Here is a 72,089-nt window from a genome sequence, read left to right as displayed (position 1 = left end):
ATAAATTTTAAATTTTATTGATAGGAACTGGATGTGAGGTTGTTCAGCCACTTTCATTAAAAAATGCTGCTCACCTTTTGCATGAAATTCCATTCTCCCCAGCCACAGAGAGAACACCTTTAAAGCCCTTTCTCAACCCAGGGGATTTCCACTGAGACATGCCACTGAGAATACAACAGCAAATAACCAGAGAGAGAGAGAGAGAACAAGTCATGGTGAAATCAGCTTCCAGATGAGTTTTTAATGCAATGTGTAATACATTAGAAATATAGAACACAGAGCCCTCAGAATCTTGCTTCTCCACTCTCAGCTATGGACTTTAACTATTTAGCTAGACAGACCTAGCTTTTCTGAGCCGAAAGTAATATCTAACCATCTGGAGAGAAGCTAAAATTGATTAAAATGGAGAATTAATACATTTCAGGTTATTAGATCACATATGGATATCTATTATCCAGGCAAAATGAAAGACAACAAATAAGATCTAATGTATATTACTTTAAATCTCCTCAGGATCAAAGAGGGACATTTAGAACAGTGGACAGAAGGAGATGGAGAGAGGACAGATTTAGAACAGAGGACAACTGGAGTATTGTGTCCAGTTCTGGGCTCTCCATTTCAAGCGGGACAGAGATCTACTTGAGAGAGTCCAGTGAAGGGCTGTGAGGATGATTTGGGGACTGGAATGCCTGCCCTATGAGGAGAGGCTGAGAGACCTGGGGCTTTTTAGTCTGGAGAAGAGAAGACTTAGGGGGGATCTAATTAATGTGTATAAATATATGAGGGCTGGGTGTCAGGAAAGAAGGGGCAACATTTTCTCACTTATGCCCTGTGATAAGACACAGGGCAATGGACACAAGCTGGAGCACAGGAAGTTCCACCTCAACATGAGGAAGAACTTCTTTCCTGTAAGGGTTCCAGAGCACTGGAACAGGCTCCCCAGGGAGGTCGTGGAGACTCCTACCTTGGAGACTTTTAAGACCCATCTGGATGTGTTCCTGTGTGACCTGTCCTAGACTAGATGGTCCTGCTCTGACAGGGGGGTGGGACTCAATGATCTCTGGAGGTCCCTTCCCACCCCTAACATTCTGTGATTCTGTGACATTTGGTACAATGTAGAAATATAATCTTTTCCAGAAACTTACACACAAATAGGTATTTCGTAAAATCTAGCAATGTGCTATCTTTTAGGAAGAAACCTAGTTCACCTATTACATGAATTTCTACACACCATAAAAGACTCCTAGGAATAGACTATGAATTAAATACATATTGTAGCTTTGTTTTTGTTTTCCCAAAAGAAAATGAGAGTTTATAAGCAATAGCAAGCGGTGAAGAATGTCAGGTTTTGTCAGGTTCATTTCTTTTCCAATTTTTCCATTAAAAAGGTAGCTTTGAGGCAAATTTGCAGTGAGACTAGAAGGCCCAAAATATATCACTTAAGCTCTTTAAAACTACATTGACAGGAGTGGAAGAAAAGCAGAAAAAAGGTATTAAAACTGCTTCTCTTATTTTATCATCAAGATACACAAGATTCACAAGGCCCAGTAGCAGACCAGCTGGTTTTAAAATGAAGCATTTTTCCATCAGCCATGCCTCTACTCTTTAAGGCTAATTGGCAGTGTGCACAGAAGAATCGTTGAATCTCAGATTAGCCATTTCTGATCGCACATCACATCTGTTTGTCTGTCATTCTGGCGATACACAGGGATTGTTGAATAATTTGTTTACAAATATGAGAACAATCTGTGCTAAAAGTTTTGCAGATGAATAGGAACATCTGGAGAAGAGCAACACTGCATTGATTGTCTCAGAATAGCCCAGACATACTGAAATCCTTTGCAGATCATTAGTCAACAAGATGGCATGTCTTCACAGTTCTATTAGCTCGAGCTATAATTGAAATGTTGTCTCCAGCTTCCCAATATTGGCACACTTCAGAATTTTTCCTCCAAAGGTCACCCAATGGGTCATGTGCAGGCAATGACACAAAAATCAGTCTGATAGTAGAAACTGAGATTGGTAAAAAATGTACTGACACTACAGGATTCACTAGTTGTAAATGAAAAAAAGTGCCAATATTGGGAAGCTGGAGACAATATTGGGAAGAGGAGAGCAAGATAATGGCCAGTAAGAGATAAGAGCTTTAATAAGTCTCTAACACAGGTGGAGACAAGTGAGCATCACCCAGGCAGAGATCCATCACTGCTGAGAGAAAAAAAACATATACATTAACAATACATGCTAGCTATCTTGCAAGAACCAGGTGAAATTTGACTAGTGAGTATTAGCTGGTATGAAAGTAGTTTAACAAGTATCAGATCACACAGTGGTGAAGGACAGTATAGAAGAATGAGCAGAATTACTAGAAGTCAAACCCCTGAAAATCTTACATTATTCCCAAATCCCATGGTTTTACAATACACCATTATTACACATTACCATCTCTGAATCCCATTCCACCTAGGTCACTGCAAGATATGTGTCTGCTGTGTTTACTTCTGTCTGTCTAGACACTGAGATTTTATTAATACATACCAGAAAATTTTGAGCTCTAATTCCACTGCTGCTCACAGGAATGTGAGCATGACAGAATAATGTTAAAGATTCACAAGATAGAAACAAAAAGTATAATTAAAAAATCCAAACAGAGACACAACTGCTCTGGGGATGTAACAACACAAACCAGAAGCACAGAGCTGGTTACGGAACAGGATCACATGCACTAGCAAGGATAAGAAAACACTTCAATTAATCACCTGAAGTTTCACAGACTGAGTTCACACAGTGAAACATAGCACAAAAGGCAGCACATAAAACAAAACAAAACAAACAAAACAAACAAAAACAAACAAACAAACAAACAAAAATTAAAAAAAAAATAAAAAAAAAATAAAATTCCAAAAAAAAAGAAAAAAAAAAGAAAAAAACACCAGAAAACCTCTGAATCTCTCGGGTAAATTTTACAAATTTGAGATACCGCCAAACTAGTTGAGTTCTTCTTCAACAGATCAATAATCCCTCTTCCCTCATTTACAGGTACATATATGAAAGCCAGTCCAGTAGGTGGCAACGCTTAGCACTCTGCTGCCTGATCAAGCATCCTCATTCCAGAGGCATCATCAGGAACTGAGATTTATGTGCTAAGCTCATTTTGAGCATTCAGAAAATCATTATGCCTACAGTGATGGATGCACACAATAAAGCAAGGGCAAAAGGACAAGTAGGCAGATGTGAGAAAAGGGAAAATAATATGTAATTCATATAGGTCAACCTGAAAGCAGCACAATTAAGGCAGTTATGAAAAAGTAATTTTACATAAACAACTGAGATGTCTTGCAAATGAAATACAAAAAATTCTCCAGTGGAAGGACATTGATGGAAATGGAGGTGAAATCTACACAAAGCACTGTAAAGACCAAATAAGAATAAAGTGAAATGGGTAAGTTACACATAGGTAGAACATGCTTTAGTAGTTACTATGGAGAGTAACGAATACAGATAAAGGAGAGGGAAGATACAAAGGTAACAAGCAGTGGGATATGGAAAGCTGCTTGTATTGTCCTCAGTGAAGCTGAGGACGTTCTAGTTTGCTCAAGATACACTGAAGTTCATAAAACATGCTCAAGAGACCCAAGAGACAGGCTGGAATGTAGGACTGAACAGAGACAGATGAGGTAGTGCTGGAGAGAGGTCATCAAGTCACCAGTGAGGAAGACAGTTAACCAAAGTCACTTGGGAATACAATGTGAGAGATGAAGTGTTGCAGAAGTGTCAACAGCAGAGGACAGAGGTGGAGAACGACTGCAATGGAACTAGGCACAGACAAAGGGTATCCCCTCAGGTCAGTCAAGCAGCCAATCTAGTTTCTGCACGTTCCTTCTGGTGTCTGACATGAATGCAAACCATGGTATGAGCATTCACACATGCCTTTCTCTCCCTGCACAGCTGTAGCACAAGCCCTTCTGCCCCACTGGCAGCGTTTGACTACGACAGCAGCTGTGCCAGCACAGAGACCACCTGCAATGGGTGGCTGCACCCTTGCAATGGGCCTTGCAGAAACCAGTCACCACAGCAACCAGTGCAAGCCTGGGAGGTGAAACTGGTCCTGTCTGTCAGGTTTAAAGAAGGTAAGTTGCAGTGTGGGGCTTTTTCCTGAGTGCAATATCTTTAACAACAAGATATTGTTTGTTTGAGACTTAGAAGTAAGGAAGGTAATGGTTTATCATGCATAAAGATACAGCAAAACTACCATAACTTATCCAATAAAAAATGATTGACATCAAAAAGCACAGAATAAGTTATACAACTACTAGCACCATTTCTTTCAAATGAAACAAAAGAGTAAATAACAGACTAACGTCAAGTATCACATCAAGAGCACAATTACATGCTAAGCAAATCCTGCAGATAAGCTTATGTTTCTTGGACAACTGTTTTATTTGCAAGAAAGGACTGGTAATAGAAGATTGTTATACACAGGTATGATAATTTTAGAGACATTACGATCACATTGCTGCGAAACACATGAGACTTGCCTGTATTACAATGTTTCTAAGGTTGAACAGGCATTCTCCACACCAAAAAATTATATATCAGTTGAATTTCACACACATATATATTGAATCATTAAATTAGAACTGTTAAATGGAAAAAAAAAAAGTGTCTCTTTTTCATTTTTGAAATACTTCAAGATGGAAAACCCCCTGCTATGGTAATACATTTACTTGGTGATAATTACTGGGAACAAAAAGAGCTACCCACCTTAGCAATTACAACTTCCTCTAGTGAGAAAGGCACAAAAAGTCTGTTTCTTATCTGCAGAAAGTCTCTTTTCAATGCCCTGCCTTTGAAAAGATAATTTGTAGCTGTTTCAATGCCCTGCCATGTGTGTTGGAGTAGACTTAAATAAAGCATTTCCTTGGTTCCAAATAATTTTTCAAATTTCTTGTATGCTAAAAATTAAAGTTCTAAGTAAGAAAACTGGGACTACTCTTTTGAAAAACAATCTATTTTCAGGGGAATTTATTTGTCTGTTGGGTTGGGTTTTGTTTTCTTTTCTTTTCTTTCTGGAATAAAAATAATACTTTTGTTGACATTTTCCACAGAAAAAAACACTACTATGACCAACTCTAGGTTTATTTCATTCCACAAGATCTCATCTTACTATTTTTCTTTTTCTCTTGCTTTGTGTAAGCACACATTGAGTTTCTTTTTGCTTGTTTGAATGCTATTGCAAAACCATCAAAAGCTCTGAATGAAATAGTCATCATAAAGGAAAAAGCAAAATAGCTAATTTGACCATGGAGAAATCCATGCTTTAGCAATTTTGCTTTATAGCAAAATCATCAAACAGATCAAATCCCTTTTAGAGTGTATGCAACTGAGATTGCATTTAACTGTTCTACCATAACCCCTTCACAGTTTAACAATGTAAAAATGAAAGTTTCTAAGCCAATGTCCCTCCCAGACTCTGTATCCCTATAGTCCCTGTGTTAAGGTATTGAAAGCAAAAGGACATTGTGATGTGATTCTGAATTGCGTGATGTTATGTGATTTAAAATTACAGTCAGATAATTCAAGTGGGTATTCACTGGTTCTTGTTTGATAGGTGGGAAAGAGAATAAAACTTCCTTATTCCAGAATGATTCATTATTTGAGAAATACTGGAACATCACTTCTCATTTACCCTTCTTCCAGCTGAAGCATGCCAATTTTGTTGCTGTGCCTCACTATTCCTGTAGGCCCTCTCTGTCCCTTCCTAACTGTCCTATGTGCTTTGTAAGAAAGAATGTTTAGAAGCACTTCTAGTTTGGTAGATGGCATTTGCAGTTGTGTGTTCTTCCTCCTTCACTCCTTGTCAGTTCTCTCCCCAGGTGCTTCTGAGTTGTGTTCTCAAATACCACAGTGAATTTAATTTAGACTTGTGTTAAATACACTTACAAGAAAAGAATTAAAACTCAAAAGACTATAGCAACATCAGATTCAGAAATGCCAAATATAAAGCATGCATTTACCCTGCACCAAAACAAAATCAATAATTTTTTTGGGTGAGCTTGCAGAGCAGTAATAATGTGAGCTGATAGTGACAGAACAGGCACAGGCTTCCTAAAACTGGAAGGCAGGCTGATTCTAGTTTGAGGTATGGGAGGCCATGTGTCTGTAAGCCAGGGACAAAACCCAAGTGTTCCAGAGGTGTTCCGAGCACACACTAGCACTTCCAAAAACTGCATAATATCTTCTGCTTACATTTAGCACAGCAATTGCATCAAGCCCCTGGTCATCACAGCTTGGGCTTAGGCTTCATTGTGCTGAAAAAAAAAAAAAAAAAAAGACCCCACCCATGACTACCCATTTTGACATCAATCTAGAGGACCATCCCCTTTCATCAGACAGACCAAATCCCCCAGAACCAATCTCCAGTTCAGCAAAAGAGCTTAGGCAAGTGTCTTAGTATAGATACTCAGATTATTGGGGTCAGAGACAGAGACAGCTTATAGGTTTGGTTTACAAGCTTGGTCATACAGTGGGCAGCTTTTGGCAGATAGAATTAGGCACCCATGTAACAGACCAAGGATGATGCAAACCAACCATATCCTGGACTGCATCAAAAGAAGCCTGACCAGCGGGTTGAGGGAGGTGATTCTCCCCTTTTACTCCACTCTCATGAGACCCCACCTTGAGTACTGTGTTCAGCTCTGAGACCCCAACATAAGAAGTACATGGTCCTGCTGGAGTGAGTCCAGAGGAGGACCACAAAGATGATCAGAGGGGTGGAACATCTCTCCTATGAAGACAGGCTGAGAGAGCTGGGATTGTTCAGTCTGGAGAACAGAAGTCTTTGGGGAGACCTTATTCAGGACTTCCAGTATCTGAAGGGGGTATACAAGAAAGTGGGCGAGTGACATTTTACAAGAGTATGTAGTGATAGAACAAGAGCTAATGGCTTCAAACTGAAAGGGTAGATTTAGATTAGAAATTAGGGAGAAATTCTTCACTGTGAGGGTGATGAGTCATGGGAATAGGTTGCTAAGAAAGGCTGTGGGTGTCCTCTCCCTGAAAATCTTCAAGATCAGGTTGAAGGAAGCTTTGAGCAACCTGATCTAGTGCAAGGTGTTCCTGCCCATAGCAGAGGGATTGGAACTCGATGATCTTTACAGTCCCTTCCAACCCAAACCATTCTATGATCCTATGATACTTTCCAGAAACAAACACACCACAGAGCTGGAAATAAAATGTAGGCTTTGTAATAAAAGACAAACTGATTTTACTCATGTCTTTTCTGCAGATTTATTGCATAATGTTTAATAAATCACTCTGCCAACCTGTACTCTATTTTCTCAGGTGCTGAAGGCTGAAGACAATTACAGTTAATTAAATTTAGGAGGAATCTTGGAAGGTTAATTTAAAAGAATTTTATGAGTGTCAAGCAAGAAGTTTGAGTTAAAAGTAATCTTGATCTCACAGAAGTAATAAAAATTTGTACAGCCTTCCACAGTCTGTACCTCTCTCATTTGGTTGTTGCAAGCCAATGCATATCTGTGAGTAGCTACTGCAAAATACACAACTGAAGAGAGAGAGACAACATAAATATCTCTTTTTGGTCTATTTAAGCATAGATTGCTTTATAAAAAAGAATGTGCATTTTTATCTCCAAATTATATCCTTATCTTGCCAGTGGCTATACTCCTCACTCAAATTAAGCCAGGATTTGACACAGTAATAATAAATAATTAAGTAGCAAATACAATTATAGAGTCAATGTGGAATTTATAGAGGGGATTTGTTAGTGTATAAATTGATTTGCATTCTAGCAGGAGTTTTACTATGAGGCCTGTGTAGCTGTCAGTAGCAGGCACCTGGAACGTGGTCCATGGCTTTCTGCCATCCTCGGATTTTAGACCATTACAAGAGCAGAACACTTCTTAGGAGGTGAAGAAGGAAAAGGCAAATAGTTGTCTTTGCTAACAGGAGCAATTTCCAAGCAAGTATCAATTTTAGCACCTCCCACAAGTGACAGAAAAGTGTAATGAAGCCAGTGAAGGAATGCTGCCTGTCTTCTGTTTTGCCAGTGTGAGTCATTTACTCACGACCATCCTAGGCTGCAGCTGCCTTGTCTAATGAGGCTAATGAACTGTCTGCTACATCCCTCTGACATTATTGACATATGGAACTGAATTACACAGCAGCACTTGGAAAAAGTACATGCAAAAATGCGTTGAAGTAAACGTATCTGCACACCTGAAGGAGCACAGCAGGTATCACACTCCTTCCTCTTTTTATTTGAGCATCTCTCCTTGCATGCTTCAAAAGATTTCACTTGCTACATTTTTTTTTCAGGTTTTCATATTGTTATTAAAGATCTGTTCTTCCCTGTCCAGTTTCCCACACCATACCCTTCACTGCAGAATCCATGTGCCTGTGTAAATGGGTAAATAACTACTTATTAAACGAGGGTTTAATAACAGTGGTTATTAAACATTCACCTTAACCCAACTTCTTCTCCTGCTGTTAAAAAAGTTGCAATACTTTTAGTGAACACTTTCAATGGATGCTAATTTCTTGGTTGGTGACTTAGTTATGAGGCACCATGATTTCCTACAGTGCAGAATAACAGGACAAAGACTACTCAAAATACTTAAACTTTCAAACTGATGGTTATGTGAAACTGAAGTGACAAATAGGTGTGGGATTAGTGTTATGAGTAATGGTCTTCTCGCTGAGCTGGAGTAAAGTGGTCACAACTGGAAGGCTGTTCTGCTGAAAGGGAGAAGTCCTTGGGCAGGTTGTTGAACACCACCATGGGTTTTCCTATCTGGCCTATCCTGAAGTCTGGCATTATTGTGTCTTCCCCTCTACACCAGCCACACAGAGTGGAAAGAAGAGAGGCTAATGTCAGTGAGATATCAGCTGGTACAGAGACAAGAAGAATTTGTAAGATATTTCACTTTGTCTATCTGATTCCCAGTGAGAAACTACTACGGTAAGATTAACTTTTACAATAAATTAATTTTTAACTTTAATGTAACAACAATAGGGACAAGTTTGTCCAGGACTCCACTAAAACAAGCACATCTGATCTGTAAAACCAAGACAGTATTAAAATTTTACATGTGGAAAAAAAAAGTACTTTGAAATACTTAAATATAACCAGCTAATCTAGCTAGATACATCTCTATTTTAAAGGCAATAAATAACTCTGACACATGCAGACTAACTCAGCTCCTACTGCATAAAACAGTGGGACCCAATTTTTCTTGTTAGTATCAACCCATGATATATTACCACTGACCATAAAACTAAAACATTCCTGTATTTGTATTTATAAACCCACCAAAAGAGCATTTATCTAAAGGGCACTATGTCAAACTCTCATTTTAAATTATTTGTTGACCCATTTTGTTACAGGAGAAACCTGATGCACTTTCACAGAAGAAAACAATGGGAAAATGAGGAAAACAAGCTTCTGGTTGGAGAAGATGAGGATAAATAAATTTGACAGATGTTGGTGAGTATGGGTTGACAAACATTCACCCTTTTGAGATTCTGAAGTAAAGCACAGGGAACGCAAATCAGGTAAGAGCATTTTAAGACAGAGTAAGATAAAAAAAAAACATAGAAGAGACTGATCATAATTTGAGCTCTACTATTATTGTGCTATTATCTCAAAACATACCATTGCTCCACAAATACAATAAGGTATAAAGTAAGGTGCTATATTCCCTGTAATTTTTTTCTCTGTTTTGAACAGTTATTTTTCCACTGAGTTAAAAACCTATGTTGAAAGTACAAGCGATTCTTGAAGGACTATATGGACTGAAGTGACTGTAAAACCATGACCAGAGAAAAATAACCTTCTCCAGAGAATGGACCAGATAATCTAAAAGACACTCCACAGATGTAGCCTACAGAGACCACTTGGGTCCTATCACTTCAGCTAATGAGTAGAAGTTAAGCAATCTGAAATGCTACTTTCAACCTGAATAATGTAGAGCTTTAGAAAAATTAATTTAATTCCCAGGGCTTGAATTTACAGTTTTGGTGTGCAATACTGTAATCTGATTCCAGGAGACTCTGAAATACTTGAGTTATTTTTCTGATAATATGTCCTAGTCTTTAGCTTGCCACTGAGATAGGCTTTGATCAGTTCCCAGTGAAATCAATGGAGATCCAGAACCCAAAATCTTGGGGCACAATTTAGACAAAACAGCATCTTTCACATGCTTGTGTCTATCTTTACATACAAAAATAAATTCTAAATTCTGACCCCTATTTTCTCAGTTTCTCATGTTAATTAGTTTGAAATTAGAATAATAATTACCCATCATTCAAATGCTTTGATATTCTCATAAATAAACCTCTATAGAAATAAAAAATCTTAACATTTCTCAACCCTTTTGCCATTGAAAGCAAGTATTTTCATTACATATCCCCAAAGAACAATCACCTCTTATGTTTCATATTATAAGTAATTAATGTTTTTATCCAACTTACCCAAGACTAAGAATAGTATTTCAAGTGGGTTCCACCCTCTCCTACCTGGTATCAACCATATGGTAGGAAGGAATAATTACTTTTTATTAAGTCTATGTTAAACTTTTCAGAGAATAATTTTATGAGATGCCATAAGGTCACACATTTACTGAAGTCATTAATCTTCTCTGGCCATCTTTAATCAAGCAGCTCTGCCAGAACCATTAAATGATGTTAGGCCTAAGCTCTTTAATTATTATGCAGTTTTTTTATTTTTAAGAAGCAATGTGTTACAGAATTATTTTCACATGTGAAATTGCTATTTTTCAAGCTCTGGATGACCCTTCAAATCAGTTTCAACTTATAAAGTGCATTTTTAAAATGGTTTATCAAATTGTAGTGAAAATACTGTATGACCATGACATGCTGGTTTTAAAATTCCAGTGAAGTATTCATGTCAAGAAGTCAGGAGATGGATACCACATTTCTAACAGAAAAATAACAGAAGTCAAACATGTAACATTTAAAGTTGGCAACCAAAGATCACGAAAGATACAGATATAAAATGTCCAGTAAAATAGCTCTAAAACATTGAATAGAAGAATACTTTTAGGGGCTACTGGCATTGTGATATTGTACTTACAAAGGAGGCCAAAATAAGCAGTTTTCACTTTGATTAATGATATCACTAGTTAGATAACATTTAATCTTTCAATTAATTAAGGATTCTTTTGAATGAATCCTGGGTCTCCAGATTATACAGTCATGAAACTTCTGGTCCCCTCTTAAATACTGCAACTTAAATAAGTTGGCCTTATTTCACATAAATCAAAAGGCACTCAGTGAGAAATGACAATTTCTTTCTAATTATGGATCTACATAAAAAATATATCCATTACCTTAGAACAAAGTTGCACAATATAGTACAGCAAAGGGACTGAACAAGAACAGAAAGATCCAAGATATGATAAATAAATCCATGATATATTTTCAACAAAGAATTTTTTTAAATGTTTTAAAATCTTGAGGTTTGTAGAAGAAAATAATATTAATAGCACTTGTTAAGATATAAACTCTATCAAGAGATCATAAACAACAATATTAAAACATAAAGGATAACTGTTGGCTTTTTTTTTTTTTTTTTCATTTGTCTGCTATAGAAACTGAGAGGTTACTGTAATATATTCTTAGGAATAAACATTGCTACTCATTATTTCCAAATAATAAGGTGAAAAATAGACACTTCCTTGTTAGTGGTACTACCACGTAGGTCCAGTAGTTAATGTTGCTGATGCAAAATACAACTGTTCATAAATATAGGATCTAGAAAGTATGCATTGATGGTGCACTCTACATATTACTTCTTACATGCCTTTTTAAACTATCTGGGCCTTTTAATGACAATTTTCCTGGTAATAAAAATATTAGAATACTTTCTGGTAGATATTCACATCTTAAAATGCTAAGAAATGTGAAAATTGCTGAGGAAAATTTCTTCCATCTGTATATTTCTATGAAAAATCCTGAAGTTTTTTACCTCAGAAGGGTGTAGTGATTTTTTTTTACAACTGTCTTCATCTGAAATTTAAGAAAATGACCAAAATTTAAAAACAATGTGCTGATTTTTGTTATTGGTTTTGGAGCTCTGGGTTAATGAAATCTAAGACAGGGAATCAATGAAGTTGAAGAATCAAATGCTTAGGGAAGAAATGGCCACAATAAACTTTTGCAGTTACTTCTTTGATGTATTTCAGCCAGACTTACACGGACACATTTTCAATTCCATCTGTCAGCTACCTGGTCCTGTGTAAACAAGACCAAAGCAGGCACTTCACACAGGCAGTATACCTAGAGCAGCCATTGCAGAGGTTTCCCCCAAAACTATGACAAGGTTTCCTGTACATTCTCTGGCAACAGTCTTATTTTCATGCTGGGACAACACACTGTTTCTGTCAGGATGATTAAGATTCCACTCTGTACTGGTCAGGCTGGTAGATTCCACAAACTGTCAAAACAACTACCCGCATGCCACTTTTGTGTCTTTAAAAATCACTTTATCAATGATGTTGACTATCTTGTTGTAAACAAGAAACCTTAGATAACAATGTGGTTACTTTTGGGAACAATTGTGAAAAAGCAAGCAAAAGCAGGGACAATAAGTGAGATACCATGTGTCTTACTGTTTAAAATGACAGAAGTATACAGGCTTTTAGAAAGGCACTTTCGTTTTGTGGCTACTATATGCAGCACAACAGTGCTTCATTTTATATGCTTATTTCAGTCTGTTGCTAAGAGTATAAATTCTCATACCAAATATGCTCACAAACTTTTATTACTTATCCTCACAGAATGTTTGGAAATTACAGTAAAAAAAAATCTCACCTTATAAGCAGTTTTAATTCTACCATAGTTAAATATTAATCTCACTAATATTAGGGGGGTTTAGTAGGGTAACCCTTTTTAGTCAAGATTCACATCTTGAATTTTCCTTTGGCACAAGGAAGTGAAGCTCCTCATTCCGAAATGCAAGAGTAGGTTGGTCCTCCTGAAACCAGGCCAAGGTGGTGTTCCCCCAGCCAGAGGGTTGGTGTGCTTGTGGCCATCTGCCAAAAACCTGCTCCATCTCATGCTTCCTACAGCACCATGCTGAGTGCAATCATAAACCATGGTGAAGGGAATCGGGGGCAAGGACTATTCTCACGCCAACCTGCTGAAGGAGTTTACACTGCAAAGAGTAAACAAGTATTCGAAGAGAAGCAGAGTAAGACCAGAGTATGGAGGAAGGAACGCTGCTGGCAAGGATACCGATGGCACCTCTGCGGCCCTGAACAGCATACTGCAAATGTCGACCTCTGTCTTCCCACCATGCTCCACCATGTGGAAAATTTGGCAGAAGGTGGTTCTGTTATCACTTACACATGGACATTATAACTTACCTGTGCTACCCACGAGACAGGCAGGAGGAGGCAGGCAGGCAGGCCTGGCATTTGGCCATATGCTTTATTGCACAGACAGTACAGCCTTTCCTGAGCAGGCTGCTGTGGCTGCCACACTTCAAGAGGGAATTCATCTGGTGCCACAAAATATCAGCCAAAATTATCAGTGCCGCTAAATACTCAGGCAATAATTTGAATGGAAGTAAGAATAACGGGCATCTAAAACCAAAGAAGAAATTAAATAAGTAAAAAAAAAAAGCCTGCCTTCTAAATGTCAGCTAAAATGTCTTTTCCTCTGGGCTCCCTAAATATTGTTAGAGGAATTCAGAAGGGGACAGTAACAGATGTCAGTGGAAAGATCAGGTCCTTTGAAGAGAAAGTGTCCTCAAAAGAGGTGAAGTATGGATCCTATTCATAATATAATTTGTGAAAACACATAATCAGTCCCTTTGAGGAAGCTCAACTAATGCTAAGTGAACCATCTTTTCAATGCTAATGAAGTTCCTAGGACTCCCAACATCTAGAAGTCATTAGCAAAATGTCCTCCAAAGGTACAGGAATCATATAAAGCCCATGCAATAAGGAAAAGGAAGTTTTCTTTTTCTGAGAGACACTCCTTAATGGCTCTTTAGCCATTAAAAAAAAAAAAAAAAAAAAAAAAAATAGGAGAGGAAAGGGAAAAGAAAAGGAAATGTGGGTTTCCAAGAACTCCCACGGCTTTTGGCACAGTGTTGTGGAGAGGCCAGTGGGCAGGATCATGGTGCCTGAAGATCCTGGGATAGTTGGTCCAGACAAGCTGGGGAGCTGTTCAACTGGATGTTCATATCCAAAAGTTTTTCAGATCTCTGTAAAAGATGATTGAATAGAGAGCACAAATTATTAACAATTTTCCTTTCATAAATTGACCTAGAATATTTTCTTGAAACATTCTAGAAGACCCAAAGTATCAGCTTCTGTAAGGAATTTCACTTGAATCAGTGTGTGGTAGCCAGCAGTATTTTTTACTGGAAATTAGTTTTGCTATTAATGCAAAAGCCACACAGCTCAATGACTCTGACATGATGAGGACAGCACAGTCACATAAGGTTTTGGATTTTGACTGACTGGTCATTTTTAATAGTTTTAAGTCACAGATTCATGAATAAGGAATACACTCTTACCTTATCCAAGAAAGCAGGGGGTTTGGAAAAGCTGCAAATGTCATATTGTACAATCACTTATACTTGTGTTTTCAGCATGATGCTTCATTAAAAAGGATTTAAACAAACCCTAGCAGCACAGATAAGTCCTATGAGTACTCACTTGAGTCTCTTTGTATATGTAACTAGACAGAGGTATACTAAAGTTCTTCTACAAAGCATACGATTCTGCTCTCCATGCATGAAAAAATATGCTTTTCAAAACACACAGTCCATGAGGTCTGAAGAAATCATCTAACAGGGAAAGATGCAAAGAATTCACTGTACTTAGCTTATCAAAATAAAATTAAGAAGTGGCTCGATAGACAATACACATCTTTGTGGGCATAAAAAGTAAGGTATGAAAAAGTGTTTTAGCTAAGCACAGAACAAATACTTTTTGCTGTACTTGATGAAATAACATTAGAAGTAAGGTTTTAATTTCTACAGCTGAGGCTCATCAAACATTAGAATAATTAAGGCAAAGTCTGTTTCGGTGTAGTCTACAACCTTCAGATCAGAAAAGCAGAGTTTCTGAGAAACATGCTTTCTTCAAGTACAATCTATGTACAATTGTATAAAATAACAGTCTAGGCTATAAAGATACTAGAGAAAAATATTGGATTTATGAGCCCTCCTGCTTCTAAAAATATATGAATGAAAGTGCATTCAACATTATCAGGAAGTCCTTATGTTCAAGGACATAAATTAGAATAATCACAAAAATTTCCAAGGCCACTCTGTCTCACAAGCTGTTTTCCTTTAAAGCTGTCACCGGCCTCCCTAGCTATACAAGGTTACAGAAGGTTTATGTACCTGCACTCCTGCTTGAAACAAAACAAGCAATTGCAGGAGCTAACTACTGTGAATGCATAAAATATTCATAATGCTTAACAATATTTTAAGAATATTTGATAAGGACAGCATATGAAATGTAAAGCCCAAAATATGAACCTTATAATTTTCATGATCAAGATTTATGATTATAAGGTTAAAGTTGTTTTCTTCCAACAAGCTTTATGGGTAGTGGTCTTTTTCTGGCCTGCAGCACGAGAGCAGCCTTTGTACAATGATCCACATAGAATTCATAAGCACATTACTTTAAAATTACTACGATAGCTGTAATAGTGCTGTCATATTACACAGCTGAACACTTACAGCATTTTCTTACCTGAACAGAAATCCATTCTGTTCCTAAAGATCACAAAGACAAAGAACCTGCTAAGTAGTCAGCAGTAAAATTAGTCATGAAAGGAAAGTAAAATTGGTTGCTCAAGAGGAGTACTGTTTTTTTTAAAAAAACATTGCTATGCTTTGCTTTAGATCTTAGTATTAACCAGCAGTGAGTTCACATGGATGTGATGGAAATGCAGGAATTGCTGTAACCTGTTATAGATTCTTTTAATGGAAATATTAAATACCTGGTGATTCTATGGTGACTTCTCTTCCTTAAAATCATTGTTTCTATCTCATTCCCAAGGGATTAATCATGATATTAAAAGGACTGAGGTTACTAACAAATATCCAGTTTCAAATTCTGTATACACAAATTTATTTTTTAGTATAATTTTTTTTATGAATCAGAGTTGCCAGACTCCTTTTTTTGTTATCCTTTCTTATATTATAGTGTAACGAGGAAGGTCTTTGTAGGAAGTGTTCAGATTAATAGAGGAAACCTTTGTTATCCTTTCAGAAGATAAAGATGTCTCTTTACATTTCTCACTATCTTAAAAGCTAGAGGTCTGTCCAAGAATCTGCAAGATGTGTGGAAGCTTTCTACTTTTTCAGCTTTCTCCCAGAACACTAACAGTGGGGCTGCAGTAGTTCATTTATTTCCAACAATTGTTTTGGTTATCAAGCCTGCAGAGTTCCCAATGGGCAAGTCCTGGTAATAACTGTGTTCTACCTGTGTCCCCATCATGTCAGAGAAGCTGAGAAAATCATGTTTATGTCTTTGCTACACGTCTGGTGACTGTGTACAGTCAAGCATATATAAGAAGCTAGGTGCTTCTCAGCACGCAGGCCAGCTACTATCCAGGCTTTGAATTGCTTCAGCCACATCCAGAAGATATGCTAGAATACTGCCACACAAACAATGCTCAGGGATATACCTGCTTTATGTCAAATATGCTGTTCCTAAAATTGTTACAACACAACCATTTTCTCATTGTATTCTACTTTTATTTTGCAATTCCCAATTAGCTAGATGTTGCTCCCTGATCTGCATAAAAAGACCCATTCTAAACAAGTGTAATACAATCTTGTATTTTAAATGTTTTTTCCTTAAGGCAGTAATTATACTTCAGAAATTTTACTACTTTATAAATGAGCTTTCAATTTTGATTGCTTTTCTACACCTCTATAGCAGACATCTAATTGTCTAAGTCATTAAATATATATTTTCTAAGTCATTCCCTTTTCCCAGAAGAAGTTTTGGTCATACTTACTGATCATCTTTCTTTTGTTGATTAATAAATAGTTTGTAGATCTTGTTTTACTGAATTCACCTACTTATTTCTGTGACCCCATGAGGGCTTAGACTGCCTCCCAAGACAATGTGTTCTTATAATGTGAACACTCATAATTCATGATTGCTCAATGCAACAAATCTCTGAATTAGTACCAGTATAAAATACTTTTCTAACAACTTCTTAAAAGTGCTAACATTTTGAATTTGCAGAATAGCCAGATAAACTAGATGTACTAATAAGTCTTTTCTAGGATTGTTATCCAGCAGCTTGACATTAGAAGGAAAACCAAAGAATTTTTAATTAAAAAAAAAAAAAAAGAAAAAGAATTTCGAGTTGCTATGAAATATGACAAATGAGGACAACATTTTAGTAGTATTTCCACATCTTGAAAAGATAACACTGCAAGGAATCAATAAAAAGGTATTAATACTGGAGTATTCAGACCAATTAAATTCTCCTACTATAGAAGAATGGCTTCATCATGTTAAAGAGATATATTGCATGTACCAGAGAATGGTTCTGTTCCACAGCACATTAATTCATATGGCTTACTTTAAACAATTTTAATAGAAACATGTCTTTACACTACAAATGTCTAAAATTCCTTTCATTCACAAATTCTGAACTGCAATGAAAAATGGAAAAGAGGATGTTTTCAGTCACACCTTTACAACACCAAAAAGGGGCATACAATATTCCACCTTCCCCTTGTCATGCAATTTTCCTTCAGCAAATGTGCGGAAACACATCCCTTGGCAACAGAAACCGTGCAGTGTTAAATGGATTTGCTTCCAGTTGTGAGAGGCAGTTTCAGGGCTATCCTACCTCTCAGGTGTTCCCCTCCTGGCACCACAGAGAGGGACACCACAGCTCAAGGTAGCACCTTGGCTTCAACAGCTTCAGTGTTTCCAGGCATTTTCTCCCTCTGCTTACTGACCACCAATGGTCCTGACAATACCTTAGATCTAATGTTCATTTTTTCTGCATTGGAGGCAGTTGCATTTTTCATGAGTGCTCAAACCAAAGAACATTGAATGCTTAAGTACCCAGATTGTTGACTGAGAAGAGATTCTGAGACAGTTATTAATAATTATAACAATTCTATTTAATTATATAAATATTAATTAGGTGATTAGACTTTTGCTTTCTAAAGAGATGCAAGAGCCAGCTGTGAGTCACATGATGAAAGACAATTTGGGTTGCTTATTGTGCCACAGTGTCCATACATATTTCCTTCTGAGGAAAGAGGCATGTTTACAGAACCACAGCTGAAGCGGAAAAGATCGGGGAAAAAAAAAAAAAAAAAAAAAGCAGGATTTAAAAAAATACTTCTTTTTAATTATAACCCTACATACCAGGGTTTTCTACTCAGGTTAGGATAAGCTTTCACCTTATGTTAAATACCTGTAGAATATGCACATCACACTTTACTGCATTATTTCATTCTGTGACATGTGCGAGATATGCATAAGGCGCAATATATTGCACATCTGCTTTCTAAGGAGTGGTGCTACAGCCCTTGTAGTAGCTCTGTCACATCCCAAACATTTCTCTTTACCCTTTATCTTATCTCTATAAGTTCTTGTAACAAGTCCTTCCACAGATTTCTTGTAGGCCCCGTTCAGATACAATGAATACTTTGGAGATTGTCATGAGCATTCTGTACTAGAAAGTCTCTATCCTATATTTGTGTACTATTTAGATGTTAGGGACCATTCAGACACACAAAGATTTGGAAGACAAAAACAATTATTTCTATCTGGATATTAACCATAACAGTCTATGACTCTCCAGATGGAATCTGAAATCATTTGTAGAAGCAAAATCTAAACAAGAAGTGGGCTTCTTAAATTGTAAAAGATCAACAGTTAAGAAAATGATACTACATTTTTATCTAAAATAATCTGGGATTATTTTTTGTTTATTTATATAATCACTTTTAAGGACTGCAAAGTATCTGATATAAGTCTGTTGATATGGGGCAGAAGTCTGGCAAATAGAAAGCAAACTTGTCTCATCACAGTCAAGAATAATGAAGGCTGAGACAGGGACAGAAAAATTCTGATATGATCAGACTATCTTTACATTTTTATATGTAAATTATTATTAATTTGGCACTTGTCCAAGATAAAGAACCACTGAAGAAAAGAAATTCAGTGTCTGTATTTCCTGTCCCAAACTTGTTCCATTCCATCATATCTATTTAAATGCTGAATGTTTTTTCCAGATATGCACAGAATACTAAAAACAACTATTTTCTAAAACATGCTCCAGACAAAGATAAACCATCATTTTACCTATCAGTTGAATAAGCTTAAAGCAGGGCATGTAAATGAGTGTCAAGGACAATAACCTTTTAAAATACCTAAGATCTATATTGAGTTTGGGGTTTTAACATGATATTAATATTCAATAGCAACAACCTGGTTTATTAACACCTTAGGCTAACATTGTGAAACACTTCAAAACAGTTCAGTAATTATATAAAATCTATGAGGCCACTTACTCTAATATAGATTGTAGACATCTAAAATGTCCACAATACTTTACTTAGTGTCTGAAATTTTATCTTTGGACAGAACCTAAACCTAACTACCTGCCACATGGTCCAGTCATACTACTAGTTTATTTCCTAGTCAATGGATATACTGCTTCCTTCCATTAGGATGGACCAAATGATGAAAGGTCATGCCTTGTTGTCAGCACTGAGCAGCTGCCTAAATAATGTAACTTTAATTTCTTTTTATGAGGAAGCATCTATCAGCAGTTACAGCAGTATACAGTCCATGGTCAAGAATACAGAGCCAATAATGCAACTGAGAGAATGCACATGGTCAGTTGTTGGCCTTTCCCTGGCACTGTAGACTGGGAAGGGACTCCTTCTGAATTGGATACACTCAGCCTAGCTTGGGCACACCACCACAGGACAGAACAGCAGCCTCACTGGATGCCTGGTTAAGCCAGATGTCACCCACTCTGCTGCCTTCCTGCTGTCCTGCTGATCTGCATGATGAGCACAGTATAGCTCAGAGCTGAGAATAACACTTTCTTCAGAAGTACTGCAACTTATTAATCCCCAAAGAAAAGTAACAACAGTTCATGAGCCTTTACTTCTTCCGTTTTGCTCACATCATGTTTTCTCCACTAGTAGGTTTTGCAAGATTTAAAATAATTTCAAGCACTTTCATTTTATTTTTCCACTCCTTAAATTGCAGGAAGCAAACCAATGGTGATATCTTCATAGGATACAAGGTGTCCACTTACTAGGAGCTCCTTAAAGAGTTTGATACATTTTATAAACACTCAAAATAAAATTTTCCATCTTTTATTACTATGCATACTTAACTGTAACACAACAAAGTCAGTTCTCAGAGGCTTTCCCCAGTCAGTTCTTCCAGTCAAATACTTCCACACTGCTGCCTTTTCTTTACAAAGGCTTCAGGCCTATTGACATAATTATCACATGCTAAAGTTAAAAAATCCTCATATTTTGCTGAATTCTACCTTCTGCCACTGTGTGTTACAGAAGACAAAGCTGTGGGAATTGCAAGACTTTAGCACAGTAACTGCTGAAAGAGAAGGGAGTGTGACAGGTCTGGGTTAACGCTTCATACCCAATTTTAAAGCAATTCATTATATCATTCTAAGATACCTCAAAAGCTAAGAGCAAAGGACTTGTTTTGCTCATGAACGCAGACTGGTCAAAGAGCAGGATATTTTTTCCTTCAAAGGCAGATTGGAGAAACAGCTGAAATACATATGTTCATCAAAGTCAAACACAGCAAGCTGCAAAAATGCTGTTTTCCAAAGATTAGAAGAAAGCATATTTTCTAAATCTCATATACTAAGTGAATATTGATTAAAAATGGAAAAAAATAAAAAATTGTATTGAAATGGACCTTGAGGGATTTTTTGCAGGGGGAAAAAAAAAAAAAAAAGAATACACTTCAAAAAAGCTTGCTGTGCATAACGTCCAACTGATGACTTCTCTTAAAATTTGTTTTTCTTCTTGCAGATAACTTGACAAATTTTTCCCCATTGCCTATTCTGATCCCGGTATTATCCCACTGGAAACTTCACCTTTCTTGTACGTATACTGAATCTGTGTATTGTCTCTCATCCTTTGTTCAGCCTTTCAGTTCTTTAAGGCTAAAATATAGTTTTGTAATGAACTGGCATGGCAGCTGACACCATAAGACCTTAATTACTGGTTTGGATCCTGAAGATCACTTACAGCACAAAAAAAGAAAAAAAAAATCTCCAGATAATCTTAAAAATGAATTTATATCTACCTGAAATAATAAAAAAAAAAATCTCCCTAATAAAAATTCTTGTTTTCAATCCTTTTCACATATAAAACTATTTTTAGAAAAGCCTGTTATCCATATATTTCTAGACATTGTCTAGTATTGCAGAAAAAGTCTGTAAGAGTTTGACAGGAAATACAGGATTTCCATCACAAGAGTTAGTGCAGAAGCAGAGCTCATTGAAGGTTTCATGATGAAATCTCACTTCTCAACAGATGAAAGAAATATCTTTCTTTCATACTCTTTATTTCTCACGCTTTTTTTTTCCCATCTAGTAATTTCTTCTTTTACTTCCAGCCTTTCCATGTTCTAAGTCTCCCTGGATAGTTCTAGCTTTTCCATTGCATTAATTTCTTGCAGTGTCCCTCTATCCTACCAGCACTATTGTAAAGAACAAGTAAAGAAAACCTTTTGTTTTATTTCAGGTCTCAAATTGCAGGTTCCAGCATTATTTAGCCTTTCAAATCTCAGCGTTCCAAAGGTCATTATTTAACATATTGTCTAAATGAATGTACAAACAAAAAGATAACAGTGAAGAAAAATAGCTAGAAGATACTGCATAGATACAGGTAAAGTATTATATAGTCAATACCCTAATGCAGAAAACACATAAAAAGGGCCTTCAAAAAAAAAAAAAAAAAAGGAAAGGAGGCAGCTGAAAAAAAAAAAAAGCTCACTTAGAAATGTGTATCTGTGCTTAAATAACTTGCAAATCTAGAGTAAAAAGTTACTGTAAGATGATATAATTTGAAATTCTATTTGCAACCAAGCCTTTATGATTTAGCATGGCTTCAGAAAAGCTGAAGAAAACTGTAAAAGAAGCAAATGAATATACAGATAAAAGTGACTGTGACTTATAAAGAGAGATTGAAAGAGCTACATTTGTGAGTATAAATACTAGACAGATTTAATCAAAGAACATACCCACCCATGCTCTCTGTGACAGATGTCTTATCCTTTGACAGAGACTTTTCTGGACACCACAATGATATTTGTTTTGGCTAATGAACCAAAAAAACTAACACACATTCTAGTTAAAAAACAAACAAACAAAACAAACAAACAAACAAACAAACAAAAAAAAAAACCACCAATTGGAAAATACTACATCCTATGAATAATTTAGAGATGATTGGATGACTGTGTAAGTAAAGGGAATTGTTCAGTGCTTCTGAAGACAGTAGGAATGTTATCAAAGGAGTTATAAAAATATTAATGCTATTCATAAGTGAAATGTTATTACTCATTATTAAGAATCCTGTAACAGTTGGAAGATACCATAAATGAAAATATGCAACAACTTAAATAGTAAATTAGTGGCCAAGATCAAGGAATTGGTCTTGTAGTAATGTAATGCACAGGCCAAGGATATTATAGTGTCCTTCTGCTTTCTGTGACTGTCTCAGTAAAAGAGAGCTGACTTAATCCTCAAAGTTTGAAGGAAAGGAAAGACATAAGAACATTGTAGAGGAAGAAGTAGCAAGTGTCAGGTAGCTCAGTTCTAAGTGGAACAATGTATAAATGAGTACAACTTCCACAAATGAATCACACCTCAACCACTCTTCCATCTTTGCTTTTCCATTGCCATTCTTTTGTTTCTTTGCTGAAATCAACATGTATGCATTAGCATCATCAGTTTTAGAGATCTTCTCAATTCTCTTGGCATTCAGAGGTAAAGAGCAACAATTCACTGTCTGCTACCTTCAATAATGGGCAAGAGTTCCTCCTGAAAATTAGTTTTACTGACATAACGAGTAAATTCACCTAACAGCTGAAAAACACATTGGGAGACACAAATATGTGTGTAAGTATAACTTTGTCTTAAACATCACACAAATAAGCACTATAAATTAACATCTTGAATTTATCACTGCTGTTTTCACATGACATATTATTACTTGCTCTTGTACATTGTGCTAGCACATAGGGCACACATCCCAATGTTAATTTCATTTAGATACAACTATTAAAGCAGTGAATTGTCTGTATTGGTGGGCTGTGTTTATATGATCACATTGCTTATTTTACTGACTCTTTTACAACACAAAAATTTGAAGGAGTTGCATTTGTCACAGTAAGTTCAGTAATTTAGTTAAATCTAAGAGTTCACTTCACCTTTGTCTTAAATTAAACAGTATTAATTTGAGCACCAGTCTGTTTCATGCAGTATGTGCCCTGCCTGAATAATGTTATCCTGTTAAAATTGCACACTAGTGTCAGAAACACCAAGTCACAGGAAATATATTCTTTTAAAATAAAGCAGTCTCATACGACATACACTAATTTTTAATTTCAAAATATGGTTCTTTTCTTGAATTAGATGTGTTAAGAAAAAGGCTCTGAGTGGCAATTTTCTTCACTGAAAGCCACAGGAAATGCCAAGTTTCAGGGACTCAGAAAGTCTGCAGCCATTTCAGAGGGGACAGCATGAGTCAGGCTCTGCAGTTCTGTCAAAGATAGTTATCATCCTTTTTCAGCAGTGAGCACTCATATTGCAATTTCTCACAAACCAGATCTTACCTGCAGGAATTTGCTTCTGTGTAAGCTATAATAAATTTAATAAATGAAGATTTTTTTTCATATTTAAAAAGATATTTTGCATCAACATATAATCAGTAGATCTTACCCTGAAAGACTCTAGCGTTTACCTGTGTATGTTAAACAGCGAGGATACTGGATTCAACAGCAAGAATGCCCCAGAAGCTCTGCAACATGGAAGATGAGGTAAAGCAACATGTTGCTCCTATTCTGGTGTTTGCCTATAAAATTTATCTGAATTTATTTTCAAGACAAAGGAATCTTGAAATATCAGTCAGAATCATCATCTACCGACTTCTTAACAAAATGTGCAAAACCAAAATAATGTGTATGCATGTGTGTCAAACATCTCTTTTCATGCTGTACACTCAAAAAGGAACAGCATTGCAAAACCCCATTTCCAAATCTTACATGCAAATCCCAGAAAGGTTGATTAGAAGTGTTTTATGGAGTTGTGCCAAATAGGAAGGAAACAAAGATGGAACGGATACTCCAAACTGAGTGGGAGTGATTTAAAACCTGAATACAAATTGTAGCTTCTGTACCTGTCCCTCCCACCATCAGCAGCCTGCCCAGCCTCTGGGCTCAAGTATTGTAGAATTTGTGTGAATTTTACCAAAATCTTCATCCAGTTCCCAGTTTCAGGGTAGCAATATTCACAATCTGCTGAACTGAAAGCCTGGCTTTTAAGAACAGAATTAGTATTTTTAAAGGATCATTTCTTTAGTTATAATTTTTCTTAGTTACAACTGAATATTGATACAGGCAATTTATTTTATGAGAAAATTGTGGTCTGTAAAGAAATGAGGTGGAGCAACAGAAAAGGACGAATTCCAGGAGAAAAAAACAAAACAAAAACAAAAACAAATGCAGGTGTAATTAATTCAGGGAATAATATAAAGGATCTATAACAAAGACCTCCAATGCTACCAAAACCAGATTATTTCCATTCTGAATCTCTCTTTTTATTTGTAAAGACTGGCATTACAATTGAAAAGGACTCAAAATGGAGTGATGTACACATCATTGGTGTTTCTTGATGCAACTGATGGAGTCCCTGAATGGATATTGCTTCAGCTTTGCTTTTAAAAAATAATTTAACAAGAAAATCTTCAACTCCACTATCGATCACAGGTGGCAGAAATGAAAGAAAGAAAGAAAAGAAAAGAAACCAAAAGTACTGTCAAATTCATAACACATACATTGTTGGCTGATGATGCTTGTTCCAGATGTACAATAAAGCCCACAACACTTTATTACTATGGATATAATTATTGTGAATGTTTTTTCATGTTGATCAACTTGCTTCAGAAGGTTGTTTTTTTGATTGTTTTAAACTTGCATAATAAACATGCAATGAAACATTTCTCGTTAAAGTGTTTTTTGCAATCGTCTTGTTTTCATACAAAGATTTCCTAAAGTTGCAGTGTTGTATCAGAGCATTACCAAAATAAGAGCAAAAGCTAAAGAGGAAGGTGAATGTGAAATGAACTTGAAAATAATAACCTAATCTTGTCCTGAGACACTCCAGTCTTTTTAAAAAGATGTGCACAGTCAAATCCCTTCCTCCCAAACCCATGAAAATCACAAAATAAATATTAACTTGGAAGAAAGGGAAGACATAAAGAAATAAAAAAAAAATTATGTCATCATGCACTCATCTTCTGCATAGCTCAACCCACATATAGTAAGGCACTATTTCCCCACAACTTAGTGTCCACAACAATCTTTGACAGTGCTCTGTGAACTACATATAGTTCCTTCTAGGATGATGAAATAAACAGATTGAGTGAATGTTGCTACCATGTCACCCCATGTGTGATCTTATAGACAAGGGCATCATCTGGCAGTTTCAGAAATAAGCTGTGTCAAGTCTCTTCTTATGTGTGCATGTTATGTATAGGGATATCTTTTGTGTGTGCAAGTGGTTGGTTTGTTTTCCAGAGCTGCTGTTATTTTTCATTGTTCATTACTCCAGTGTTCTCAAAGCAAATACGCAATAAAATAAAAGTGCAGTCGGGTCATTAAAAACAGAGGTTTGGTGCTCCAAAAAGCACAGAGCTTTGGGGATTTAAGAAATCTGTTAGACATTCCCAAAAGAGCTGGGAAACGCATGGACGTATTTTTGACTGGGAATCCTCATCTCTGCTTAATTGAGCTGGTCTTCGTATTGTTTTCGGAAGCAATCACCAGCAGGGAAAAACTCCCAACACCTTTCTTGATACATTTTCCATACGTAGGATTCCTGAAATAAACACAATTTAAATAATTCAGTTTAATTCAATGAGAAAGCACCAATCATGTCTTTTTTTTTTCTCCCCCCCCCTTTTATTTATATACTTCATTTATATGCTTTGCTTTTTTAATTCTGTGCGTATCTGATTGTTGTATATCAGTTTCTAAAATCATGTTAATGATTTTGATCAATTTAGAGTAACTTTTAGATTTTTGTCACCTAGTCAAAAAGCACTAGAGAAACACATATAAAAAGACCAGATATTTTAGTTATTATTGTACATCCAGGAGCACTTCAAAGCTCAATTAAAGCTGGCCATAAGAGAAATACCAGGGTAAGCAGACTATTTTCTGTTATAGAAATTTGACCGAATTTCTGCTTCAGTCATTTCAAAACATGCCTACACAAAATACATAAATGAAATTCTCCTTTAAAGGTGTTTCTTAGAAAATCAGTATTTTCTGAATCAGGGGTGGGTTTGATAGGTAAGGCTCTGTCTCTAAGTGGTCTGGAGAACAGCAAACGATATCTCAGTTTATTTCCGATTTTATCACACCACTTAAATGTGCTTTTTATTATACAAATTCCATGGTAGAAAGGACACCTTAAACAAGTTATAGAATCTTAGAATCATTTAGGTTGGAAAAGATCTTTAAAATCAATGAGTCCAATCATAATCGTGACACTGCCAAGTCCACCACTTAGGGACCACTAAGCGACCTAAAAGTCCCCCTACTTCTAGGGACCACATGTCTCTAGAACTTAAGTCTGAAGAAGAAACCTCCAGGGAAAATTTCTCACATGGCTTTAATTTTAAATACATATACAAATTCTTTCATATGCCTACAGGAACGTAAATATAGAAGATTCAGGAATGTAGACACAGAAGAATATATAAAGATAATAATAAAGGACAAGGCTATCAAAGAAGAATGAACAGGGAGAAATGAAGAGTGGTGCTTTCACAGAATGCTTAAATGCTCTGGTTTCCTTTTTATATATATAATCTGTATTTATATTTTGAGGAAGTAACAATTTAAGAATAGCAGGTCAGATAACAAAATAGGACAGTACTATAGAACTGATCATCCAATTGTTTAGAAGAATGGGAATTAAGTTACATACCATACAGAAATTAGAATACTCTTAGTTTTGCCAAGCCTGAATGATCTGTATTTTAGAATCAGTCTTATTTGGTAACTGTTGACTTTCACAGAGTCATTCAACCTACCTGTCCTGTATGTTCTGTTTCATCTTTGTTAATAAGATACATCAGAAAAAATCTAGAAGCAAAGAAACAGTTATTATGAATACAATATTTGGAAACATTAGGCAACCCACAGAGAGGAGGATATTTTTCAACATGTACAGTGATAATGGAATTATAAGTTCCAGAGTGCTATTTATGATAATATTCCCAGACACATTAAATACGCTTTCATGACACTGTTGACAGTCACTCATTGTTCAATTAATAGTATGCTAAAATGCAAGAGATTTTGTTTGATTTACAGTAAAAAGCAACTCAGTTTAAACGAAGATTTTCTAAGCTGAAAACCAACTTGGAGGTAGACAGGGAATAGTCATTGGAACTTTTTTTTTCCTCTCCTCACAATGAATAAGAAATGCTGAACATAGTTAAGAGATTTCTCTTACTGAAATTGTAAGTTAGAGATATTTTACTAGTGTATGTAACTCAAGATCAACATGAGGAGAAAAGAACTTGTAATTTAAAAAATACACTAATCTTGCAGTTTTTAGATATCTGACAGACACTAGGTGATTATTTCAAAATTTCACTCATAATAGACATTATATCCAAACAGATGTAAAAATATAAAATAAGATCATGTACAAAAATATATTAAAAAAAAATTCCTTAGCTTGATGCACTTAGAATAAATATGCTACAGTATGTTGTGTAACACTTTATAAGCAGGAACAAAATCCTGCATGTTGGTTCTTCTAAAGTATTTAGTTTGCACAACCTGTTTTTCAGGTGGAAGTTCTTTATGGGGATGTTTGACTATAAATTATTAGATAGTCTCTAGACTAGTGTTAGTTTATAGGTACAAAGTCACAATCCCTCCATCGCTTCATACTCACAGTACTTGTATAAAATGCATTTTGGCACTGGATTCTCACAGGTGTTTGACAGGAGAACGTCATGTTTGTGGACCTGATAAATGGTTTTATTTACAGGTTCAAAAAGATCACATTTAGAGGTCACTCTGCTGGGATTTTCCAAAGGTGGACTTCATGCCCTTGGTCTGATCCCTCCCCTCTTTAGCTCCTCATTCCTGTTCCCCTACTTCCCTTTGTCCTGGGTTCTCTTAGTCAGCCTCAGCACTCCACTCAAAGTATTTTGCTTAGCAAAATAGTTTTCCCTCCCTCTTTTGCCTTATTCCTTTGCTTGTGCACTACCTCCATCAGTCTCCAGGCCAGGTCATACTGTTCCTCTGTACATTACACAACACATTCGATTTTACCACACCTCCACAGCAATATACTAAGTTCCCCATTTCCCTTTCCTAACTCACACAAACTTGGTGTGTCACCACCAAGCTGGAAACCCGGTAATGAAGTTTGTTCATTCCTTGCTCCCATCACCACAGAATTATATATTAAAACAGCATGAGTACACATCAAAGTGGAACTCTACTGCCTCTTACTTATTCAAGAGAGATAATCAGATACGTCCAGAGGCTGCAAGGTTCATGAGTTAACAAGGAGTTCTTTTTTACTGTACTCACAAATAATTGGCCAAGTTGTGCTCCTGTAGTGTGTGAGTTTCAAAGCCATGGGGCACTGTATCAAAGTAGTCATTTCCTATTCCACAGATAAAGCACTTTGTCTAAAAGAAAGAATACAGAGCACTTCAACAGTACATATAACCTTAACCCCCTTTGAGAAAAGGTCAACACAAATGTAACAATTGTCTTGAAAACAGCAGTGTATTATGTATAATATGTGCTGAGCAAAAAGGTTTTTCTTTTAATGATTGGGACTGGACACCTCAGACAAAACACTTGAATAGAAACTGAACTGCCATCAGAATAGCTTCTTACTGTTAAAAAAAAAGAAATAAAAAACCTTTGCCAGATACAACTGAACAGTTATCAGGAGAAAAATTGCATACAATCATCAAAGGTGATTTTTTTTTTCCTTTATCACTGTAAGTAGCGTTCACTGTAACTTATGGCAACATTTACCTCAAAGCTTGTTGTGCTTCTCCAGCTGAAACTGAATATGCTCAAAGTTTACATTACAAAACACAAGTTGCAACCTTTTCTGAGTTCTTATAGTCATACTTAAGTGACAGAATAGAAAATCACAAAGTACTTTCACTCATAGATTAACCAAAGATAACTATATTTGAGATGAACTGCAACATGATAGTGTTAACAGCCTGTATTCGAAGATCTAAAACACATAGACACAGACATGTAAATCAGTATAATATACAGCAATGTACAAAGTTTTTGTACAATATTTTTTTCTCAAAGTCATGAGAAAATAGACTCTTAGGCTCTTTTTCTGAACTTTTGTTAACTTAGCACTGACAAAACAAATGGCCACACTTGATTTGGAGGTATTAAAAAAAATAATACTAGAATGTGGCAAACAAATCCAAAATGTGCTTAGAGCAGAATATCAGTTTAGACAACCTGGGTTTGTCTCCCATGCAAAAAGTTGAACCATAAATAACTGCAAAAATAAAAAGCATAGCATAGCTATGCTCAAAGCATAGCATAACTCTTTCACAGAAGACAGCAAAGAATGGTAAATAATGTTCAATGCTAGCAGAGTTTTCTCTTCATCTTCATAAAATTGTCTAAAAAGAATTTTATGGGGTACTAACAGAATTATTTAAGTTCCTATATTTTAATAGATACCAAAAAAAGTACATTAAAATAAAATCTCCAGTATGGTTTCCACCTAATGAACTGTTAAGTGAGAGTAGAATCTCATCTAGGACAATGTATGATCTTGAATCACATACAGAACTGTACTTTCCTCATAGTTTAAAAAACTATCCACTAGCTAGATCAAATTTTGATTTGAAACGGATATACATGAACCCTGAAAATAGGGTATGGTTCAGCAATTGGACGTTCTTACCTCCATGTCTTCCTTAACTTGCTCTTGTTGATCTCTTAACTCACCAAAAGCATCAATAATTAAACCTAGGGTTTAAGTTAAAATTATAGTTAATGTTCCAGAACAGAACTGTGACAAAGAATACTTGGAAGTGCAGGGAGAACTCTGACGAAGAATATTAAATAAGAATCATTTGCAGAAATAACAGAAACCAATATACATTCCAAAGACCACAAATAGAACCCAATATGTGAAGAAAAATGAGCAAGTCAAAGAAAATGGATTCCAGTAACATGGCTGGTGGTACCATTTGGAATTATGAAATGGTACAAGCAGACTTCTGTTCTTTTTCCACAGTGCTCTCATCTTGATTCAGTACATGAAGATACATGTGGTTTTACAGTGATGGAAGCTTTACTATAGAAAGAATACTACTGCATATTTAACAGAGTTCAGGGATTTATTACACAGCAGATGCAGAGGCCTAGAGCTCTGTGCATCCTCTGTTACTATAGTTTCCATCTAGTACAAGGTTCTAGTCTCAGAGGTCTACAGAAGCAAGGGGTCATTTCAGGGAGATACAGAAAGAAAAACCACCAGAAGCTCTGTGGCTCAGATTATAAATGCTTTTTGAATCACCTGTTGCTTACACCAATGCGAATAAGAACTAACTCCACAGTCATTGACACTACTGTGCAATAAAACTGATGCATACCTGATGAGAATTATCCTCAAAGCCTGACACATAAACCCTCTATTCTTCATTTTTTGAGTGGCTGAAGTAACAAGCAGTATGAGATATGCCACTTCAGGCTATAGAAGATTTTGTACCCTCCTCAAGCCCTTTAAAACAATTTACCACCAGCTCAGAGCTTCCTTCTAAACTTCCTTGTATGAAGTGAAAGAGCATCCTTACTGCTGTCAAAATCATCATAAGTTAGCTAACTGTTAGCTGACAGAAAGGTGTAAGATACCACTATTTATAACAGCAACTGGACCTAGCAAAAATCATTACACGCTTTTCCAAAATCAGGAATATATTTTCATGAATTTGTATGACCTTTAATAAAAGATCCCCTTCCAGGAATTCTTGACAAGCTTTTGAAGTTATAATATGTAAACAGATAGGGCTTTTACATACTTTAGGTAAAAACATTAAACATCATTAATACAAACAGAACAGAAAAAAACCTTGACTTCCCAAAATTCATTATCCACTATCTAGATTACAACAGCGAGCCACACTATCAGTCAAATATCTTGACTCAAATTAAGAAGCTTCATGGTAGCTGACTTCCCGTTGTTATTAACCAGGATATACTAAAACTGTTTTGACATTCTTTAAATAAGCAGACACCACTCCAAACGGAGGGGTTTATGTAAGAAAAGTTTAAGCCTCTTAAGGATTTATGTTCCAATTTTCACACCACTACCATCAATCTGAAGATTTGTCAGACAGTCCAGAACATCAGATGGTGGCAGAGAGAATACTAACAGCACCCACTACTGATTTTGTCCAGATAAACTCACAAAGGATGTGTTATGCTGAAAAACAATTTTAACATATGCCACAAGACTTCTAATCACTTTCTAATCACTTCCTTTGCTGGTTGTTTACAGGAGGCTTTTAGAAAAGGGTAATGAGAAGATTGAACTGGTAGTGACATCAGTATTCTCACAGCAAAGACCTTTTCTTGATTCCTCTGATCCAGTTAGAGCCTATAGATTTTAAAGAGGCTAGGAAGAACAGCACATGGCTGAAATCCAGCTGGGTGCGATCAAATGTATAAATCTGTGCTTCATGATTTGCCCTGGTGTCCTGGTTTAATCTTAGGTGTGATTACCATAGCACTAAGATCTTTGTACTGCTGAACAATGCATTCAGTCCCACCATGGGTTACAAACATATACCTTGGATAATTGCAAGCAGGATGACAATCACAAAGAAGAAGAAAGTGATGTCAAAAATAATCCGATAGATTTCATATTCATCTCCTGCTGGATCTTCTATTTCATCACCAATGCCTCCACCTGCACGTACTCCAACATACATGTGAAACATGTAGCACTAGAAAACAGAAAACAAAGGGATACAAAGTCTGTCTGCATCTAAAAGTAAACATACCTGTTGTTGACACTCAAATTCAGTAATTCTCAGAACTGGTATATGGTCTAGCAACTATACTATGTCAAGTCATCTTCCGCCCTTTGAAGCCAGATGTATATTTCTGTATATATATCTTGTTCAGATGTATATGTTCTGTATTTCTGTAGGAGCTGAAATGCTGTTGTGCAGCTGAAGCTGCAGTATTGGAAGTTCTGTCACTATGCAGCAGTTCACAAAGATCAAAGGTTCAACTGCCTTAAGCCCAGAAGCACATCATGTTTCATACACAATCTTATCAAGTACTGTGCAAATACAGAATACCACTGCCACATCCATCTCCCTTTCCATTTTCCTATCTATTTCCCCATCTTTGATGTTTCAAACAAAAACCCCAAACAAACAAAAACCTTTGAGAATATTTTTGAGAATGTTTCTGTAGAGGACAGGGTAATGATGGGAGAAGTCTGTGAATATTGTGAAAAACTGTGAAACTATGTTGTGAAATGTATTATAATCTGTCTCTCAGTATAGTAATTCAGGATGCTGACAATGCAAAATTTCCACTTTATCATGCTATAACTTAATAGAAAATTATGATATCACTCTCAGAGGTCTGGAACAGGGGATTAATTCCTTTTCTTTAAGTAGCTTGCAAACTATATGGCCAGGGTTCTCACTCCTGTCAAAAAGCAGTGATGAGATAACAATAACTGCTAAAACATGAAATATTCCTAAAAATCCATTCTTCTATTTCTATGCCACACTTACCCCACAAATATTTTACATAAGAACTTGATACAGTAATATACGATGCTGAGTGCCCCATGGCTGAAAAATGTAACAATTTTTAGAGATAGTTTTTATTTCCTTATTGAAAGTCAATCATTAACTCAATGAGTGAAGGTAGTGTTAGTTATATGGAATTTTTTTAAAGTATTTTTCTATTTATAAAAAGAAAAAATACAGAGATATAGTTTTATCTTTTAACATCACATTGCAAGCCTTACTTGCTTTACATATGACAATCCTGATTTTATAGCATATCACGTTATCCTGACTCATTCCCCTACAACATTATAGCCTTTTTGTAAGTGTATTTTCAGGGAATTACAAAGCAGGTCAGGTCAGAATGGTTTTCACGAGGTCTCTGATCCAAATCCCACTCCAAGCAGCATCCACTGTAAGTTCATATAAAGCTGCTCTGGGCTTTATTTACAACCTCCTAAGGATGGGGACTGCACAACCTCTCTGAGCAACCTGATTCACTCCTTGGCTTCCCTCAGTCAGAACATTTTCCACTGTATGTCCATGGTCTTCTGCCATACACTGCTGTAAAAAGCCTGGATTTGTCTTCCCAATAACCTCCCTGCAGGGAGTGTGGAGCTCCTCTTACACTCCTGCCCACCCCAAAGCTTTCTCTTCTCCATGCTGAACAAGCCTAGTTCCCTCAGCCTCTACGCCCAGGGTAAGTGCTCCAATATCTGATAATTTTGCAGTCCTCCACTGATTTATGATTAAGTTTATCTATGTTTTTCTTGCACTGAATGTCCCAAACTGGACAAAAATATAGACGTACTACTCTGCTTCCACCGTTTAACAAGTTACTGAGCTTTTAAATGGTGTCAGTTCCCTGGAAGTCATTCTGATTGCATAACATATTGAAATACATTTAACTGTTGTACACAATTGCTTTTAGAAGGGTATTAACGACAACACATCTTGGAAATTCGTCATGATTCCAGCTCTACCTACCACCCACAGCAGAAAGCCTTCACCATCTCAGTAAGTGGTTCTGAGCAAAGTAACAGAATTGCCAACTGAAGACAACAATGGCAATTCAGGCTAAAGGAACCTGATGGGTTTCCAAGCTTCTTTTATTCATTTATAGACGTGCTTGTTTAACACACACACAGGGCATATCTACTGGTAAGGGATGTTCATGGTATTTGTTCCTTTGCTTTCAATTACATCCTTTCCTGTTGCTAGCTAATGATATAACTGTATGAATAGGAATTACAAGAAGGTCTGGAGAAAACAGCTAAAAAAAAACAAACAAAAAACTTAAAAAAGCACAATGAGACTTACTGTTAGCATATCATCACATTTCATGTCTGGCATATCACCATCTTCACTCTTATTGTAGAACTTGCGGAAAAAATTGAATGCCACCACTGTATACAAGTACACTACTACTGCCAGTAACCCCACTGTTAGGACAAGCTGGAAAACAAAATTACAGAGTGGATATAACACCACTATGGAATTATGCTATACAATTTTCTTTACAAAAAGAGAACAATAGTCTGTATGTTCTAGCAGAAGGAAAGTTTTCTTTGTCTTTTTGCATATCTTCGTAATATTTGGTAACATATCAGTGTATTTTCATGCAAAGATTGTTCATTTCACCTGTTCTATTTTGAAGGAAAACTATGCTTCAGGAACACGGTTACAGAGACAAATCTTGCAAAATCTAGTGTATATATAGACAAACTAGCAATCCATTAGAATCATAAAAGCCATACGATCAGATGAAAATATCTGTTTACTACCTAATAGCAACAGTACTATTTAATACCACCTATTATACAAGAGCTATATAGTCTTTCAACTAATTTAATACTGAAACAATTTTGTTTACAGCTATGAAATCAAATATAAACCAAACTGTTCCTAATAATTTAATATCTGTCTCAGAGAAGCAGCAACAAATATCCTACTGTTCAACTACAGCATTGTTAAAACTTTGCCTTGAGCTTTATGAAAAGTAGCTGGAAGTGAACTGTAACATGCTGCAAATCGATAATTCACTTGCCTAGATGCCAAAAAAAGTTCCACATCACAAATAGTGCCCCGTTACTTCATAGAGAATTTGCTAAAACTTCAGACTATTTTTAAAAGGTAGAACACTTCACTTTTATTTCAGGTAGAGACAGATTTTTTTCACTTTGTCATTCTTTTAAAGATGAGAATTAAGAAGTTAAGAAATTTTGTTCTATAAAGGGCAAACAATGTGGTACATTTCTGTAATTTTCAAGACACAATGTTTTTTCCTCAAATAACACTTAAGTTTGCCACACAAATTAAAAGAAATAAAAGTTTGTCAAGGTGAGTTCATACTTAATAGTCTTTTATAGGTTACGTGCTTCACTAGCTATTTTGAAAAATAAACTGTGTACATTTAAATGTGTATTACTTCTTAAAAAGCATTGACAAGGACAGTATATTTGAAGGCAGAATTAAGTTTAATCCATCACCCTTTGCATTTATATAAAAAAAAAATAAAATTAATTACTTTGTTTCTCTAGTATCAAGCTTGTTTAAAACAAAAGATAATAAAACCACAAAACCTGAAAAATAACTTGCTACTTCTAATTTTGAAATGGCACTTGCCACCAGACTCCTAAAGCACCTACACTGTATAAAAGTCAGAACTAAAGTTCCATCTTACTACAACAGCACATTAGTATACACAACAAAGACTTTTATGTTACCATTCCCAGCCCTCTTGAACACGAATGGTATTAGCTGTCTTGCTGGAAGATTGTCTAAGCAGACCAAATATGGGGTTTTTTTATCAATAAAAATTCTTTGCAAAGGTCACTTGAACTAAGAAGGCCATCAGACTTGAGAAACACCAAGTCTCAGGTTATGTTAATTGCCATTCTTAAACAGACCTCAGTAGACTAAAAGCCTTAGTTATTTTCTTTACTTAAATCAGAAATGTAATTTCAGATTTTATAGCTTCTTTAGTAAAAGATTTCTTATCATCAAAGGCCTGAGCTTCTCAAACAGTCACTAACAGTGTAACAGGGTCTCAACCCTTTCGGACCTTTCTTTAGATGAATCTTGAAAAAAAATTTGAAACAACTCTATGAGTCAGTTGTTCATAACAGCTAGAGAGTGTCACACATACTAGTCCTATTTTCTTATGCTTATCAATTCCATTGGTCAGTTTCCTCACTGACCCAATTTCTAAACTTCATGATGAAAGAACAATTTTGTTGTCAATCTGCAGAGCAGCTGAACTAAGTCATGAAGTGATCTTTCCTGTGTACTCCTTAAGTACAATAGCTGCAAGGAGATGACAGTTGATACCTGTTTGCCATTGTGGGTCACTGATGACAGGATAGTTCGTAATGTCTTGAATCCCATCGCAATGTCAAGGAGATGAGCAGCAAAGAAAAAATTGTTGTAATGGCCAAGGACTGACATGGTCATGTACCATGCTAGGTAAAGGAAAGACTAACAGAAAAAACAAGTACACCACAAAATTAAACTCATGGCTGTTATCTTTAACGTAATACAAAACACTAAGGAAAGGTAGAAATTGTTTGAATATACTTTTCTTTTAAGAGAAAATAATTTATTTTTTTTTTTTTACATTTGTCTTTTCACATAGAATTTCCTGATATCTTTGATAACTGTGCAAAAATACTAAACCAGCAAATACAGAGTTCACAAGACATGGTCAAAATGTACATATTCTAAATGTTAATTTGTAAACACTAATTTTGAAATCTTTAACCCCTTATTTGTCAATGTTTCTAATGTAAAAGGCTCTTCTGATTTAAATGCTTTTTTTTTTGTTAATGAACTTCTAAATAATTATATTAAAATATTAAAGTCCTAAGATGATAATTGACAAACAAAAGGACTCTGCAAGCAACACATACCTTAACTATATTGATCTGACTATGCTCCAGGAGTATTCAAGTGTTCATAAAGTTTATGTACAATATGAAAAATGGCAATTAGAATTTATATAGTCGGTTTTCTAATTCAGTGCAGTGCTTGCTTATTTCTCCTGAATAAAGCATTTCAGGAGGGAGGCAGGAATTGGCTGAGGTTCTATAGACTAATAGCTACGTAACTGCAAAAAGATTTTGGTAACATCTTTTTAAGCTTCCAAGATTTTCCTCATCTATGTAGTAAATTAAATATAATCCAGAGTATTAATACTTCTCTTTGAAGCACTTTGGGTTAACAAGTGTATATTGCATTTCAGACAGTGAATATATAAATATATATATACTGATAAACTTACATTATCAGTGAAAACAACTCCTAATTTCCACATCTGATACTTGACATCAATGGAATTCAGCCTGTAAAAATAAATGAATACATTTTATATCCAAACACAATGGTAAAATATGCAACACAATCTGTAAGAAGTGTTGTGTAAGCACAGGAGGCAGTAGATCTATTTCTCTAAAAACTAAAACATATTAGAACCTTGTTCTAATTCACACTTTTACCCTGGAATGCACCTGTCCAAAAAAAAGCAGAAAACCAAATTAATAATACTGGTTTGGATTCATTTAACCTAATGGTGATTGATGTCTACAATGTTATATACACACAAGTGAAATTAACTGTCTTGATAATCCACAGAGAAAAATGGGGTTTGGTTTGTTTGTTTTGGGGTGTTCTTTTGTTTGGTTGGTTTTCTGGTTTATTGTATTTTTTTTGTTTGTTTTCTTTTTTTCTTTTAAATGCAACCCACCTATGCCTGAAGTAGCTGTCAAAAAAGGTCGGAGAATTTTCACCTCAAAATCCTGCTCTCCTTTCTTCAACAAACTTTTATGTTGTACAAACTGATACTGTAAACTATTTTCTCCAAATTTTTCCCTTGTATTTCTTTAACTGATACCTTTAGGTATTCTCCTCTTACTTTATACAAATAAATGTCTCAACTTTATGCTATGTATTTTGCACTAGAATTAAATCCATTACTTTGCTTGAAGCATTTATTTTTTCCTCTCTAGAGAAGCAATACAACTGACTTCTCAAACAAGATGTATACCAATTTTGCTTGTAACTGTATCTTGTCCTCACTACTGTTTGACTTTTTGGAAAGTTTTGGGTTATCTACATATCAATTAAAAAAAATTTTGAAATGTGGATCACAATTCAGGGACAAATATACTTAATAGTCTGAAAAATGCCACCTGTCCTACTTTTATCCTTATAATTTGAGCAAATTCAGTATTCCTGAAAGACAAGAGCTTCTGAGTGATAAACAAGTAGAAATAATGCTGTCACACACCTGCCATATATGAAGGCACGTAGTACCTCTGTGCCAGATGTTTATATGGAATTACCTGATGCCTTAGACAGACTACCAAGAGTTAAAACCTGGTCTATCAAGGTCTGATTTCCAAAATTCTTACTCCTATAGCCAGAGCTACTAACCATGTAAAAGTAGTTCTTTTAACATTACACTGCCAAGAAATACTTGCCATCGAAATACCAAACTCCTACTTGTATGATATGCAACAGTATTTACTCTTTAATACAACTAAAAATTAACACCACTTTCACACATAGAACTAAAAGGTAAAAAACTCAAATTGAAACTCCTGTATAATGGTATAAACACTACATAGATGTAAATGGTGCTACAATAACTGAAAAATAACATTAAATCAAATTTAGATCAAGATCTCCAGACTCTTACTCCAAATAGTCTACAGCCTATTTTATCTAAGAATACATTTTTCCTTCTGAAACCTGTTAGTCTACTTGAACAAAAAGAAAAAACGCAGCACAGATGTAGTAGTTTTCTGATTCATGAAAGATTTGACCCTTGCTCTCACATTTACACATAGCTGATCTTTGATACGTATATTTTCCTTCTATGCAGAAAATGCTTATATGGTACAGTAACTCATTTAGGGTCAAGTTATTTACCCTTTCTTATTACACTTCTCTGCCTTCCCATCCTTCCACAGGACTATAAAGTTAGCTCAGAGGAGATAAAAGAGCACAGTTATATTATTAATGCTCTGTAAGACAAAAATAACATAAGCGCTAAGAGTACTTATAAGAGACTAAAGGTGACTTCTAGAGTCTATTATCTAGTTAAACAAGATACAAAATACTTTCATTTTCCTTTTTACCATTTCCTTTTTTTTTTCCCACCTATGCTAAGGTAACAAATTACTAGGTTAACAAATCTAAAACTTCTCATAAGGTGGCACATAAATTTTTTCAAGAATGAGAGTTGATCAGAGTTTCCTAGGGACATGGCATGGTCAGAAATTGTTTTTTTCTTCATTATTCCCTTTGTGGAAGCAGCAACTCTGTAGAAACAAGCCTAAGGTTTCACTTCAGTTTATCCCATGGTGATTCAGGCCATGGTCACTGGGTGACGTTTATTGTCTGATTAGGATTGCCGGGATCATAGAATCATAAAATCCTTTAGGTTGGAAGGATAATACAAACTACACTAGAGAAGTAAAAGACACAAGTTTGTTTTGTTTTCTAACAGGCTTTCAAGTTTACAAGGATGGAAAGATACATCTGTAACAAAAATGACATTCATATCTTGAAAGACATTATTAGAATCATGTTAGTCTCAGAAGTCCCAAAACTGTGCTACACTTCAGGCACCAGAGAGTACTCAAAGGTAACTCTAGCATGCTGCCATTTAACCAAAGCTAGGAATATTTATTGAACAATCAAATTGCTTCTTCAACAATAGTCTAGCGCAGCTCAGAACTGCTGATACCATCTTCCTCAACCTCAACATATAAGAAAATTTTCTAGCCCCAAATTTGAGTTATTAAAGAAATAAAAATTTATAGAACAATCTTTTCTTCCTGGGGGGGAGGGGGGAAATAAGGTTAAGAACAGTTTCTCATTCAAATATTGCTCAACAACACATTCAGACAATAAAATGAACCAAAACCTCGTGAAACATTTCTGGAAATATTGTTGTAGCACCTTAACTTCTTACTTACTCACTTCTAGTGTCAGGTATATTCTTGTAACTACATTCCACCTATTCATAGCTCTATTTGTCTTACATATGAAACATCATGGACAGGACTGCTTATGGACACATCAGGATACTCTCATTAATTGGCAAAAAAAAATCCAGCACCAGAGGAACTCATCTCTACTCAATTTAATTTGATGATTTTACATTTTACAAGCAACAATAGCTGTAGAGCTCCTAAAAATAAAGTGAGTATTGATCTATATGGAAAATGGAACTGTTCATTTTACCATATCTTAATTTTTAAAAATAAGTCTGATATGGATAGCAAAGCCATAATAACATGCATAATACTTCATTCTCCTGTTTATTTCTACTCATTACCTTATCAATTAGCTCAAAGACCACAGAACTAACAGCATTTAGGAAGGTAAAGGGACTGAGAGGTAATCCTCACTATAACACCTCTGATAAATAACTGAGAGAACTATGAAAAGGAGTTTCCAGCCCAGCTGTAATGACACTATCAAAACAATGTAAATGTGTTGCATTCAAAGAGCTGTACCCTGAACTAAGCATCTTTATGCTTAAAAAGCAGTAGAGTCCTGCATATATGTTGTCTATAATGAAATAAATTCACTATATCATTCAGCTTAAGAATTATTTATCTTATAGAGCCATAAATAAAAGAGCAACATGAAAATTCAAAGACAATTGACAAACTTTGAATGCTTGACTTGAACTTACAAAAAAACTTGAAATAAACAAATAAATCCAAACAAAAAACAGTCACACAAACAAAAGAGAAGCAAATGCTTACACAGCAGATAAGGAGCTGTCCTTCTTTGGTTTCTTCTTTTCTCGAGCGTCACTAAAATCAAGAGCAGCTTTATCCATTCCTAGTAACTCACTGATCCTGTCACGGCCATAGAACTCACCATATTTATCCATAACCTGAAGATAAGAGGAATATTCAAGAAAATCAGTTGGGTAGGCCAGCTGGTTTTTACCCTAGTTCTGAAGATGAGAGGCTTAACATACATGTTGTTTTTCATTTGTTTGTTTCCCTCTGTCTATCATATCAGTCAGTAATTTTTTTTTTCCTGCTCTGTTGCAATCAGTTCAATAGAGGCAAGAGGTGGGTGCCAAAGATAAGATCTTCCTACTCATTTAATTAGAACATGAAAAGTAAAGCAACATTTCAGAAGGAGAATAACTAAATCAATATCATGACTTAAAAAAAAAAAATACACTGTGAGGTCACACAGGAAAGAGGTGTTTGGAACATCCTGGCTATGTAAAAAGCTCGGATTAAGATTTTTCAAAGAGAGTATTTGACCCTTACTAGTTACTTCTTTTAAGGGAAAAAAAAAAAAAAAGCTTTTATAATCTTTAAAATGTTATTTAAGTAACCTAAACAATTTGATTGGGAATTTTGGATTATTTTTGTTTTCTTTTAAGGGGAAGTATTTCACATTGAACTGGCCATGGAAATGTCCTCAATAAATAGCTCCATTCTGTAATTCTATTATCTTATTTTTCTTAGTTAAGAATGAAATGAAACCATAACACCTATGGAATATGTAGGAATCAAAAGATCTTGAACAGCGAGTTACAGCTAAAAATGATTGTCAGTGAATTCAAACTATCCCCCATCTCTTTCTTACAAAATTTAACATGTTTCATAAAAACTTTTGTCTCTTCTTATTTGCAGAATAATACTCAAAGAAACATAAATTTTTGGATAACAAGATCATAACTGAAGGAATCCTGAAGGTCAGGTGGTATTTTACCAGCTTTCTAATAAGGAAAGCTTTAAAACTTCATTAATATTTTGCAGATTTTTAGAAAATAGCCTTCTTTGTCACATGCCTGAAAACAGTGCCTCATGACTTTGGATCATTCACTAGACTAGGGATTTAAGTATATTTATATATAAATATATATAGAGAAGATAACATTCTCTGAAAAATACCGAATCTGAAGGTACTTACTTAAATCTACACAGAGTAGTTCTTTGCCAAAGTATTAAACCTTTTACACAATTTAAAACCACACACCTTTCCTTTTAATAGGAACCTTCCCTGACCTTCTCTATTGACAAGTCATGTAGAATTTTATTTTCTTTCTGGAGTACCATATGCAAGGTCCTCCCTCCTCTTTGCTTAGACAGATAGAAGCAACACATATCTAAAAACTTCAAATATGCAAAAAAATACTTTCAACGACAAAAAGCTGAAAGCATTTTTAGACAGGTTGACCTAACCCTGTTATGAAGCAGAAGAGTTACTAGTAATTAAAAAGACATTTCCAAAGGTGTTATTCAAGATTGGCACTAAATGGTATGAAGGAGGGGTAAATCGGGTCCAACAGCATAAACACCCTCTTTTTCATTTGTGAGCAAATGTACTAGGAATATCATTCTTGTTGTAAGCTATGGTATGTACATAACACTTATTTTTTTAAGAGTACGTTGAGAAAACATTTGACATAACATTCGTAATAAATGAACTTCCACAGTCTCTGCTTACAGAGGATTGTTTTTGAGAAAGTGAGCGGGTTAAGTTACGTGATGAAAGCTCATCTTGCACACCCACAGGTGGACCACAGAGAGATGACAGTTGGTGGAGAGTACAAAGAATACCATGAACAGCTACTCCCAGACCCATCACAGGAGCCATCAGGCCATTAAAGGCCCATCTCCTCTATCCTAGAGGAGCACAGGGGAAACCTATACTGAATTGAAATTACATCTCAAAGACATGTAGTACAAATGTCTTTAAACACGAAAATAAGCACACATTAAAACTTTAACTTATATATATTTTTAAAATAAGCCTTACCTTTCTTTTCACAAATTTGTCCCAATAGTTATTTGGAAAAGACCTGAAAAGCACAGATAAGATTACATTTTGGACAATCATGAGAAGATGCAGTAGTTACTAAGACATTATAATAAGTACATACTGGTTTTGCTCCCAAGAGTCTGTTTTTGCTATCACCAGCTAGTCATTTGTGAAGTCACTGGAATGAAAGCTGCATATTGGCATTCAGCCCACCATGTGCATGTGGCTGGGAAAGAGCAGCAGAGCCAATCCCTGCAGACAGAGCTCTAAAGCAGTTGAATAACACAGTGTCACCAGGCAGAGTCATGGCCTTAAATACTTTCCTGAAGGAGAGTCTTCAAGAGACACTAAAAAGATGCAAAGCACAGTTCACTCTTGAACTGACAGCAATACACAAAGACCACTGTGCTTGCCAAAAGAAACTAACCTTTTTTCCTTTTATGGAGCAGAAATAATTTTAAAGTAAAAACTTGGAAAGAATAAGATTAAAAAGTAATAGTAAGCATTAGCTATAATAGATGCCTGAAATATTTTGTATATTCTTGCTAGCAATATATCCCTCGGAACTGTTTATTTCAGACAAGCTGGATGATCAACTGTATAACTGTGGACACTGAAGAACAATTGCTTGAAAACTATGAATAGACAGAGTAGGTAAAAACTCACTGTGTGTTGATTACAAGTCTATCCCACTGTCCCTTAATATCATCTTCTGATGGCTGTTCAGTTATATACAGCCCATCAAATTCCAATTTCCTTGCCACTTCCTTTTCTCTCTTAAAAATAACAAGTGGAACCTGCAGTTGAAAAAAATACCAGGAATTATTTAAGATGTACCAACATATCTGAAAATTCTCCAGAAAAGCTGATTGTTATTAATAAAAAAATCAATCAATCAATAAATAAAAAGTATTAAACAAAACAAAACAAAAATAGTATTTTTTTAAAAAATAAAAGATTTGGGAATTGTCCAGAATACTACAAAGGTATAAATGCACAAGTATAGGGTCATTCAGATTCATACAACTATTCCACGGAGTTGTAAAAACATGGCCAAGACACCTAAAAAGGGGGTCAAATAAAAAAACTTCTTCAGTGCTATGGTGGTAGTTAAGTGAAAGACAGCTAAAATAAAAATAATTTTTAAATTATTAGAAATTCTAGTTCCAAAATATTAGTTTAGGATCATGCTTTTGGATTGTATCTTGATAACCAGAGGTGTCTGAGGTTGCCTTTCATTTGTTAAAGAATTCTTGAGGTTTCACAGCAGGAAGCAAAGTGGTTTCACAGCAGAGAGCAAGGAAAAACTGGAAACATTAAAAAGAAAAAAAAAAAAAAGTAAATTACATTCACATTTTATATACTTCATCTGTGCTCTGTATTTCTTTGCCTTGAGCTGAGACATCTGAGCTGTAAGGATCAGACTTTACCCTCAACTCTCTTTCATCATCTGGATGACATTCAAAAGTACATTCTGACAAGGCAGATGTAACTAGTGGTCCCAGTGAAGTGTGTTTTTCTTAGAAATCTCTTACCAACAAAAAAGAAACCTTACTCTCCCCTGAATTATTTCACAGGTCCCCCAGTTCTCCCACTTTGCATTACCCATCTTGACTGCACTACTAGTCAAGACTAGACATGAGCATACTGAAATGGTAATAATAAAATCAGTCTACTCATGCAGCATGGTGACAGCATTAGATAAATAACAATAATTCCAATCTTATTTTCAGACAGCTAATTGAGAAGAATTTAGTGTATTTCATGGAGATCAATCTCCAGAAGAAAATGTATCATACACAGACCTACATTTATGACAACTTTTAATTTTGAAAGCAGTGTACCTCCAAAGACTGAGACTGAAACTGTATTGGGTCTTTTCTTCAGGGTTTTGGAATTGAAAAGAAGGCAATTCATTATGGCAAATAATGACAATTTCCCTTCTAGTCAGTGAATAAATGTAGTTTGAAAGAACAATGTGGGAAAGTAGCATAAAAAGTCATACTGGAAAAAAGTAAAAGCTATTAAGTGGGAGAAAAAGACATCTCAAAAACCAGAAATCTAAGCTTTCATGTTGCATGCCAACCAGTGAAACTGGAAACTTAGTGTAAGGTAGAGATGAAAATCAATCATTTAATTAAGTAGTATGATGAACATTTTTCTCATTCCAGAGAATGAGCATAGAAAACAAATACTAACCATTAAAAGAGGAAAAGAAAAATATGGAACACATAAAAGCTTAATTAAGAAACAAGTGTAAGGACCAATGAGCAGCCATACTGGGTCATAGGAAAGATCCATTTAATTTAGTACTATCTTGCACTTTGACTTATAGTTTTTTAAGAGCGTAAAAATGGGGAAAATACATCCCCAAATAATACTCCTAGTCCTAGAGATTTATGACAGTTTGTCTTCCTAAAGCATAAGCAGTATTTTGCCAATAAAGGTGGTATCTTTACTTCTGACATCCCAAACAGAGATCTTGTGCAAGATATTACTTTAAAAGATGCTTAAGTTTCTGCCAAAACACTGCCACCAGAGCGTGAATGAAAAGCAGGCATTGTCCATAGGCACAAGATGCAGTAACAGTAGTCCAAAATGCTGCTGAGTCCAAAATTACAGACTAGTAATGCAGACATCACCAGCTCCAGCTTCCTCTGGCTATGTGGGTTTAAAGCTTGTCTTTGATGGTCACAAGCAGCTTCTGATACAGGTCACTGCTGTAGGTGCCTGGCTGACATGGTATCAGTGCAAATGCTGATGCTATGACCCTGTGTCAGCACAGCAAACCAAGCTCTGCCCTGTAAGCTTCTGAATTCACACATTACCTAACAATCACCTTCTGTGTAGGTTACACTGACAGAACAGCGTTTCTTCACATGGTCAATCAACCTGCTTACGCAAAGATGCTATCTATGACTTCTAGCCTATACCACCCAATCAATAAAGACATTGGGAACTAGAATAAAAAGCAATGTTCACTTTTCCTTACTTTCAAACAGTAATACCCTATGATGCAGAAGAATGAGATGACCGTGTGTAGGATGGCCAAAATCCGCAACGTGGGCTCCATGTAGCCACTGCTTTCTTCCAGGACATAATGCACTGCAATGATCCTCTCACTGTCACTTTCCAGGCTGTTCAACTTGTTATTTTCACCAGCAGATACCACAGGAACTTCCTTTTCTTCTGTCACAGCAGAGGTGGAGACCTGTTTAAATCACTTAATCTTAATACTGCAGTGGTATTCCTTTGACAGGGACTTTACACTACTAACAAGCTAAGTAGTATAATTGAAAACAATGATACCAAGGACAATATAATTATGAGGAAATAATTTTTTTGCACTAAAATGTCCACAGAGAATACCTCATATAGATTCTTTCAGCATCTTACATGATTCTCTGACAGTGTGCATTTTCTTTATTTTTTTACTCCCTGTGCATGGTAGCAAATTTGGGGCATGATGAATTTTAACACCTCAAATACAAGAAAGGACATAGCCCTCTCGGAAGAAATCCTGTCAGCTCCTGGAATTCCCATCTGTAATCTTTATCAGCAGGGCTCCGACAGAAACTGATTCAAGTCTAGAGTTCTATTTACAATACTAAAATTCTTGACAAAGATCAGTGATACTCTAGGCAGTCTAAAATTATGTGACCTCTCCTTGCTGTAGACACCTGAATGTTTTTTCAGTATGCAGCTTGAAAAGCAGTATTTTGACAATTTACCTTATAGAAAAGCAGGATGAAGTTGATAGCAAAAGCAACAAACAGTGCCAACATCCTCATGTTGTAAAAGTTTCGTGCAAAATAATTCTGAAAATAGAAACAGAATATAAATACACTTTACCTAATAATAATACCACAGTCAAGGCAAGGTTATTGCATGGGGTTTATTTTGTTTGTTTCCCCTATGGAGCTTTTAAATAGAATTATAAATGGGGGAGGAAGTAAAAAAAAGAATATATCAAAGATTTTGAGTGATGTATTACACAAATTCTCTCCTATTCCACATGTGTAATAATGTAATAATAAACCTTTTGTTTCACTCCATGCAGAAAGGGATGAAGAATTTCTAAGTGCCTCTTATATCTTTTTCACTACCCTCTCAATACACTTAGAGACAACACAGAGGCATCACAATGTAACAGTAGTACAGAAATCTCTGTCTTCACTGTACCTCAATATTCTTGCATGTGGCACATTGATACTTTCACAAGAAACAAAAATGTTTTCATATAAGGGTTTTTTTAAAATCATCTTCTATTCCAAAATCAATTGCATTTTCACCAGATCAGCAAATCTACAACCCAAGTACCATTAGTAGAAAACTTCTCTCACATTACGATGCTATCAAAAGGATTTCAGAAATGTACTTTTTCCCTTCCTGACAATTCAGAAACATTTTTGGCAGACATTTTGAATGCTTTACTTCTCACATGGGAATTCCTCATTTTTTTCAGCCCTAAACATAGGTGACTATTAGTGAATTATTAAAATGAAATTCACATGACTGCTACATGATTTGCCTAAAAAATAAAGCTGTGTTCAAAGGCAAAACTGAAACACCTAATTCCTTATTAAGATAGTGACTGCAGTTTTGTCGTTACTCACATTAGAAGTATGCAGTCCCTACAGAACTCTAGCTATCAGATACATAGCAAAAGTGTATTTCTTTTTGCTTTACTTTTCACACTAGCCTCAGAGACTATGCACAGAATTTACTAGCTAACAAAAGCTTGGATTCGAGATAGTTTTACAGCCAACTCAGGGATATCATGCTTTACTGAAACACTCTCAGATAAAGCTATTCTGTATTAATTATTCATTTTCCACAGGTTTTGAGTTAGTCAAATAATAACTTACTATTTCTTAAAAAATTATTTTTATAGAAGAATTTGTCATTTCCCAAAGTAGTCTCTCAGGGAAAGCCAAAACATACAGGCTCACAAGGTGCTCTGAAAATCTGGGACATTTTATTCACACAAAAATGCATGGCCATTTTCCAAGAATGGACAAGCATCTCTGAAGGTCTGGGTTTTGGATCATAACTGTTCTCCTAAGAATTAATACTTCATCTACTCAGTTGTTTCTTTTCTCTAGCATTCCAGTCAAAACTTTGCCTTTATATCCTTCTTGTGGATGATGGTGGATAGAAAAGCAAGGTTCATCAGATGCAAATTTGTCTTTATACTGGTAGAATATGGTGGCACGCATCCTTGCCAACAGCTAAACACATAGGCTAGAGAACAGCTTACAAGAAGCTTCTGTTGGTATGCAATGATTTTCTTCCAGAAAGCCGACTCCTGAACTTCTGGTTCTCCATATCGGTGAGTATGAAGCTGTCTTAATTTCTGTTTCCCTTTGTCTTCCTTGGCTTTCTCTTCTTTTTCTCCATCTTCTCCTCTTAGGACAGAAATGAAGCCAAAATAATATGTCTAGCTAATAAAACTGTTAAACAAAAAATTAAAACCATACCCTGAAAGAAGCTATTGCATCTTTTCATGAGACTCAAGATGTCATGACTCATGTAGTTCACATTCATGAACAACAAGGAAACATAGCTCTCTTCAGCCCAAAGCACTGGCAAAGGTGACAGTCTGATTAGGTCCACCGATAAATTTACTGCTTTAGCACATTAAAGTGAGGATGCCAACTGGTAGAGGCAGGTAATCAAAAGTCTTCCATCATTATTACCTGAGGTTCTGCTTCATAATTTGTACCTAAAAGTTGCACTGACAAATATCTGTAAGCTGATGGCTGTATTCCTGTATGAATGCTTATATGGCTATGCATTCCCCTCCAACCTCTTGGACTTGAATTATCTAGCTCTCACAAAGGTTGCAGAACACTTTGGTTCTTCTTGCATTTACAAGCCAAACCTCAAGTTTTAAATTCTGCATTTCTGCCCAGCTGAGGAATTCATAAGTACCTACTCCAGGAAGAGACAGGAATAAGAAAGCTTGACAGTATTCAGTGTGTGATTATTGTCATACTGACGGACTACAGAAAGTCATAATTAGCCTGCCTTCTCCAAACACATGATCTAAGGAACTGTGAATTATTTTATGAGTTAATTTGACCTGACAGCATGATATATGAAAGGATCACAGAAGTCCATTTGAAGCCAAAGCAGAGTGAGAGGAAACTTATGTTACATTATTAATTTCTCTGTACCTATCTACAAACAGAATAGCTGATCTCTTGAGCTGCTTCTCTTACTAAAATACACTTGACAAACTTTCACTTGAAACTTCACTGGAAAGTTTGCCTTATGTTAGGAGTGGCTTCAGGGCAGTGAATAGTGCACTCCTCACAGAGAATACAGGTATCACTGCAACTCACACGAGTGGAGCAATTGACAGTGAAGTGATATTCAAAACTCAGCAAGACTCTTCTTCACAAAGTTATATTGCCTGACCTAGAAATCTGCTTACTGACCAGGAAGAACAAGTTTTGTTACTGGCAAGTGTTTGTCATACCAGAAGAGAAGTAAGGATAGAGCTTGAGACTGAGGGACCCACTTAGAATTTTAACAGTGACATACCAGCTACAGGAACTGTACATGTATCAGAATTGTCCATGCATCAGGAACCACAAAACACAGGGATAGAGTGCCACAGTTTTTACTGATTAGAACCAAGCACTATGTTTTGCTTTCAATTTCTTTTATGCTGAGCTAATCTCATTTCCATTAGATTTTAACATACGCTAAAAATATTAAAATGATCATTTATAGAATGCTAATACTTATTCTTAGAAAGATATGAGAGTACTCAGTAACTGACTAAAATTACATTGGAATATTAAGGTTTTGCAAAGTCCAAATAGCTTAAAAAAAGTCACAACAAATCGGAGGGGCAAGATAGATTCAGTCTCTACCACTGAGAGATAGTGTCTCTAGAATCCAGGTGCTCTTACAATTCTCCCAAGATATTTTCAAGCTTTCAGACTTGTCAAGAAAAACTTAATACATCAAACACATTCTAAAAGAAACTAAATTGACATTACAAAGGCTGCTACTGGAAGAGGGAAATTCATAATCTCTGAGTGATGCTATTTACATGGCATTTACTTACAAAGGTACATGGATGTGGAGGATGGTTAGAAAAAATCCTAACTGTGGAATGTGAATGGATGCAAAATTAAAGGCAGTGAAGGAAATACAAATCAAGTTTCTTTTTCAGTGAAACTAACCACATTTTATAGGATCAGAGCTTAAATACATACTCTGCTTTTTCAGGTTCAGATTTTGTTTCTTCCTTGTCTTCCTTTTCATCTTCTTTCACCTGCTCCTATGAAAAGTCAGATTAAAAAGTGTCTTAGCCTTATTCTGTAACATAGTTAATAGTATGTTAGGCTTTTGTGTTTTCTTTTAACACAACTGAAAGGGAGAAGACGATCCTTCAATTTACATTAAGGAAGTGACATTTTAACAATGAATTAAAGGCAAACCAAAACATCATGTACTTAACCATACATTTAAAGAAAACAGTAGGAATGCAAGTTTACAAAGTCAGAGAGGGCAAACACTAGCAATTATATGTTTCCTTAAAATAAAAAAAAAAAAAAAAAGAAAAGGTAAAAATAACCCAGAACAGCACAGATGCAAGATTTGTTTCAAGGCTATACTTATGAAAGTGAGAAACATATAATGGAAATAAAAGATACAGTTACCTGGATTTTTTCCTGCACCTGAGGCATTGGAGCTATGGATGGAGTGCTCAGTAAATCACTCAAACCAGCATTTGGATTGTGAGGAATCAATTTATACTGTCCACCTTCTCGTTTCAAATCCAAACCAAATATATCTGAGAGTAGATCGCTCTCATCCGATAAAGTTCTCAGATCTGTTAAGTCTTCTGTAGGCAAGGCAGCTTCTGTTGGCTTCCTCTCCCCCTCTTCTCCTTCCCCACGCACCTCATCCTGAGTGGGATCTGGCATATTAGCTAACAGTTCAGCCACCTTGATTTTCTTCGCTCCTTCTACCAGGCTTCCTCCAAGCAGCAAACTGCATATGATGCGAAAGAAGCCCCGGACGACGCTACAAGCAAAATGTAGTAAGCCCATCAAGATGCTCCAATAGGAAGAAAACAAAGCCATGACCATGTCCTTCACAGTCATTTTCTTCACTTTTTTCATCTGTTTCTTTAGGCTCTTCATGCTGAGCATTTTCATAAGAGTCATTAAATTACTCTTGAGAGCTACTAATGCTGACCTCATGGTCACAAGAGAGAAGAAACCCATTCTAGGATCCTGTTCCTCAGGCTTATCTTTCTCATTCTCCTCTTTATTTGCTGACCTTTCATTCAGATCTGACTCAGAGATCTGGGCAGCCAGTTGCATTTCAAAGATAGTATCCTCACAAAAATTAACAAAAAGCTCCATCTTTTCTTTTTCCCCACCTTCATTTACAACATCAAATATAAATTGTCTCTTTGACTCTTTTACCTGAGGTTTCTCCCACTGAGTCCGACTTGACTCACTTATTTCAAAATAAACTCGTTCAATGCGCTTTGCACTGCCCATGATTTCTATGCGTCCAAGGAAAGGCTGAAAGTAATTCAACACGCTCTCTGATAGTTCAAGAAAAGTTTGCAAGCGGGTATCATGGGGCATGTGTTCTGACAGGTTTGTCAGGAGAACAGCAACATTGAAACCAATGTCTTTGGCAGGTTCATGGAATCGTTTCACAAACTCCTCATAGTCCAGAGTCTCGTTCTCATCTGTTTCAGCACATGATAGCAGAAACTCAGTTTCAGACTGGGTGTAATGTTTATGGCTTTCCATTGCCTTGTGAAAATCCCTCTTTGAAATTATCCCTTTACCATCAGGGTCATATTCTTTGAATGCATCAGAGGAAGTCAAATCCTTCAATTTTAAGAACATATCGAAAAACTTCAGAATCATCTCCACATTGTTGGACGATTCCACAAGCATATCGACCATCTGCTTGCCAATAGTCCCATTCACAACATTACCTAGATGTGATGACATGAAGTTAGAGATACTGATGGCAGCAAATCCTTGGCAAAGTGTACAACGACGACTAGTGAAATAAACAGTAAGAATGATAAACTAGCAGCTAACACAGTCATCTGAGAAAGCTACCTGTAAAATTAGAAATCTTTTACTAATAAAACTACCCTAAGACTTGGAAAAAACATAAGTGACTAGGCATTTGCCATTAAAGAAAGGAAGAACTAACAAACCCTACAGAAAGACATCTGTTACATTTAATATAGTACTAAACATAAGGCAGCATACTATGAAATTTGCCATAGTGCAACATAGACAAAAGTTGCTCAGTAGTTCAGTAAGCACAGACTACAATCCTAAGAATTTATTTTTCTTCCCAGGTGCCTTCTATCAGCAAAGTAGTTGCATTAGCAATGCCTGCTACACTGCAATCTACACAACATTTACTGCCCTTCCAGTACTCTCAAGAAAAATGAATGTGATAGGGTACGTGTAATAAGTAAAAAGGAAAAACAGATCTTTGGATCATCTATAGGTATGTCTGATTACTCTAGTATTGAAAACATAAATACAATACCATAAAGGAGCTAAAGAAATAGTAGTATTTCTTGACAATGATCCCATTCTCTGGGGAATCATAATTTCAGGTAATAGCTACAAAGTCACCTTCAATCTAGTCACTAGACAAATCAAAGCCTATTCTTTATGGCTAAGAGAATTACCAAAATATATTCAATATAGTAAAGGTGTTAATAAAATTACAAATAAATGGTTCCATTCCTAGAATACAGGACTCCAACTTCAATAGTGAAAAGAACTTTGCACATAAGACAAAAGAGAAGCTACGTTCATGGAAAGAAAGTAAAATTTCTGCCAGAGCTGCATCTCATACAATTCTGACATTCAGAGTTAATATAAACTATATCAACTACACTATATATCCCATTCACTTTAAGACCTTACAACTCTTCTCTCATTGACACATGGAAGTTAAAAATCTACAGGAAAATTGAGCACAACTTCTCACGTGAAGAAAATCACACAGGTAAAAACTTAGCTAGAACAACTAAGAAAGAAGATTTCAAATTAAATTTTTATTACCTTCCAGCATAGACAGCAACATGACAACCATATCCTTCTGAAGATCCATTAATTCCTTCAGTAATTCAATTTGACTGGAATCCTACATAAGGGACACAATATATATATAATGAAATATATATTTATGTCTTTGAGAATTGTACATGCACATGCATTTTTCACCCTGTAAAAATAAGACTTCGAAATTAAGACACTAGTAGTGTCAATGCTGCTGAAATAGTGAACTGTAATTGTTCGTTTCCTTACAGTACATTTACAGGATCAAACATTTATATGATCATCTCGTAAGAAGACAATAATTAAATAAAGACAAGGTGAAAACTGGAGGTGAAAAAAAATTGAAAGCAATAACTGGGTGCATCAAGCTCACAGATGATGCCTCTCTAATGCTTCATGTAAGTTAAAATATTGTCACTGTTAATGTAATCAAGTTTAGAGCTATGAAGACTTGTTAAAACAATGGCAGCAGCACACAGAGCTCAAGGTGCAACAAGATTCAAAGTGAGTAATTCCACTGAACCTTTTTTTGGAAGAAAGAAAAGTTGAAATAAAATTTCAAAATATTTATTAATAAAGTTCCATTGGTATATCCTTAAATAGACATTATATTGATTCTTTCAGCCATCTTTCTTCTCATTCAGCTTATCCAGTTTACTATTTCACTTACTAATTATTTCAACTTGGAGTCTATCCGGATCAATGTATTGAACTACATAAATTCTTACTCAGTGATACTTTGTTATATCTTGTCTTTAATAAGGCATACTTAAGCCTTGATGAACTTTGATGATTAGTACAATAAACTCAAGGTACTTTATGGCAATTTGAATCTTTGTTTGAGAACAGCACAAGCTGGAAATTATAATAAAGATTTCTCATTTATTTGCCTTGTGAGTTTTCATTAGAAATATTTTTCCTTCAAAAGCTGCTTACAATCTGGATGATCTTAATTAATAATTTTAGAAAATTTTACTTTCATTTTCTGCTTTACAGAGATTTCTTACAAAGTATTACCATTATCACCTTGCTGCTTTCTACTACAAGACTTGAGAAGGAAAATGGAAAAAAAAAATTAAAAAAAAACACCTCAAATGGAACAGAGATTTAGGTTTGTTCCTAAATTTTGTTTCAAATACTCTCCAAAAGTGCTCTGGAAACTCCCAATTTGAAACAAAGCCCAAATACTTAGCTGAGGCAGGCCCCTCTTACAGACAAAAGTCATACAGCAATTCTTTATAAATTTATTCAGTCACACTCTACATGTTTGAAGATTGGTATTTCAATAGAATCTGATATTTGTTATTATATTATTGCAATAAATATAAATTAACAGAAGAACTCATCTCTATTCTGTTTTTTTCCAGAGCTCTGCTGGCCCCCTTTAGGAGCTCTGAAATGCTAAGAGTTTGAGCTTCACACACCATCATTATTTATCATATATTTGCAATAGACTGTGTTTCTGTCATCCCAGCAAACAGCATGAATGACTCCACACACTATGAAGAATCTCACTGTGCAAAGATTCCTTGCTCTCTGAAGTAGCAGGATGAGTATCATTATTTTTTAGATGCAGTAATTAAAAGATGATATGAAGCCACTCCAGGCACAGGCTGAGACTATAAAATTTGTCATTACTGTAAAAACAAATCCTGCTGATAGCCACATTGTATTTCTCAATCAACACCCAACTAACATGTTTGTTACAGACTGCTTTCCATGTTGCTTTAGTGGTGCAGGAAGAAAGCACAATAACCAACATTGTGGCATACCCAAACATTTGACTGTTTTTTTCAAAAAATAACAAAGATATTGCACAACCAGGGCATTGTCTACAGGCACTTATCAATACACATAAGCAGAAAATCAATGCAGCACTCTTGAAAAACAGGTTTCACTGTGATGCCATTTTCTGGAAGGAGACCTCTATTTAGCTGTAGATTGAGAAGCATACCTGTAGCAGAAAGTCTGCAGATCTAAGCAATCAGCCTACATTCAGCCATAAAGTCCCAAGGGCAGGAGAATAAACTGAGCAAGACTACTTTAATTTATGCACAGAATACTTACATGGATACATTTGGAAACAAATAATGAAATCTAAAAAGGTCAGAGCCTCTAGAGCTGTCAACATCTAAAACTTTTACAAGCTTAACACTTTTCTCTCAGAACATCAAATTATGTAAAAAAATTAGAATCATTACATTCAGATAAGATGTGTAATTCTTTTAAAATGGAAGAAGTTGAAAAATGCACTGCTTAAGGATAGAATTATTATAATCTAATTTTAAACACCTAAAGAGCTGTCTTTGCCAGTCCCCTACACTATTCCTATATTTTATGAAATGAGCACTCACATGCAAGAGAAATTCAGCCCACTCCAAAAAGCAATTCACCATTCTCTCTCTTTCTCTACTAAGACTAGAAAAGGCTTAAATGCAGACATCTGTTGAACTTCTCTGCATTCAAAAGATTCAAAAATTATGAACTGGGGTTCAAGGCAGTACACATTAATGAAGACGGGTGTTAGATAAAAGGCTCATGCAAAACTGCAGAAAACACTGTGACAAAACTTTTGTGTGAAAGACAGGAACTGGCTGGTTCCTTTTGAATATCAGTAATATTCTTCATTTGCAGCTTGATCTAATTGGCTTTGTGTCTATGGCCAGTAATCGAATTACAGGCCTGTTATTCACAGCCACTACAATTTTGTAATTTACTCCTTCAACTCTATTGTATTCGATCACCTCTAGCTTATATTTTCCCTTATATTTCTTCTGTTAACTGTTGGTAGTGATTCAAACATATTAACAGGTATGTTCATCTTTTACAGAAAATTTAGTAACTTAAGAAGGAAAAAGTAAACCAAAAAAGATACCTGAGACAGCTTCATCTGCATGTGGGCAAACACATGAAGAAAACCAACTACAGCATCCCACAGCCTGCTGTGTGCCAGACTTTGCTGATTCCCAGTACATGGTCCCTATTGTTTAGGCAACAACAACAACAAAAAAAAATAAATCAGAATTTATTTGTAAGAAGATCAACAAAAACAGGAAGGAAGATATACAGGTAGTGTACAGCTTTGGGTGCTGTCCTTTAGAAACTGCTATGACAAGTTAAATATATATAGAATTATACATTTAATGACACCAGTGACTGGAAGCAATGCCTATTTCTAATAACCACTCTGCCTCTGTTTTAAGCAAGTCAAAATTTTCTAGTTCAGAACCACAAAAAGTATAGCAACTTTAAACTGCAAATGTTAACAGGGTACAAGCTGATTCTTCCCTATGTAGTTCTGTAAACTAGGAATAACTTTACAGACGGTTAATGCAAAATCAGCACAAGGGATTAGAGAATCAAACTCCTGATTTTTTTTACTACTGTATAGTCTAGCTGTTGTAGTACAAAGTGGTAAAGAATATTCTTCCAAAAATTCCAACTTCTGAAAATCAGCAGGAATACAAAATCTTTGAAGGCTCAAAGGCTAACAAATAAACATTTACCAGCTACCAGTGCTGCTTGTGATTTGACAAATATAGATTAAATACATGTATGCACATGTATATAACCTGCCTCTACTCATATTTATACAGCCCTATTCTATCATATTTCAGCCTCATGAACTATAAAATACTATTTTCATAATAATGACTTTCATTCAAATGAAAACAATATTTTAGACACTTGATAGTCTGAAGAGATACTGTCTAACCTGCTTATTACATCCACAAACAAGCTCTACTAATGTTGACTGACTTACATGAGGAATTAATTTGAAATAAATTACACTGAATTCCCAACATATCATGGAAGGACTGCTATATTGTTATTCTAATAGAGTTGATACCAATTGCATTTATTGCAGAATCCACCTCAAATACATCTCTATAATTCTGAAATGTAATGTGTGATTTCAGTCTTTCAAACACAGCCTTGATGCCTTAAAACAGCCTTATCCCTGACAGAAAATATAATCTAATGTTCTGCTGACTAAATAGTAACTATGTTTTGCTTTGACTTCACTTTCTCAATAGACTAAATGCAAAGGCTTTGAAACGTATAAAACTGTTCCAGTTTAGGCCAAATTAAAACAAGAAAAAAATACTCTACTACCTTGCATACAGCCAAAGGATGATTATGTAACTAAGATCTGTAAATCTGACTGAATTGCTAAGATTCCAAAACAGTAGTGACAACTATATATACATATATTTCAAAACTATACTCCCTACTTAAAAAAAAAAACAATAAAATAACATTGATACATAAATGTAGCTATATTAGACTTATATTATCTCTTGCTACAGTATGTCTTCACACCAAAAAAATTGTTTTCTTTAAAATCTATAAAACTCCAATTAAACTAACTTACCTGGATATACTCTGTAAGAGTATTGAAAACTTGTTTTGCAACCTGGATGGCTTTGGAAAAATTTCGTTGTCCTTGCTCATCAATAACGTCCTTCCCAGAGTAGTACCAATAGAAATCACTAATGGATTCCTAAAAAACAGTTGTGAGAAGCACAAAGAGGTTATGTAATCAGAATGCCTCTAACTATTCATCAAGGTAAGAAAAATAACATTAGATAGCAGTCTAGTTCTGAAAAGTATTTACTTTGTAAAAATCCTAAATGAGCCCCCAAAGATTACCAAGTATCACTTCAAGAATTGTAGTTTTGTTTTAGAAAACAAATAATTAACAAAAAAAAAAAAAAACCACACAGCAAATTAAATCTGCTCTTAGAAACACACACACTTACATTCTGAAAAGGTGTACTCAATAGTACTAACATGCTGCATGCTGTTCATTAAACAATCTCTTAAACCACGTGCTTGACACCTAGTCAATAGTGGGAACAAATGTTGCTTTGTGTGCATGGTTCCTCTTTCCACCTTCCTCAAAGGTAAGCTTATTAAAGTTTCAACAAAGAAAGCAATGGAATGAAAATCACTCTACTGTCCCTACAACTTCTACAGAATGCATAAGGATAAAAACCAACATTGGTAGGAACAGCTACTAAATCCAACAATTTTCAAAGCCTGGAATTCTCAGACCAAATAAATAAATAGTGAAAAGGAATGCTTAGCTACATAAATTAAAAAAAAAAAAAAAAAAAAAATAAAAATTCTCATGCACAATGACTTTCATAAAAATAAAAATAACAGTTAAAACTATTAACATTTATGACAAAACATTTATCACAAAACATGTTTTAATATCTTTTACATGCTCCAATCTGGAAACAGATTCTTTTCCATTACCTTCTACTACGTTATGACAAAGCAATGTTTTCATACTTAAAGATTAGGAAGATAATTCAAATTAGAAAAGTAAAAGTTTTTATTTAATCTAGCCTTCTACTTTTGGTTTTCCTTTTTGCTTTTTTTTTTTCCTTAGAAGATTATGCACTGTTCATATGCTTCGCTCCATGCCACTGTATGACTAACCATAACTAGCAGAGAATTACAGCCTCTCTCATCAACACAGGCTACAGTGACCAGAATAAATGGCATGACAAATAAATGTACTTCTCTAAGAAAAATGAACATTTTATGATAAGGATTAAATTTAATTTTGTTTTAAACAGAACTTTTATGGCAGCAAACCATGTATTGCTGAAGGAAACTCCAGAGAAATTAAGAAATTTGGAGTGTCCATATACAAATGTCTGCCTTATGTTCCAAATAAATTAAACAAATTCAAAAAGAAAAAAAGGTAAATATTGTATAGACATAAATCATTACTGTCATTTACTTAATTAGCATATAAGATAACTTACCTGAACTCTTAATAGATAATCTACAGTGGAAATTATAATATTAACAGTAGTGTTGTTACCAGTCTGAGTTCTCAGGTAATTCTGAAAATCTAAAAATTCAAATAAAAGATTAATTTAAATTTATTTAGTTGTTAAAGACTTACGAAACTACTCCTGCAAATTCATCCTGATTTGACATGATCTAACATGATGTCTTGAGGAGTTAAGAGTTTCAGCTTTTTATTGCATAGAGCACATGCCAGCGAACTTCTGAAGCCAGAAGCCTGATCATATGTTTCATCTGTAGAACTTTACCTTGGTCTTATGTTCATCCCATTTATGATTCATTTTACATCTCTAGAATTCCATAGGTATCAACATAAGCATAGTTACTATACAGTTTGTTAAGCAAAAGCAAAATTATATTACATAATTATAAAATTCATGATCACAAAGTCATAAAGGTGCCCAACAGCTAACTAATATTATCTTCCCCCCCTTCTTTTGGTTTTTTTTTTTTTTTTTTTCCCAATAATGACACAGAGAACACAGGGAAATTTGCTTGGTAATAAAAACACGCTAAATAAAAAAGATACTACTTCTTCAAGAAAGGCATTGTGTATGTTGTTGTAATTTCACATAGAATTCTAAATTACATTTGTACCAAACAATACACACCAGAAAGCATACAAATGTTGAAGAAATATAAATATATTTCCTTGTTACTGTTTTCCTCTGAATATTCAGTTTAGAAAGTACAAGCCATGTACATTTTCCTACACAAATTTACCTTTTCTACCAGGTCTATATCCAAAAATCATCATTCTGAAAACTGATCATTATCTTTTCTACAAAGCTAAGGTTGATTTAAAAACTTGACAATTTAATTCTACATAAATATTTCCCTTTCATGTACAGTCTAGCAGCTACTCCACCTTTCATAATATTTTATAGAGGCTGCAAAACCTTCAGCAATGAAGAGCTTTTCTCTTTAGTTACCATCAACTCGGCTTAGCTGACTGGCAGCCTGCCCACAAACCTGAATTATGTCCTTCACAAAGCAACTGCAGGAAGCGGAAGAGGTCACAGGTAAACTCATCATCCTGCATCACCTTTTCTCCTGCAGAAAGGCCAGATGGAAGCAGATTATCAAAGGCTGCTGAGTAACACCTCACAGCCCCTGAAGAAAATCTCCATATTTAATTTTAAGAAAGAGAGAAGGGAAGAGAAAATTTATATCAATCTATCTGAAGCACATATGACTTGTGCTTGGCAGATAGTTATTTAATTTAAAAAAAAAATAAAATTATGCAATTTAGCTTTTGACTAATAAATATGGCAGCATGAGCTTGGCAACATTTTACAAATAATCCGTGTTTACCATTCTTGTTTGGCTTTTCTGGGCATGAATGCTGTATTACATACAAAGATTAGGATTCGATTAATTTGTTTCCCATTCATCATAAAACAAGGTACCTAGAAATACAGGAAGATATTTAATCAAACTGTTGTGAAAAATCTTTCCTCAAATAAACTGATTTTAAAATACTCAAAAATAACCCACAAAGTTTATAGCTGAGTGTATTCTCAGGAAACACTTGGACTGAAATGTTTGAGTATTTAGCACCTGCCTGCTGCTGACATATAATGGATGTTGGGCATTTGTCTACCTTGACAAAATAAAACAATAAACTGAATTAGGCTCTTCAGTTCATTTTTTTTTTTATTTTTTTTTATTTTTTTTTTGTAAATAGCTAATATCCAAATATAAAACACTTCCAATTATTTTCTTGATTCTTCACAGGAAACAGTATACTAAAAAGCCCTCAATTGACACACCAGAATTTCAGTTGCATCAAAACATACAGTTAACTTTGTACACTGACATATGAAGAGGAAAAATAACTATTCACCCAGGAAAACATCCAAAACTGAGGAAAATGTCAAACAGTTAATAAAATGACACAGGGGGACAACAACATAGGTGTTCAAACAATAATGGCCACCTATCGAAAGTAAGGAAATTTCCATTTAGGCTTTGGAAAAGTATTTGGAATATTTGCAAAATAATTTGGAAAATTATTTGGAACATGTACAGCAACAACAATGGAAGCCATTAAAATTTCTACCTTATAAGAACATGCATCATTTCAATATATGGCCAAGTGTTATTTGTAGACAACAAAAGGAAAAGAGGAAAAGATGTAAGAAAACTGTAAAAAAAAAATTTGGAAGATTTTTTAATGGAAAGATATTTTTAGGCTATTATCTGAACTTCAAAATCCCATGTCTACAAAGACAATATTTTTAGTGCATAAACAGAAAGAAACCAGAAGAGTGAGTAAATAAAATTTAAAAGATTTTTTTTTTTTTAAAAAAAAAGGTTGCATTTGCAATTACTGACATATTAGTGGATAACTCCACTTACAACATCTACATTTAGAAATTATTATATTAGTATAGTTACATTATTACAGCTGAATTGTAAACAGTATTTAGTACAATTTGGAATATATGTAAACGTGAACATGATCAGAGGTTTAATTTTATATAAAGTCATGTACAATTACAAGTCCAAGCTAACAGACTCATCAGTCCATAGGCTGTGAATTTTGAAGTGTGATGCTTCAGTACAATGGTAGGAACAGGAAGCAAAAGCATTTTGAAAACTAACATGAATATTTCAAAAATGCAGAATACTCTTTCCTGCTGCCACTAAGACATGAGGTTTGGTATTAAGAGCACCTATCACTAAAGTATATGCCAACAGACAGGGAAAGATAAAATGCTCTTCCTCCTAATTCCAGATGTTTACTTATGGTACTGGCAAACAATATTCAGTTTTTTCTCCAAGAATGACTCAAATACTGTAAGTGATATTCCATGACATTTCTGACCACACCAGATATAAATATCAGATATATAGTTTTTCAGTCACAGCAGACTGAAACTCCTTTTAGCCAAGTAAACAATGAAAAACAAATTACTATTTCTGTCAGTGATAATTAATGTATACATACAATATATGCCCAAGAAGGCAAAATCAAAAGGTGCCTGTGCACTTAAAAGTGTATTATTCAACATTATATGCAGGTTCAGCCCTGGAAGATACTTCCATATGTGGCTGGACAAAGGCCAGAGTATAGTGCATACTCTAGGTTTAGTTACTTTTGTTTGTTTGTTTGTTTTACTAAACTCCTGTCATGCTATAATTTATACTTGTACTCACATGCTTTATTGATCTAGATGAATATTTATATATTGACAAAATAAGCATTACAGAAAGCCAAATATTTGGTAGAGACTGTAAGTTCACATATGCAATGCATGTGGCTTGACTGCTGAGATGGCAATGATTTTAAAAACTAATTCACAAGGAAAATTGCTGGTGTATGACAGTTGGAAAAATCAAGCCCATAAAGTGCCCAATCATATATTTCCTGTATACCAAGATATCACTGAATCAAAGCCATTGTATGAATAAGGCTACAGAGTAAGTTACAGTTTAGTATTTTTGCACCTCTACTTTCCATGCCCTTTTATCAAGTAAGATTTTTCAGAACAAGAAGAAAAACAAATCTCAAATTAAAATGATGAAACAGATCAATTTATTAGTCTTCTGGTTTCTAGCATGCCCACTGGAATTCAGAAGTTTTTTATAAAATAAATTCTAATTTTCATATTTGAAAGGTTTGAAAGAGTCTTTTAATTAGCTCAACTGTAAAGGAATCACAAAATGAATTCCAGTTATTGCAAAATTCTACAAAATTAGAAGGTGTTTAGGTACATCATTTCACATAAGCCAAAAAACTCTTTTGGAAATATTTTTATGTCTTTCAACATGAAGGAAATGAACTTTGTTTCAAACAGCTTGGCCATACTAAGATTTAAAATAATCCCATTTTTCAATTTCTACAGCTGATCAAATTCTGACTAAAACCATTGTTGCAACTGACAGGAATTTTAATTTTCAGATGTTACTGTCTGCAAGTGATGTCTCACTGGCAACTACAGAACTGAAGTGCAGATCTATTTATTTCCGTAAAATCTGAAGAACAACCTTTGCTGCTGTGCACACAAATTCATGCCAGCACACACAAAGATCTGCATAGAAAATGTACTTAAAAAACATATATACTGCATATAGTATGACTTAGGTTCTCACAAAAGGATGTTCTTTAATGTCTGTTGATATGATGTATATTCTGGCATATATTTCTTTAGACATTAAAATGCTGCCATTGCTCATGCTGTATGCAAATGATATGGCTACGCAAAGGTTTTATGCCTGTAGTTTTTGAAAAAGTGGTAGCTTGAGTTTGTGATATATAGGAACAGAGGTATTGTGTGGGAAATGAAAATAAGATTGAATGACAAATGAGAGAAGTGGGGTTTGTTACTTGAAAGTGCACGTGTCCAAGTTTAAGAACTTGTTTGTTTGTTTTTTTGTTTTGTTGTTTTTTTTTTTTTAAATCCTCAATAGAAAAGATCTATCTTACTGCTATTACTATTACCTATTACTACTATTACCTATTACTCCACAGAAATATTGATGTTACATACTACAGAAACATAGAAATACTTGCCACTTTCAAAAAGAACAGAGCTCCTTTTGATGGCTGTTAAGCAAGAGCAAAGCTCTCATGTAATAAATGAAGTTAATTTATTCTTATCACAAAACCCAGGCAATATTGAGTTGGATTGTAAGTGCTGCATGCCTTTCACTTCTCAGTAACCTGGTTCAAATACGAAAACCACTTGTTTTTTGACTGACTGATGCATAACAATTTATTTGAACTTAAGCTACTTAAGCTCCCTTTTAAATGCAGACACCAATTCAAATACAGTGATATAAGGGTGGATCAAGCAGAATTTAAACATTCACTTTAAATGTGATTGGGTTGGTGAAGGACAAAAGCATATTTATTGATTTCACATTATTAATGGCTGAAAATAGCTCTGATGCGTACCCTTATTATAGCTATTTATTACAAGGTATGTGTACCAGACTCAGTTGAACAGAAAGTCCTTCTTAAGGCCTACTATCAGATCAGATTTCAATCTGAAACAATAGTTTATTAAAATAAGCCTTCTGAGAAATTATGGAGAAACAAAATAATGCCATGATACAATATTAAAAGATTAAAAATAAAAACAGAGCTTTCCTGATAAAGAATGAAAAAAATGGTAAAATAATCTAAGTGTAAACTTGTGGCTTACTTACATGAAAAATTATTTATTTACTTTTAATTTCATGTAAGTACAATGTGTGCCTCTAAAGGAGAAAAACACTGCACTTTCAAGATTTTTGTGACTCACAGTGAAATAACAGAGTATAGTTTTTAAATTAAAAAAGAAAAACTATTGCAAGATAATGAGAAATTTTACATGTCTTTGGTTTTGAACTCCCATTTTTTGAAAAGGAAGCAGAACAACCAAAACAAAATACAGAAGAAACATTGAGTACATCACAAAAACAAGTAAGAAACACATTTGCTAAAGAACCATCAATGTTTTTACCAGTGGGGGTTCCAGGGTTTGGAAAGGGAAGGTAGTACTAGTCAGAGGAATATCAGGACAAGGAGCTTACAATGCCGACAGCACAAAGAAACAGCTGGAATAGAGCAATAAATCTCACATCCATGTTGACTCAGTCCAGGGCTTTCTACCTATCACCAAGGTTGACACGGGACGAAGAACAAGCACTGCCCTTGAGGGAAAGTTGACTCTATTCTTATAAGTGTCAACAGCAGTTTGACTTTGGGAAGAATAGTTTCAGGCTTATAGACTGTAAACTCAATGACAATTCCTCATTCATACGCTTCTGCATCGGAATCAGATACATGAGGAATGGGCTACAGTGCACATTTTACATCCCATCATTCCCTTGAGAATCAGCAAAATGATCTTTAATTGAGAAGCAGTTAATTACTTACAGAGTAAGTATCTCCCTGAAAAAAAGGAATGGGAGAAAATATTTCCACTTTTCTTTTGTACTTTGTAGTATTTATGGATGGTTATCCATAGGATTGCAAACAGACATATGATCTCAGGTATCCCATAAACTATTGGATACTTCAAAACTGTTCACTAGAGGAGTTTCCCCACAGACACACTGGCTGGGCTTTCATAATGCCATCAGGAATTAATACCAGTATCCATACAGCTCTTATGTAAACTATTTTGCAATTAATTGAAAAAGGTGTGCTTCATAATATTAAAAAAATATTATTTAAAGGCAGTATAATATCAAGACTAATGTAACCCTGACAAAGAAAAGTACAGTCTTTTTTGGTTTGGCTTTACTTTGTTCTGTTTTCTTGAATTTTCAATAGCTGGATGTTAATACATAAAAATGGTGCTGTTAGCAAATATTACCCCTTTGTGCCAAGAAATCTTTGATATGGTGTTATTATCATATCTTGACATTGCTGCTGCTCAGTAACAAAGAAAATAAAAACCTATGATTCTAAACATGTAGAATTTTGTTAATCTGCCCAATAAAAAATTTCCCACTATGAAAACAAGTAAATCACCAGATAACCCCTCTCCAACAGCTGGCTAAATGAAAAGGCATCTCCTGTGTTTGAGCTTATTGTTTCTGCTGAGCAGTATATGCACATTGTGTATGTTAAATTCTCATTTCCCATGGCAACAGGAACACTTCTTGGCAACTGCTCCTACAAAGTTCTTTCTTTACTTGAAGTAAGGAATGTTTGAGATACAGGAACCTTAACACATCAAGTAGCTTTTGGAGCAAGGAAGCTCCAACCTCTAAATATTGATTTCTCTAAATTAGCAATGCACCACCTCTTTCTTGTATCAACTCCTGACTGCATTAGGTGAAGCTAGCCAGTGGCATGTCTTCTCCTTACTAACCACCCTCAAATCCTCACTGGATCCACCACTGATTTCCTGTGTTTGCACAAATCAGTGCAGCGATAAAGCCACATTCAATACACAACATAAATACTACAGGAGACTATAGCACAAGGCTTTGTGTACGTATTAGGTATTTTTTTTTTTTTTTTTTTTTTTTACATTCATCCATTGCAAATACTGGGCTCACTAAAATGAAAAGAAATTTAAAAGAACAAAAAAAAAAAGTTTTAAAAAGCTTGCTGCTCTTACATCTAGCGTGCCAGTCACTGTGCAAATCCTGAGAAAGGGAGGAAGAACAAAGTGGGAAGAGTTGACACAAAACCTATGAATTTTGGAATACACAGCTGCAATAACAATAAAAAAGAACCCACTAGTTTAACAGTCTACAGGAACAAAAGTTCTAACGGTGGTCAGGAGCTGTACAGTGCTGACACAAAGCTAAGAGCAGAAAAAATAAAGAATAGGCAGTTGTTTTTAATAATTACCACGCTCATGAGTGATGACTGAGGAAGGGAGGACAGGACAATTAGTTCAAAGAAAAAGAAACAAGGAAAAAAAGAAAAAAAAAATGTTGAGAAATTGTTTTCAGCAAATACAAAATATAGTTAGTACTGGTTTTGGCAAAATTAGTTCTGTACTAAAAGAGAAAGATCAAATAAACAGAAAATAAAAAAAATCCCTCAAATGAGGAAGCACAAAAATCTCTTAGGAGTCAATTATGCAGCACTTAAAGATTTGTTGATATCTGCAGGCAAAATCAGTCTTTCTAGAAATAGTGGCAGTGGTCAAAAGAAAAATAAGCCATTACCTTGACAATTCATTTAAAAATCCAAAATTATAAATAATAAATTTAATTATTTGGTAGTAGAAATGTCAAGCAGAGCAAAACATCGTTTAGAATGATCTTTAGTAAAACATGAAAGTAACAGCCAAAACCTTATATGCCTGATACTTGCATCAGTGCTCAATCCACAAACTTGTGACCAAATTTTATTCACAGAGGTTCACTTTGTTTTGTTTACTCATGTAAGTGTAGTAGGATTTTTTCTATAATTTAAACTCTGGGAGCACTTTTGGAAAAGCAGCACTTATAATTGGTCTTCAAGTCTTTCAATTAAATTTAATAATTCATGATTTTGATTAGAGAAAAGCAGTTGAATATTCAAGAAATATGCCACATAAAAGAGCTACAGGCACAACAGCCAATGAGATATGCAGTGTTACAGGTATGAATTATGAACGCCTAAATGCAATAATAATTACAGCTAAGCTTTTTTACCTTGTCTTTAAGATAAAAATGTATTAAAAGTTTAGGTCGCTGTAGGATTTAAACACAAAAATGCACCAAAAAAAGTTCTGAAGGGGAGAAAATGTGCTTTGGTAGCTCTATTAAGTCACATAAGAACGAACCTAGTGTTTCCAGACAATCACACTAAGGGTGCAGTAGGAACTTACTATCAGACAGAAGAAAGAAATTGACAGCGAACTGACAACACAGAGGGCAGAAAGCTAAATTGGTTCAAAGTCAAAAGTAAAGTGACAATTTCATAATATTTCCCCAAAGACAAACAGAAAAAAAAATTATTTCAGAAAAAAAGCTTTCCCAGAGAACTTTTTTTCCAAACAGAAGATACAGTTCTCTCAATCTCTAATACTTATCTTACAGCTTAACTAAATTGTCTGTTTTTCATTCCAGCCAAGACAATTTAAGAAATCAGGGCAAACTCTTAACTTCATTTTATACTGAAACTGGTTAGGGAATTCTGAAATATTTTACATGCATAAATGCTGCTGTTTGCAACTAGAATCTGTTTTCTCTTATACATGTAACATGTCCTCACTTCTTCAGAATGATCGGTAGGAGTTCTCTGAGATCATTCTGAAACTCAGCACATGCTAGTGATTTACTATTGACAAGCGTGGATCTAGATAGGCCAATTAAATATAAACCACTCCTAGGAAACATATTTTAGCTTCAGTTTCTAGAAATGTATTTACAGAGTTCTGTCAGATTCAACTTGCTTCTGCAAAATGTGAAACACAAAAGTTCACAGATCTTCTGTTATATCAATAGTACCTGATCCCTCTTCAGTCACCATGCCAAGGCCTTCTGCTTTGTTTTGACGTTCAAATGCATTTAGGTCAAGAACACTGCAATAAGAAAAATTACATTTGTCCTGTGATTAGTTAAATATATGTAATATTTCATTTTGTGAAAGATGGAGAAAGATTTGTGATTTCATTTCAGTATATAATCATACTAGTGTCAAGAAGATACATTTCAGTGGCTTGGCATCTGTGCCTCCTACAGGATTATGAAATTTCATATGAGCTCTATGGAATTAACCTGTTTCTGTCCTGTAAATGACAATAGAATTTAGCTCTTTATGAATGAAAAAAAAAAGGAATGTATGTGCTTATGATATACATATGCATTTTAGAGGTTATAAAAAGCCATATTATTGACCACTTTTATATTACAGACCTGTTCATCCCAAGCACTGAGGTCCATCAAGAAACTATGTCATTACTACTTCCACTCAGTGTTCCTCTCCCTCCATGTTCTGAGGAACTGAAGCTGCCAAGGGAAACTAACCAGACTTCAGGAACATAAACTCTAACATATTTCAATTTGTGAATCTGTAAAGTTATGCCTTTCATGGCTTAGCATGTCAGCTAGCCATGGATAACTTCTGTTCATAAACAAGAGGACCTTTCCAAAACTATAAAGCCTATGGGATGAAGCCTAAATGTAAAACAATTTTTAAAGTAGATACTTTCTTACCTACAGGACTGCATAAGACCAGCAAGGCTCTGAAAGAATCCCACATCCTTTTTATCCTTTAGGTAGTCAAGCATTTTCTGCAATAAAAACAATTTATGCAGAGAATTCATATTTATAGTATGTATTAATCTAACTATATAACATGATACCATATAGGTTCTAGATGACTAGTGATGCTGGTGTTTTCAAATACCTCTAATATTAAAAAATTAGATAAAGGAGCCTTGTAGAGAAAACTCCGGTACCAAAAAAAAAAAAAAAAAACCAAACAAACAAAAAAAAACATTTAATGCTCATGTTCTTTACAAAACACAAGGTCATCCATTTTGGATATTCCTTCCTGAAACACTGAAAATAAAGATACTAACTGAAGTCAACACAGTCAGCAGACTTTAGTGTTTGATATAAATACAATCTTGCTACTACTACTAGGCCAAAAAATTTGTACTGACACTACAATTTCAGCACCAGACTGAGCTTGTTATAACCTGAGTTTGGTTTAGACTATATTTTAGCTGCAATAGCATGTTAGTAGTCATGTGAGTATTTTAAAAATTTGTCTTAGCTTTATTGTAAAGTGTAATACCTATCTGATAATAGATTTCAGTAACAAGAAGTTATTCAGTGGAATGAACTTTGATTCTAGAATGCAATTTATTGTTGAGTGGAGATATTAGGATGATACCACAGGTCCCAGCTGTGAACAAAAATCACAATTCTCAAAGATCAGTCTTTGTAGGAATGTTACAAGGATTCATGTTGTGAATCAGGTAAAACTCTTTTCAAATTACAAAAATAATGGGAAAAATTGATGTTACCTCCAAAACTAAAGAGCACATAAGGAGTGTTAACAAAATGTATCAGACCTAAGATCACTGAAAAAGAACGCTCCCACCAACAACTCTGTATTAATCAAAGCAAAGCACTCCAGAGGATGATATTTCAAAACCACTTCTGTACCTTTCCCCCCACCCATACCATTCTTCCCAAGAAAGACTGAAGAGTTGATTTTAGAACCTAAAGGAAAACTGGAAAGGTGAGCATAACATCAGAGAAAATGGACAGAAATAAAGCAACTGAAAAAAACAGCAATTCTAACGGTATTGCTGATGCTTTTATGTTCTATAGTTTAGTAGAATTAGTATTACTGTGATCGCACTAGAAGCCATTTCTTGCATTCTGATGAGTTAAGAGTTTATAAAATATTTTTTTAAAAAATAGATTGTAGTATTACAAATTCAGATTAAATAGCTAAGTACAAATGTCATGATTCTCCCAAGTAATTTAATATCATAACAACACAAATAACTGGGAACAGATCAAGCAGATACTTTTCTGCAAAATTTGTGGTCTTTCTGGTCAATTCCTGGTAATGACAACCCCTGAGAAGAACACTATTTTTGGCTGTGTTCAGCTGTTTCAGTAGTTGCTTAACTTGGGATCCTAATTGTTCCTAGTTGTCTATATTCTTCAAACAATCATATGTAGTAATGAAGCCTTCTCAACTCAGGAATTTTCAGCTAGTACACGACACTGAATACACTCTTTATCAGTTACTTCTCTTCAACAATGGAGAATACTATTAACATATCAGACTTGTACATGGCTTACCACATTATCTTACTAGACCTCAGTAAAACAAGTTTGAGTTCTCTACTTTTATCACCAAGACTCTCCATGGCATAAGCTAAAGACCTCTGAAGTTGTGCAATACTTTTTTTGGTGAAGACTGGGGTCTGCAATTTTTATTTACTGGCTACAGGGCAACAGGAATCTCTCCAGAAATCATTTCCTCCCACGGAATTCCTCTAGAAGTTAATGATGTAACATAAAATTATTCTCTTCCAGATGAAGTGCAAACCAAATTTCCTTTAGCCTTGTATTCTGTAAACTAATTATATGTATATGAATAAGAAACATACCTAGCAAACAAGGTACTTTTGGACACTATTTTCTTCCGGGAATGAGATAAACATCATCTGACAGAGTCACATTACATAATGCACTATTACAATAATAATGACCATGGTATAAAGAGCTGTACAGACTAAAATGAGTGAAAAATAAATTAGTACCTTACCTGTTGCACAGTAGAATTTCCTCCATTTAAGATGGCAATCCCCAGCTTTAAGGTAGCTGCAACCATTGGCCCCATCTCACCTTAAAATTATTTTAAAATATACTTTTAGATTATATATAAAAATAAGAATGTTCTATGAATATATCCATACAATGACTTCGTTAGAGCATCCAACAGTTGATTTAAGGCTGAATGCACAATTTTAAGGTGGCTTTCAAGTTTAACGATGTGTCTCCTCTGCGTGCCACTCTAGATATTTTTTTCCTGTTTCTTTAAAATATGACAGTGATCTCAAGCATCTAGTTACAGTAAATAAAATCTGTAAACAGGAATTTTTAAAACATCAGTACAGTAGAAACAAATCACACAACAAGCAATGGAAGCATCAAACCTTAGAGTAAGATGGTGCCTAAGGGAGAAAAGCATCATTTATGCTTCTAAAATGTTTCAGAAAGGTACACTAATAAAGCAAATATTTGAGGATTGGGGGGAAAAGTAAAAGAACCGAAGTCTGTGCCTACTTCAGAAGAGTACATATCCCAGAATCTGAGGGCCTTTTTGTATTTGCATACTGCTAAAACTATAAGCTTTTTCACGCTTCCTCTCCATCATCACTAGAAAAATTAGTAACAACAACAATCTTGTGAGAATTATTCATTATACTCTTCTGGATTAGCTGTCCATTTTTTAAACTTTGGGTGCATTTTGAAAGCAAACTTTAGTGCCAGACATCTACAGACATTTTGCCCAATATGAATTACAATCACTCCAAAGGTCATTACAAAAAAGGTTTAATATGCAATCTAAACAACAAAACATTACCTTTACTAGCACTGATTGTCTGCAAAACCATCTCAGCAGCACCCCGGTCATGCAGTCTTGCTTGTTGATAGAGAAGTTTTTGCTTTTCCATTTCTTTTTCCTGAATAAAAATTCCAGTCATTTAAGATGAGGACTTCATTTACAATCACTTCTGCCAAAGGTTTTCGGTTTTCTCTTAGTATATGGGCTCTATGGCAACATCATGGATCATTTTAATACATACAATGCTACTGAACAGATATTTAATATGTTCAAGTAATATTCTCCCCTTGGTATTTTTCTTTAATATGCTTTTAGCAGTTTATCTGAAGAGTCATTTCAATTGTAAATCATTAGCTTAATCCAAAGCCCATGTTCGTTTTATATATATATAAAATATATACTGCATATATCAAACTTGCACTTTTGTGCCATGTTTTTGTGCAACAGTTCATACTCTTAAGAATCTTCTATAGCATGACCATAACTTCATACTGCTCAGTATGTGGCTCTTGAGTTGCAAGTTGCTGAATACCAGAGTAACAGAAACATCTCAGGGTTTTTTTTCAAAACGTATCATTATATTACAGTATAGATTGCCCACCCTCCCAACAGAATATTTGATAGAATACACTGTGCTTTTATATTTTACATTCTCTAGCGGCAACAAACAATATTGCATGGCGTTGCTTGAGCAATGGTGAAGTTTGTTCTTTATAATTTTAACCACTACTGAAAACATAAAGAAGAACATAAAGAGCAAACATAAAGGCACAGTTAATTC

The 72,089-nt window shown here is 35.0% G+C and overlaps 1 protein-coding gene across 1 annotated transcript; it reads right to left on the bottom strand.

Annotated features, from left to right (window-relative positions):
* Positions 1-25,486: 25,486 nt before the first annotated feature.
* LOC103775854 (ryanodine receptor 2-like) lies at positions 25,487-70,579 on the bottom strand. The gene is made up of 23 exons (XM_008943323.1): positions 70,505-70,579; positions 68,425-68,501; positions 67,717-67,790; positions 59,797-59,877; positions 58,779-58,867; positions 57,371-57,499; positions 52,999-53,080; positions 50,596-51,899; positions 50,149-50,213; positions 48,177-48,324; positions 46,648-46,734; positions 45,909-46,127; positions 43,583-43,713; positions 42,914-42,956; positions 40,891-41,024; positions 37,392-37,452; positions 36,443-36,589; positions 34,433-34,567; positions 32,152-32,308; positions 30,262-30,326; positions 28,893-28,993; positions 27,371-27,422; positions 25,487-26,148 (listed from the first exon to the last, which is right to left on the bottom strand). The coding sequence occupies exons 1-23, from the start codon at positions 70,577-70,579 to the stop codon at positions 26,053-26,055; spliced, it is 3,552 nt and encodes a 1,183-aa protein (XP_008941571.1). The 3' UTR covers positions 25,487-26,052.
* Between the last annotated feature and the right edge of the window lie 1,510 nt (positions 70,580-72,089).

This window comes from Merops nubicus, unplaced genomic scaffold, assembly GCF_000691845.1.
Source record: "Merops nubicus isolate BGI_N331 unplaced genomic scaffold, ASM69184v1 scaffold1407, whole genome shotgun sequence".
NCBI lineage: Eukaryota > Metazoa > Chordata > Aves > Coraciiformes > Meropidae > Merops > Merops nubicus.
Note: the sequence above shows the minus strand (reverse complement) of the source record. Positions and strands in the feature narration are given on the sequence as shown.

Coding starts and splice junctions, on each gene's coding strand:
- LOC103775854 (XM_008943323.1), bottom strand. CDS start 70,579: ATGGGGCCAATGGTTGCAGCTACCTTAAAGCTGGGGATTGCCATCTTA. Junction 36,590..37,391: donor GAGTTGTTTTCACTGATAAT/GTAAGTTTATCA, acceptor TTTTTCTGTTAG/TCTTTCCTTTACCTAGCATG. Junction 30,327..32,151: donor CCTGCTTGCAATTATCCAAG/GTATATGTTTGT, acceptor CTTAAACCCTAG/GTTTAATTATTGATGCTTTT.